Here is a 72,089-nt window from a genome sequence, read left to right as displayed (position 1 = left end):
TCCTTTTCTGCTCTCCATTTCTCTTCCTCTGAGAGTTTGGGAGCGTTCAAAGGCTTTGTCTTCAATGTCAGAAATCCTTTCTTCTCCTTGCTCCCCTCTGTTACATAGGGCTTCCACTGTACTTTTTAGATCTTTGAGGGCTGCAGATTCTTGCTTCAGGGCATCAATATCTTTGGTGTTTTGTCTTTAAATTCATTAAATTCTTGAGACAACTTTTGGATTTCTCCTCGAATTTCTAATTCCAACTTTTGAATTGCTCCTAGAATTTCTAATTCCAAATTTTCCTCCATTCTATTAGTCTGGTTTGCAATCCAAATTATGAATTCGATTTCTGACATTTCAGCCAGCTGTTTATGAACGGGATCTTCAATTACATCTGCCATATCTTTCCTTGGGGCTTTGCTCTATTCTGGTTATTCATGTTACCGGAGTTTTTCCACTGATTCTACCCCATGATTATTTTACATCGTTTTATTTTTCCCCTGGAGCTTTGTCAAGGACCCGTTCAGTGCTATGGCCTGAGAAACTGGGGACCTTTTTGGTGTGGTGGGGCTAAGTGGTTCTGTCTTTTTTTCAGCTGGTCTCTGTCCGACTCTAGTGAAACAGTTACTCTGGGTTGAAGTTTCAGCTGTGGATAAATACCATCAATTAAGTCACCCTGCCCCTAACAGACAACAATTGGATAAGGAATATCAATACTTCCTACAACCACACACCCAGGGCACCACTTGAATAGTCCTCGGGCGATTGGCTCAGTTCAAAATGTCCAAATCAATTGTCTCAGTCAGCACTGTCTCAGGCAGGAGAGTTTATAAGGTCTCTGGTAACTGGATCGCAGGGTTCTGGTGACAACTCAGATATGACTTGCTCCAGTGCTCCATGAAGTCAGGAGGACCCAGTCAGCAAATAGATTAGTCTGGGAAGGTTGATGTCTCCTTCCCCACCTTGCACCTCTGTCACACCTAGTTACTGATAGCCCCGTGGGGCTGTGACCCAGTTGCCTCTAGTGAACAGATACTCCAGGGGGTTGTACCTGCCTGAATCACAAGGAAATCTATATCTGCACAGCTAGGCCGCTGTGCTCTCCCTCTATCCAGCAGGGAGAGGTGAGGCCTGACACCTCGGGCACTTGATGGAGGCTGGGGGGCCAGTGTTCACTCAGTTCCAGCTCCACCCCTGATTGATGTTACTGACAGAATGGAACAGAAGAACTTTGGGGGAATTTGTTTCTGTCCCTGCTAAATTCCATTGTAGAAGAGAAGCTGTTTTGAGTTCCCAGAGCCTGCACCTCAGGCTTTGTCTTTGCTCCTAAAGGTTTGTGTTCGGTTAGCTGTCAGTTCTAGCCTCCTGACTTCCTTTGTTTGTAGGCTGATGATCCCAAAGTGCCTGGTGCATCTTAAGCTCAGTAAAGCAGTCCTCTGTTTCAGCCCTGGGAATTTTCTGGCTCTGTGCATGCATTTTCTAGTCCCCACGCTCTACCTGGGCCGGTACCACCTCAGCAAACCCTTGACTCACGGGGCCTGCATTTCCATCCCATATCTGTTCCATAGTGGTTGCCACCTGATAAGATGCCTGGCCTGCTCTGTGCCCATTGAGACAGGGGGTGTGGTTTTGGAATATCTGGGAGTGAGCCCTCTTGTTGCAAAACACGGCTGCTGCTCTGCACCTTGGGGCACCGCTGCTCTGGTGTGGTTCCTTCTCAGTGGACTGTCCTCTCCTTACTCCCGTGCTGCACAATCAGCACTGACCAGCTGCAGTCTAGGCCCTGTCTACACCCCTCGAGAAATCACCCAAGAATCTGGACTCCTGGGGGACCAGCCTCTACACCTCAGTGTGAGAGTGGAGGGGAGTGCTGGGAGCTCAAAGTTGCAGGTAGAGAATATATACAGTTTTATACAGTTTTATGCCTGGCAGGAGAACACCGTGGCACCCTAGTAGGGGAAGTATGTCCAGTTTTTAGATGGTCTTTCCCATGGAGTGTAGTGGGAGGAACTTTGAACTCTTCTTGTTTGTTTGTGGGGCACTCTGAGCTGTTCTCATGGGGGAGGTGACTCCCATCCGCTTGGTGATGGATTTTGTACCTTTTGTTTGTATCCTTGGGGTCACAGCTCATCTCAGCAGAGTTCATGTGCGTTCTTCAACCTTCTCTCTTGGTGCAGCTCTAATCTACCAGGTTACTTGCTAAATTTCTGCCCTTTAACTCTCCTTCTGGACGGGAGCCTCTGTGGAAAGCTGGCTTCAGTCAGCCATCTTGTCTCTGCCCCTCTCGGTTTTGTTGTTGTTAATCCCAAACAATTTGTCTATTTTGTCTAACTTGTCAAAAATATTTGTAGTTAAAATTTTTTTATAATATTTCCTCTAACCTTATCTATTTCAATATCTATATAATGTGAAATGATGTCACTTGTGTCTTTTCTGTTGTGGTAGCATCTCTCATTTTTTCCTGATCTATCAAAAAGCAGGTTTATCAATTTTATTAACTATAACATATATGTAGCTAAGCTTTATTGATTTCATCTTTTTTTCCTGTTTTCTGATTCATTGCTCTGACTCTGATTTTATTCCTTCCTTTCTTCCTCTTAATTTAGGTTTCATTTATTCTTTTTCTTGTTTCTTTAAAATGTTTCTTTTCTGATATAAATGTCTGTGCTATACATTTATCTTTAGGAGCTACTTTTCTGTGTTCTATAATATTTTAAATATATGGTGATTTTACTTTTAGATCAAATGATTTAAAATTTTTCTCTTTCTACTCATGGGTAATTTAGAAGGATGTTACTTTGTTTCCACATACTTGAAAATTTTCAGTTATCATTCAGAAGTTGGTTTTCAGTTTAATTCCACTAATGAAGACGTGCATCATTTGAGTCTTTTTATATTTATTTAGATTGTTTTACACTTCACAACATGGCCCATCCTGATAAATGTGTGGACCATGTATAGCTGTAGATTTAATTATGTCTTCCTGCAGTTCTATCAGCTTTTGCTTCATGTATTTGGAAGCTACATGTTAGGTACATAAATGTGGGGAATTTATATTTCCTTTTGCAAAATTAATTTTTATGTATATACAATGACAACTGTTGTTCATGAAAATATATGCTATTTTGTTCCATAATATGCTTTATCTGGTATTTCACAGATTATACCATTTTTATATTACTGTTATCAGGGTATATCTTTTTTTAACTTTTACTTTGTGTCTTTATATTTTAAGTGTGTATTATATATGAAATAAGGAGTTGAATTTTACTTTTCTGGAAAATCTGAAATTTCATTTTTCATCAACCTGGCCTTTAATTGGAATGCTTTACATTTAATGTGAGTTTAATACGGTTAGATTAAAAATTTTTTGCTATTTGTTTTTTCTTTATTTTTATATTCAATTTTTAAAAATACAGTTTCATGTATTCTCTCTTGTCCTTTACATCTACTGCATCCATTTTTTACATCTGCATTTTATAAATCCCAACACATTTTTATCATTGTTGATTTAAATATTCAATTATCCTTCAAAGATATTTGTGTAAGAAAAAGTTATATTACCCCATGTAGTAATAGTAACTATATCTTGTGCTCTCCATTTCTTTGTGTAGATCAAGACTTCCACCTAATATTATTTTGCTTCAGCCTCAAAGAATATACTACAGGTGGCTCAGCACCCATAGCTCAGTGAGTAGGAAGCCAGCCACATACACCAAGGGTGTTGGGTTCGAGCCTTGCCTGGGCCTGCTAAACAACAATGACAATTCCAACCAAAAAAAAAAAAAAAGCCAGATATTGTGGGGAGCACCTGTAGTCCCAGCTACTTCGGAGGCTGAGGCAAGAGAATCTCTTAAGCCCAAGAGTTTGAGGTAGCTGTGAGCTGTGACGCCATGGCACTCTACCAAGGGCAACATAGTGAGACTCTGCCTCAAAAATAAACAAATAAATAAATAAAGAAGAAGAAGGAGGAGGAGGAGGAGGAGAAGGAGGAGAAGGAGAAGCAGAAGCAGAAGAAGAAGAAGAATATACTACTGGAATAAATTTTGGTCCTATGTGGGCTCCTGCCATTTTTCCCTCTATTTTTTATTTTTTTGTGTGTGGTTCCTTCACGGGCTTCTTATCATATATGTGCACCCCTTTGTCTTCATGTCCTCAATGATCAAAACTAAGACATTAACAGTGGTGCATTTTTAACTTGCCTATAGACTTTGTTCAGGTATATTATCTCTATCGGGAAATGTTTTTTAAAAGTTTCTTAATGCCTTCCTTTTTCATACATTTTTGGCATACTTAATCAATTTTTAATGCACATTTAAGGATTTCTAAATGATTGATAACAACATAAAATCTCTGAAATTACCTCACGTTTTTTCTTTGAAATCTCTCTCCTTCATCTATAGTCTAGATTAAAGTGTCTCTAGGCCTAGGCATCTCTAGCTCTTGGAATTTCCCTTTGTTGCTTTCCTAGTTTGTACCTACTGTATTCTGGAAATTATATTGTCCTTTTTCTTGTTTTTCACCATTATTAAGGTAGAGCATATCTTAAATAATTTTAGAAGAAAGAATATGAGAGATAAGCTATGTGAGTCTTCAGGTCTGAAACTATATTTCTACCTTCACATTTGAATTACAATTTAGCTGGGTATAGAATTTTAAGTTGAAATTTATTTTCTCATAGAATATTTAAGTTTTTTTTTTCTCTTACTATGCATTGTTGAAGATGAAAGCTCTTATGATAGCTTAATTCTCTTTAACAGACTGAATTGTTTTGTGTGGAGAAGGATAGTAAAAGTGAAATCTTTTACTCTGCAATTGGAATATTCATGATAAACTGTTTAGTTCTCATTTTTTTCTCTCTGTTCTACCAGACAATTAGTGGACCTCCCAATTAAAAGATCTGTGTTTTTTGGCTCTAGAAAATTCTTTGCCAATTGTTCTTTATTTAATAATCAATTCTTATTGCTATTGTTATTGATTTCTGGATTTCCTAATAGTGTGATTATGGAATTCTTAGATTTATCTTCTATACTTTTAGATAGCTTTTTCATATTTTCTGAATTCTCTTATGTTCAACATTCTGACCAGTGATTCTTTTCCTTAAATTCTGTAAGATTTATAATTTTGTAATCAGGTTTTTAGACCCTAGAATCCCTTCCTTGTTTTCTGTATATTATGATTCCTTTTCTTTTCAAGGTATCATGTTCTTTTATTTAATAGTTGTAAAACCATTTTAAATCTTTTTGATTATACCCTAGAGTTCAAAACAAAATATTAGGTTTGTTGAGTTATCTCTGTTCCTCCTGGATTTCTCCTTCATACAGCAGAATTTCATCAATATCTCGTGATCCTTAGATTATTCTTATTTAAAAAATAAATGAGAAAAATCTGGATTGCCCACTGGCAGACTTCACCATACAGGGAATTATCAATGAGTCAGCCATTACCCCAGACACAAATCAGCACTCACAATGGAAATACCTTAGCTCTGTGCTCTCAAGATCTGCTCCAACACCCCTTGTCTCCACAGATATTTGTTTGCTTTCTCTATGCAAAACATTTGTTTTACTCTTCTTATTTTTTTCTCGTGAATTAAATATCTGTCAATTGTTCTGTGCATAGAAGTGAGTGTAGGGGAAATTCAATTGTTTTGTTCATAGATTGTTCCATTAGACCTCTTTTTGATTTAAACCCCTTGCTCACTCTGTCCTCAGTCATACTTTGGATTTCCAAATGCCATATTTCTTTAGGGTATTGCCACGCTTGTGGGCTTCCCCTTTGGCTTCAATACCTCTGTATGGATCAAAGCTGTGTTCTGGTTTATCCTATCTTGTGAGTGACCAGTTATCTGTCTTTATTTTTGCTTTCCAGAAATAGGTATAATGTTTTCTTAATCCTAATATACTTGCCTCCAAATTTATTTGTGTATATGATATGCTTATATCCTGAAATAGTTGTCTCGTACAGCACTATTTTAAGTGGATTGTGGCGGGGGGGGGGGTGTGAATTAATAATGCATACAGAAAATCAACCACCTTGATATACAAGCTGTTTTTGTGTGTTTCAAAAAGACATCCACATAGCACTAGGATGACTAGATTGAGGATAAAAGAAGATAAAAAGGAAAATCATATTAGGAATAGTTTGCTAATGTGGGAAGGCATGGTGAAGATTGAATGCTATAGCAATGATAAACACAGACAAGGGAGGGATCCCAGAAATTAAGGAGATAGAATAGGTAGGACTTAATATCAGAACAGATGGAGGAGTGTATTAGATTGCTACTGCTACCATTACAAATTATCACAAATTTACCAGCTGAAACATCCACTATTTTTCTCACTATTCTGTAGGTCAGAAGTCCAGGAGGCCTAGGATGAATCTTACAAGACAGAAATCAAATTACTGGCAGAGCTGCAACCTGTAAATGAACGTTGTTTCCATTCTCATGTCTCCATTCATTGAATTTAATTCCAAGTGGTTCTAGGACTACATCCCTGCTTTCTGACTGGCCATCATCTGGAGCCTGTCCTGAGTTCCTTGCAGTCTCCTTCTCATCCTTATTTGTAGCTCCATGAAGCTCAGGACCAGCAGGAATGCAGCAGGCTGATGTCACACTGCTGGGTCTCTCTGACTGCACCTTCCTCTTCTGTTTATAATGGCTCCCGTGACCACCTTGGTTTCAGCTGGATAATCCAGGTGATTTCTCCATTTAAACATCATCTGGTTAGTAACCCTAATTCTATCTTCAGTGTCCCTTCACAGAGTTTCCCGGATCCATGTTTGAATAATGACAGAATAGGAGTCTTTGGGGGGATTTTCTTTCAAAGTTTTCCTAACACTGGGAAGATGACTAAAAGGGAACAAAAGAGAAGACTCCCATGTTTCTAATTGAGATGGCGTCCCTCAGTTTAATTCCTCAGTATCTAAGTTTCCAGGATCCTTTATCTTACACACATATACCCAGCATTGCAGCATAAGGAAGACTCACCAAGGAATGATTTTTAATCCTAGATAGATTACTAGTTGTGAATATTTTACCTACTTTTCCCCCTAGTAGTCTAAGATAGGAAAGCTACAAGAGAAACCTTAGAAAGCAAAGAAGTATGCAAACCTACAGGTTTAAACTAATAACTGGCTCTCTCAAAAGCTTCCTATTATCAAGCCCTTTCCTGACATTTGTAGAATTAAAGCTCAAACACCAAGCAGAAAGCACTGCCAGAAAATATCAAACTGGGGAGGGCAAATTGAGGTGGGTATCTGCTTAAAATTTGCCCAGCTTCTCATAAGCCAACAGTCACCAAAGTCCAGTTAAAGACTTTTAGCTATTAAAGAATTATCTGCCATTCCTTTCACTTATTTAAGTGTTCTACTCCCACCACTTCATCTTCTAATTTCTATTTTCTACTCTTACCTTTCTCTACTCCACCTAATAGCCTAGAGATTAACAAGTGCCCTTCATTTGGGGGATGGTCCGGCACAGTGGAGGATGAAAAGGGGTGCGTGAGAACAAAAAAGAGAAGACGGGAACCAATATCATTCAAAGACATCACTGATATGTTTTCTCTTCAGTACAGTTATGCAGTGTCCTTAAAAAAAGAAATGAGAAACAAAGATAAAGGTATTTATGTACCACCTTGGAATTTAAAAATGTGCCTCTGTGTGTGTGTAAATTAGCACTTTTTCCATAGGTATTTTTCTAAGTTCAATAAAACATCATAATCTGGCAGGCTTTGAATAAACTGCTTTTTATAACCAGCTATTGTATTTGTTAAACATTTAAACAAAGGATGTGCTTTCTTTAATAATAGTACCGTGCTTTTCACAGAGAAAGAGTCTCTCCAAAGAACTTGCCCCCACGCCGTGGCAGCGCCCTCTCTGTGGACATGAGATTGCTATCCACAGGATGTTTTTAACAGGGCTAATTAAGTTCATTCACAAATCCTCTTTATTAAAGACTTCACACTGAAATATCTCTAAACATGCAATAGGACACTATTATTGAAAAGTCTTTGTTTCTAATCACAATACCAGGGTGATAATTAAAGACATTACAAAGTGCCCTCATGAGGGTAAGGATTAAGAACATAGTCACTATCTGCTAAAACATTGCAAGGAGACATACTTGGGGAACAGTGCTCTATTAGCTCAGATTCTAGGAATGTTTTTCATGAAAGTCTAGATGCTACATATTTCAGACACCGTGCTCTGAATTTTATAAATGTCTTGCTATTTAAGCCTTTTTGTTAGTGATATTCAGAGAAAAATTGCATACAGATTATGTCACAGAGTGTTCCTTTTCACAATCCTTCTGTTTATAATTGCCAACTAATTTCCTAGAATAAAATCTATCCATTCGATATTTGAGTCAATCATCTTATTTTTAACAGTACTATGTAGAGGCTACGCTAAAACACTTGTCTTCGGAGAACTGTTGTTGAAAAGTTAGTGTGCTAGATTACACAAAAATATTGTGAAGCTATTTCCATAAATACTGGAAGTGGGAAAATAAAACATATCTTAATTAGAATCTGTTATTATATTTTATATGCCTATTGTTTCACCTTCTCATCTTCGGTTTTTAAATAGAAGAATTTTGTTTTGATACGTAAGAATTTCAGACCAGGCATTTCTCATGTTCTCTGTGAAGTCAATTTAAAATACATTAGCAATGCATGTGGATTTAGTCAGGGAATCAAGATGTGAAATTTTCAACATATTTCTCTAAAGGTAGACTCTTCAGATGATGACTGAGAAAGTAATTTATTCCAGCCAAACACACTTCCACATATTGTTAACAGTTCTGTGTGCTCCAACTCATTTAACAGCTTTTTAATTCCGTAGTTATTCAGATTAATAGAGCCATTTCTTCATCATTTTGCATTTAGTGATAAATGGTGCCAGAATTTATGATAAATTAAACTGCAAAGGACCATGATAAAGTTATCTTAAGGGTTTCACATAAAAGGAATCAGCACCTATTTTGTTCAGAACAGCCACCTGAAAGTTCACGTGGCGAAAAGAGCTTCTTGCCAGGTTGAAACTATGAGATCTATTTGAAAGTTAAGTTTTAATTATACTTTTTCCTCACCACTTACCTTTGGCAGTGGCCATCCAGCTGGGGGACTAGCAACACAGATGCTTTAAACTAGGGCTTCTTTCTTGTTTTAATATTGGCTTAACAAGTGGGAGAACATTCATGTTGAAGCTTTGATGAAAAATCCTTACATAACAAGCCACCAGATTCAGGGGGCAACTTTTAAAAAGTTTGGTGAAGAGACGAGGCATCATGGGGCTGTGGAAGAGATAAATTGGGCAGGGCCGGGTGGTGGAAGAGAGGAGAGGTGTAGTTGGACAGCCCTGCCAATTACTGGTCCTATTATCCTTTCTCCCTCCTCACTAATGCACTGGCTTAACAGCTACCACAGAGGGATATGAGGGCCTGAATTCACAGGCCTCTTCCTTTCCTTCCTTCCCATAGGCACATTTTATAAGTGCAAAAAAAATTCCTTGACTTAAGCATTGGAAATGGTTTGCAGCCATTAACTCTACCATTTTCCAGACATGTTAAAATGTATAATCTAGCCTAATTAGGTTTTTTCCCTCTTGCTCGTCTATACTCTCAGGCAGGTGAGCTGGATAGTCATACAAGGCGAACTAGAGATCAGGACAAAACTATGTAAATGAAAGACTCTGTCCTTAAGGTGAAAAACCTCAGGTCACTCTTGACAACTAATGAGAGACCAGGGAGAACCTGCCCACAAACATGTTCATTTGTACCAGCAGATAAGTTTTGGCCCCCCAAACAGTCATAAATAACATATCTGTGTCCATAACTGTAGGGCAAAACATTTGCAAAGGAGTGAGGAATGTAATATGCATTTCCTCACATCCTGATCATTCACATCTGACTTTTCTGAGTGAGAATCTTCTTGTTACTTCATCATGGCCTATTTGCTACAATTCTTTTTGTCCATTATGAAGCACATTTTATTGAGAACCTATTATGTGAAATGAACCTGGTCTACAAAGATAAAAGGCATGATTTACTCTTTATAAAGTAGTACCCGGTATGATATCTGATAAGTAGGCATTGAAGCAAATTCTGCTCTCACTAAACACTAAGGGAAAGTTGCAAACTGGGTTAGTGCTGAACACCCAAAGACAGCAGTTGCTGAATGGATAAAGGAGATGTCTAAATATTATACTTTTGAAAAGTCACACAAAACTTATTGCTTCTACCCTGTATCTCTTCCCCATGTCTTTTCTTACTCTCAGAGTTTGTGTGTGCACCTGTGCGTGTACATCTATGTGTGTACATCTGTGTGTATACATCTGTGTGTGTCTTTATCTGTGCATGTACATATATGTATGTACATCTGTGTCTGATTATCTGTGCATGTACATCTGTGTGTGTGTTTATCTGTGCATGTACATCTGTGCATGTACATCTGTGCGTGTACATCTGTGTGTGTACATATGTGTGTGTCTTTATCTGTGCATGTACATATATGTGTGTTCATCTGTGTGTGTGTTTATCTGTGCATGTACATCTGCGTGTGTACGTATGTGTGTGTCTTTATCTGTGCATGTACATATATGTATGTACATTTGTGTGTCTGATTATCTGTGCATGGTGCATGTACATCTGTGTGTGTTCATCTGTGTGTGTGTGTTTATCTGTGCATGTACATTTGTGCATGTACATCTGCGTATGTACATCTGTGTGTGCACATCTGCGAATGAACATCTATATGTGTGTGTGTGTTCATCTGTGCAGGTACATTTGTGAGTGTACATCTCTGTGTGTGTACATCTCTGTGTGTGTGCACATCTCTGTGTGTGTTCATCTGTGAGTGTACATCTCTGTGTGTACATCTATGAACATATATCAGTGTGTACATCTGTGAGTATACATCTCTGTGTGTGTGTTAGTCTGTGCATGTACATCTGTGTGTTCATCTGTTCATGTACATCTGTGTGTGTGTTCATCTCTGAGTGTACATCTGTGTGTGTACATTTGTGTGTGTTCATCTGTGTGTGTACATCTATGTGTGTGTACATCTGTGCATGTACATCTGTTGTTAACTGTCTAACATTCTCTACTCTATGGACTCCTGTTAAGAAAAAAGGGACTGAATCACAGACAGCTTAAAAAACAATTGCAATTAGTGTAACCTGGCTTATTGTACCCTCAATGAATCCCCAACAATAAAAAAAAAAAAAGAATTGAAAAGACAAAAAAAAAAAAAAAACCTTCATTTTGTAATAGATGAAATAAATCGGGAGAACTAAAAATGTTTAAATTTTTAAATAAAACCCCAGCAATTATATGTATATATGTATGTGTAAAAATTTTCCCAGCTAGCAACATCTTAGGTTTCTTGATAATTTCTAAGAGATGATTTTTAAGCCACAATATTTAATAGATAAAATATTTGGCCTTTAATTGTATGATATTTAAACTCCTAAAAATAGTCACAATTTTGTGCTGTAACAAAAATGATGATTTCATGAACATCAATATACATTATTTAACCCAAAAAATAAAATACTGAGGATTTTCTATTAAGTTTCCCATTGCCCTGTCCAGGCCACCTGTCCACCTTCTTGCTGTGTTTGTTGCTTGTTATATTTTTCTGGGCTGTTTATTCTGCAAAGGGCAATTGCAAAGAGTTTGAAGTACTTTTTAGTGCTGGGCTATTCTCTAGCTTAAGTTCATGCCCCTTGGTTCTCATATTTAACAGAAGCTCAGATAGCCTGCAGCATCTGTCCTTTCCGTTCCCTTCAGGATTGTGTACATTTCTTTGTCATATCCTCATTTCTCAAACCACAGAGTTTCTTTAAATAGCAGCCCTGTCCCAGTAGAATAACGGGGAACCAAAATGCTGTAATTTGAAGCATCTCCTGTACAAGTGTATTGTCCTAATTGACTTCGATATCTGAGACATAGATTTTATTGTACTTAGCTGTTAAAAGGAAGCTGAGTATGACCATATTTCTGCAATGAAATAAAAAAGGGAATAGTAATTATTTTTTTCAGTACATATTTGGTTAGTGTGATCAATTTCATTGATTGAGTAATAACACAACCTTCCCCAAATAATCAAAACACAAAGCAAATTTAGCCACCTCACAAAACACTAAAAAACAACTGAAAAATTTAGCCACTAATTTATAAAGATAGCACTTACATATATTTTAATAGCATTGCACCAACATATTACAAATGCATGAATACATACACCATAAATAAATAAATAAATAAATAAATACAACAGAGTTTACATACAGCACAAAAGAGGAATTCCAGGAACATGAAATTCACTTTCACTTCTTCAGTTTCTAAGTTTGGAAAAGTTATCTGTAAAGATAATAATGTTAAAAGAGCTTCATTAGTACTGTAATACTGTTTCTTGACCTAAGGAAAAAATAATGACCGTATACCAGATGTTTAGATTTTAAGAATCAGTTAACTGTTTTCAACTTTGTGTTTTGCACATATGCCAAAAGTATCTATAGAAGATTAAGCAATGTTTCACTTTTGACCTGGAAACTTGAAGTATAAACAGATTTGAAGTGTGATACTTTTTATATGTTTGGTTTTTCTGTAGGCACATTTGTAAATGGAGAATTCTTCTGAGATTCTTCTTGTTTGGTCTGGGTGGTTTGTTCTTTCTTTCACAATAAATTGCAAAAATGCCATTTAGCTTCAAGGGTGCTAATTGTACCACCACACTGCTACCCATCTTTTTACTGACTGCCTTCCCTTGGCTTTTTTGTTTCACCAGCAAGATTCTCACGTTGCTGCACATTCTTTCAACCTGGCCATCAATGTATAAAGTACAGAATCCTTTCTAGGTCCCAACGTTTACAGCTGTGTTCCACTTATCACTTCTTTCCATCCTCAGAGGGAAGCTCCATCGGAAATGTTTGAAGTGGCTGCTCCTGGCGGCTCTACGGCTGCTAAAGGAAGCCTTTTTTGAATACTATCATTTTAGAGTATTTACTGAACCTGGTGTTCAGTAAATTCTTGTCAGTTTGAATCAGTGATGTTCATGTTTCCTTACCTCAGTGTATCTTTCTCCTTCACCACTTCAGTCCTCTATTTTTTTCCTTTCATGGAATTTGCTATAGTGAAGTTGTTGATAATATTTGTGTAATAGGCACGGAAGAACATAAGTAAATGTGAAAAATTTTCTTTGTGGTTCTGCGTTCTAATTTATGTAAATTATTGTTGTTTTCAACCACCGTAACCATTAAATATATCTTATTCATTCAATTTAAAATGTACATGTTTATAATATAGAAACATTAACACTCATTATAAATATGTATGTATCTACCTCTGTGTGTATCTTTTTTATCATAGAAAAAGGTAATTTTACCCAAAATTAGTCAATTATCTTTGTTAAATATTAAGAAATTTTTCAGAATGCTGGGATTCAGAAACATACAGCATATGAAATAAATCTATAAAATAACCACAAAAACACAAACTCATAAAACTGTGAAATACATACATGTAATATACGTATGTATGTACATATAAATTATGTGAAATGAAGGCTTTCAGTTCCTTACTTTTTTTAGTGAGAATTTTAATCTCTAATGATTGAGTTATATATTTCAACACATTTCTATAACTTCTGAAAATATATTGCCTGTTTTTACAAACCTAAACAAAGCCAGAATTGGTCATATAATATAACCCCAAAGATTCATAAAATAGATCTGCATTATTTTCCCTTTAGCCAACTTTTGGCTGTATTATTTAAATCATTATGAATTGAATGGATTAATTTATCTTGTAGCTTTTATTTCATAATGATATTTCATAAGGAGAGGCCAGGGTACCAAAACAGAAAACAGAAACTTCACAGGGAGAAAAAAATGCATTGAGATTGTCTTGGAAGAAAAGACATTCTGGTATTTAAATTAGTTTTTGGTCGCATGACTTACAAGTTTTTTGTTCCTTTCTTCTGCTAAAGACAATGGCCCTTGAAATATTTATTACAAATGTCTGATTGACCAATATATGTATTGGTGAAGAAAATAACATGCCCTTCAAGAACTATACTTACTTGGCAAAGTACATTTTTGTATCAGATCTATATATCAGGGTTTAAAGAGCTTTGGCAGAACGCCTATGTAGACAGGATGTTGAATGGAATCATTAAGTGTTAAGATGTGCATATTGTTGAACTAATTTTTCTTCAGAAATTTGGATGGGGAAAAATAGAGAAAAGTAAAGGTAAGAAAATGTCAATAAACTTAATATTTAAGTCAAAATTATTTATATGTATTAAAATATGAAAGTGTGATATAATAATTTAAGAAAATATTTCAGACAACTATGACTATTTGATCATAAACACAATCTTAATTATAGAGGTGAAAAATATTTTAAAAATTCATAACATACATTGTCATGAAGTTAAAAATGTAAGCCTAATATGTTACATATGTTACAAAGCTCTTTCTTTGATAAACTAGTTATAGAGAATACAAATTAATTAGGCAATCAAAACTCATATGTCTTAACCATAAATCCCAGCCATTTAACTTAAGAATGGGATTTAATCTTTTTTAATGATTTATACATTGAAATATTTTGAATGGATATCAGAATTCAATGAGCTGTCTTGTTTTTTTTTTTTTTTTTTTGCTCTGAATTCAGTAACAAGAAGCAGTAAATTCAAGCACATTTTATATGCAGGTTCATTTCATATGTTACTAGGCAATGTTTGTTAACTAACTGTTGAAATTGTACTTGGGTACCAAAGATATCATTTGTGCTGTATCTTTATTTGTTCAGTAAATATATTTATTGAGTTCCTTTCCCTTGCTAGATGTTATAAGTCTAGATGAAACAGCAATCTATTCATTCGGGAAGTTGGAAAGAGAAAAAGTTCAAGCCCTACACACATGCACAGCTTTTCCTTTTGTACCCCTTCCATTCTGCATTTCTCCATGGTACTGAGGGATCAGACAAACACATTTGTATGTTTGCAATTTCTTCCAAGTTTTGGTGGCTAAAGTTTCCACCAGCAGTGGTCTGAGTGCTCAGAATGGCAAGGCATTGAAAGAGTGAATTTCTGAGACTGTTTGTATGAGGCTGATGGAAAGAAGTGGGCAGTCAAGCATAGAAGTCATTGCTCGGCAGAAACAGAGTGAGGACAGAGGATTCTGACTTCCTCTTTTACCATAGACACTGGTCTTTGAACATCAGAAGACCTTTAATTAAGCTCCATTCCTCCTGATAGCGGGAGAACTTACCCACCAGGAGAGTTCCCTGGCTTTCACAAGTAATTTTAATGATTCTGCTTCCAGGTGGATTCCTGAGGAGAAGCCCTGGACATTATCATATAGTATGGTTGTGTCATAAGGAAAAGTTGCAAATTGTGGCCTATAAAGAATTATCTGTAAATAAATACACATACTTCTATCAAGAACCCTTTAAATATGAGACCATTTTGAGATTATGTGTTCTGAAATTGACAATTTCAGTTTCAGGTAAGAAAATTAATTATTTATAATATTGTATTTCTTCATGGAAAATGAATGATAAAAAGCAGTTTTTTTGTAGCCTATAAGGCAAATATCTTATGAAAGACTAGTTTTTACTTACTCTTTTTGTTGTAGAAATAATTAACGTGAGATCTACCCTCTTAACAAATTGTTAAGTGTACTATACAGCTGTGGTCCCCAACTCCTGGGCTATGGATAGAAGTCCACTGCCTTTTAGGAATGGGGCTGCACAGCAGGAGGCAAGCTTCATCTGTATTTACAGCTGCTCCCCATTGCTTGATAGCTGCCTACACCCTGCCTCCTGTCACTTCAGCAGCTGCATTAGATTCTCACAGGAGCATCAGCTCTACTGTAAATTGTGTATGTGAGGAATCTCAAGAATCTAATTCTCCCACCCCACCCCCATTCATGGAAAAACTGCATTTCACGAAATCAGTCCCTGGTCCCAAAAAGGTTGGGGACTGCTGCTATACCATGTTGTTAACTATAAGCACAACGCTGTATGAAAGAACTCCAGAACTTACTCATGTTACGGAAATAAAACGTGATATTCATTAAACAGCAACTCTCCATAACTCCCTCTCTCCAGCTTTGGGAGCCACCATTCTCCTCTCTGCTTCTTTTAGATTGATTATTTTTAGATACTTCATATAAGTAAGTAGAATTGTGCAGTATTTCTCTTTCTGTAACTGGCTCATTTTTCTTTTTCTTTTCTTTTCTTTTCATTTCAGATCAGTGTGAGGGTACAAACAAGTAGGTTACAATGTTTGTATTTGTTAGGTAGAGTCCTGTTGTAGCTGTGTCCTGCACCCAAGAGGCCAGCCATATACCCTTACATTGTGCCCATTGAATGGGAGCACACCAACCCTCCCACCCCCTCCCCATTCCCTCTTCCCGCAATTTGATTTGAATCGAGTTTTTGAGTTTTTAAATATTGATTTGAATCGAGTTTTTGAGTTTTTAAATAATCATGAAGTGAATGGATTAATGTATTTGTCTACTGGCTTCGTATTAGTTTTGAGTATGTTGCCTACTTGCTTTTCCAATTATCTTGTGATACTTTAGACTAGCTTATTTTAATTAGCATAATGTTCTCCAGTTCCATCTGTATTGTCCATGGTAAGATTTCTGGATCACATCATAGTTCTTTTTTTTTTTAATTTTTTTGCAAAACGATTTTTATTATTACTACACTATTTTACAATCCTAAAAATAGTATATAAAGGTTTCAATTTCTTCACATTTTCAACAACATTTGATATCTTTTTTTTATATAGTAGTCATCCTAACAAGTTTCATGTGAGCTCTCATTGTGGTTTTGATTTGTATTTCCTTGATGATTAGTGATGTTGACCACTTTTTCTTATAATCGCTCAGTTGTATTTCTTCTTTAGATAAATGTCTGTTCTGTTCCTCTGTACGTAAATCAGGTTACTTAAGTTTTTGCTATTGAGTTGTATGAGTTCTTTATACTTTTTAATACTTTTTTCTTATTATTTCTGGTTAATTGAGAGCACAAAGAATTAGGTTACAATGTTTGTTAGGCTCCCCCAAGAGGTGTGCCATACCCCCAACATCGTGCCCATTAAGTGGGAGCACACCCATCCCCTTCTAACCTACCCTCTCCTGCTCCCTCATTCCCCTTGCCCCCCACCTTGAATGGACTTGAGTTTTTCTCCTATGTGGGTGTGAATTAGATTGTTGATTGGCTTCATGTTAGTATTGAGTACATTGGATACTTGTTTCTCCAGTCTTGTGATACTTTACTAAGAGAATGTGTTTCAACTCCATCCAGGTTAATACAAAAGATGTAAAGTCTCTATATTTTTTTAGTGGCTGAATAGTATTCCATGGTATACATATACCATGGCTTGTTAATACATTCCTGGGTTGGTGGGCATTTATGTTGTTTCCACATTTTAACAATTGTACATTGAGCTGTGATAAACAGCCTAGTGCAAATGATAAAAGGATTTTTTTTTTCCTTCTGGGTGGATGCCTAGTAATGGTATTGCAGGATCAAATGGGAGGTCTAGTTTGAGTTCTTTGAGGATTCTCCATACTTCCTTCCAAAATGTCTGTATTACCTTGCAGTCCCATCAGCAGCATAAAAGTGTTCCCTTCTCTCCACATCCACACCAGTATATGCAGCAGTGAGATTGTGATGTGGGCTATTCATCTGTCTTCATCAGAGAAGGTTCTATTCATGTCTCTTTATCCTTTTCTGAAGGAAAGAATTGATTAATCTGAGCTCTCTGTAGATTCTAGTTATCAACACTTCGTCAGATTGATACCCTGAAAATATCTTCTCATTCTGAAGGTTGTCTTTTTGCTTTACTTTATTATTTTGAATATTAATCCCTTGTCAAATACATGGCTTATTTTCTCCCATTTTCCAAAAAATATTTTCTACCATTACATAGAGTGCCTTTTTCTTTGTGTTTTTGGTTACCTTTGCTGTGCAGAAGCTTTCTAGTTTGATGTAGTCCTAGTCATCTATTTTTTGCTTTTGCTTTCTATACTTTTAAGGTTATATTCAAGACCAATATAAATGTCTCCCCCTCTTTTTTTTTTAATAAGTGTTATAGTCTCTGCTTTTACTTGTAAATCTTTAATTTATTTTGACTTGACTTTTGTGTATAGTATGAGATAAGGATCCAAATTCACTGTTTTGCATGTAGATATCCAGTTTTCCCAATACCATTTTTTAAAGAGACTATTCTTTTCTCATCGAGAATTCTCAGCACTGTTGTGAAAGATCAGTTGACTTTATATGCATAGTTATTTCTGAGCATTCTCTTCTGATCCATTGTTCTGTATGTCTGTCCTCATGCCAGTACCACATCATATTAATCACTGTAGCTTTGTAAAGTGTTCTGAAACTAGAAAGAGTGATGCCTCCAGCTTTATTCTTTTCTCAAGATTACTTTGGCTCCTTGCAGTCTTTGGTGGTTCTATATGATTATTAGGAATATTTTTTTCTATTTCTATGAAAAATGCCTTTGGAATTTTGACAAGGATTGAATGCATTGACCATAGAATGCTATGGATAGTGTGGCCATTTTAACAATATATGTATTAAGTCTTCTAATCCATAAATATAGATTGTCTTTCAACTTATTTGTATCTAATTTGATTTCTTTCATCTATTTTTTATAGTTTTTCACCTTTTGGTTACGTTTATTCCTAAGTATTTTATTGTTATTGATGATATAATAAGTAGGATTATTACTTGATTTATTTTTCAAATGGTTTGTTGTTAGCATGTAAAAATACAGCTTATTTTTCCACGTTGATTTGGAGCTCTGCAACTTTGCTGAATTTATATATTAGTTCTAACAGTTTTTTGTGTGTGTGTTGGGGGGGTGGCTTTAGGGGTTTTTACATGTAAGACCACATCATCTGCAAACAGAGATGATTTTGGAATGTAATTGTTTTAATTCCAAATCATAAATCATTTGTTTTAACATTTTTCTTGATACAAATTAGATGATTTAGATAAATAAGTATATATTTAAGGATATTTTAAAGAGGTTACCTGACTTATACAAATATATTTAAATTAAGGTTGTATATTATACTTTAGATACAATAGATACAATTATCTATTTTATTAAACCTTTCTTACTTTTTTTTAATGCTAGATTACAATGTAAATTATTTACTTACAAGGGCATTGTTCTTGCTTTTCTCTTAACACAATTATATTAAATTTTAATGGCATCCAATTGTAATATCTAACTGGTATCTGGAAGCTTGTGGAGAGCCCAAAGGTTTTATACAAATTTATATGTGTAAAGCTCTTACTGATATACTTTGCCAGTAGATATTTTACCTTGAGTAGTCAGCTCTGCAAATCCCTTCCCACAAAAGATTAAAAACATCCTCCTATTACATCTAGAGATTTCTTTTTGTTATTCAAAGCCATGAATAAATTTAGGAAAATGTATATGATTTTAATGCCTTAAACCAGAAAGCTTCCTTGATTCCTATTAAAAAATGGAATATTTAATGTTTTCCTTCTTCTGTGGTACTTTTTTTGACATTGTGGCAAAGAACAAAAAAGAATTCTGAGAACATATAAAACAAAAAACTGTGTTTGAAGTATTATAATAAAACAACTCTCTTCCTTTAATGCTAAGTCCCTTTTTAATGAAGATCCTCTGGCAGCACTTGAATGTATAACTAGTTTATATCATGGGATGAAGCTGTCTGTTCTGATGATTGACATGAGCCCACATTACAATGTGATTCTGAAAATTAGTCCATAGAGGTCCTTTTCAGGTACTTCTCAGACTGAGAGCTGCCCTCCAACTACAGTAGAGCCTTTTTAACCTCACTCATTGGTATTCTAATCTGGAAGTGCTGTCCTGCCTTTTAAATAACTCAGGCATTCAGGCTCGTACACCCCTTGACACATTACTTAGCCAAAGGATTCAAATGAGATTCAAGAAACATGCAGTACAGCACAAAGGGATTGGAATATGCACAATTAATAATCACACAGTTAATTCATTTTTAATGCAAGGAGGATTTCTGAAATTTCACATTCAGATTTGTAACACAAAGTAATATCTGTCTACCCTGATTACATTTTCAAAATTCCAAAATATAAGCCCTGTTCTTAAGCAATTATTTTTATTTTAAATAGATTCTCCTGAAGGCACAGATTTAAGTAACATTAAGGTTATGACACAAACTGATAAAATCTGAAGATGGGATGCCCTTCAACCCAGATAGTGTGCAAATAAATAAATAAAGAACTTTTACAAGAAGGAGAAGAAGGGATATCTCTGATTAGAAAGGGTTTCAGTAGGATTTGATTATCTTGGGTCAAAATCGGCCAACTTAATTCTACAGTGCAATGACTTTTATCTCACATTATTATCTTTTAGGTAAATATTCTTACATATAACGTTAAAGGTCATGCTGACCGTATTTGAGAAGTGTATATGTAGTTCATTGCAATGAGAATGTCAGCTCTAAGGGTCTTAATATTTTAGAGCTACAACCAGGAAGACAACCTGCTATTGGATCAATAATTAGTTTCTAGATCTTGTCTATACATGGGTAATAAGTGGATTCATTCATTCACCATTTATGTATTGCATGTCTTCTATATGCAAGATATTGGGGTTGAAAGTACTCAACCAAAAAGAGAAAATTCCAACTCATATGTACATTCCATACTCATTTTAGTATACAAATTAATGGACAAGAGAAATTCAAAGAGTAATAAGTTTTATGCAGAAAACCAAAGCCTGGTAAGAGGATGGTGTGATGGAGGTGTGTGAGAAAGAGAAGGTGGAATAGGAGTGGGAGGACTGAGTGGGCCATTAGGAAATATGGGGAAACATATTTTTCAGAGGAAAGAGCAAGAACAAAGACCTGAAGAGGTCATAAGCTTCTCAAGTTTGAAGAACGCTGTTTATGCTTTATTACAATGAAATTGTAATCATGCCAGTGGAAGAAGCACAGGAAGTATGAACGATGCAATTGGGCAGGTCATCGTAAGGTATTGGTAGCAGAACTTTTTTCCAGATGTTTCCATACCTGTACCTTAACTCTCTCCTTCATCCTCAACCCCCCCACCCACCTTAAACCAAATTAAAAAAAAAAGAAAGTCTGTATAATTGTTCATTCATGAAAACTAGGCAGATCGTTGGTATATTCCTGTCATGTGGAATAATGGGACTTCTGATTTTTTGGAGTACACACAATACCTCCAGAATCTGGTTTGAAAAGCAGCTTCATGCAGGAATCTGATGCTACTTTCCAAAGATTTCTGCAATCTGGTTCTGAAAAGCATGGGCAATCCTTTTAGCATCTACTTAAGAGTCTTCTGAGCTAATTCAATGTTGGCTGCTATCAAGGAAGAGAAATGGTGCCTTTTTTTCTTTTTTTGTTGTTATTTCCCCCCATTTTCTTCTATTCTTTCCTTTATTTTTTCTTCTTATTTTACTTTTGTTATTGTGTAATAATTACTATGGGTCATGTGGCAATCTCCTGTAAATTATTATGTTTGGCACATGACCTTAACCTAGACCACTCATACCAGTTATCAAACATGGCTAGCTCTCAACTCCACATCATAGTCAAAGACAAACTAGTTTTATTTGATGTCTTACCTTTACTAGTGTCTTGAAAGGTGAAATCATTCATGCATAGGTAATTGCTCCAGTGAGTTTCCTTGATATGAATGTGTGATTGAAATTTATAAATGCCAGTTGGGTAATTGCTGGGAGAGGTTTTAAAAGCAAATGTTTCTAATGCATGGTTGACATATTATATCCCCGACTGATTATATTATTTACACTATTAATGAACCTGATATTCTTTCTTGCATCAAAGGCAACATTAATTTTGCCTAATGCTTAGTAGGGTGACCAATGTATGTTTTTGCCTGGGAGAAGTGAGAAAGGAAGGTTAGCCTACTCCTTGAGATGTTCCCCTCTGCAGTGCTATGCACAACCCATGTTGATCTGGTGCACAGAGCTCAATTTAGGTCCCATTGAATCCCTAGAATACAAAAGTTGAGAGACTTTTAGGTATTAACTCTCAATGTCATTGCCCTTCCATAAGCTTGAAACTTAGAAGTAAAATAATGATAAATATTTGTAACAAGAAGTATACACAACTACCACATTAGGCATATCCTTCAGGTGATTAATGTGTTAAAGAATGTTGCTATTAGTGAATTACAAGGCAGTAAAATAAATTAGAATCCCACCCCCCAGCTGTGTTAGAACTATTGTCAAACAGTATTATTTTACATTTACAAAACATGTCTATTGGCATTTCCTTTGTCAAATATTCACAATTCTATTTTTTATTTTTTTTTTAACACAATTCTATTTTTTAAAGTCTGCTTCTTTTGGAAAAGAAATGAGAACATCATCCCCAAATCATGAAGCAGATGTGAATAACATCCAGTGTAATTTTCCCCTTATATTTTGGAGAGTAGCAACCACAGGCTTCCATAGTAAAGAAGAAAAAAGAGAATTCCTTTTTCTTCCCTGTGGTAGCTTCATGCTCCTCTCCTCAGTCCCTATAGAACTCCAGCTACAGCTTGGGAAGCAAAGTAGACCACAAGGCATCTTGCTTATGGGGCTTTGCCTGTCCATACCTCAATCACGCATATAAAGAGCATATCACAGAGTGAGACAAAGTGGGAGCATCTTTCTACCAAGCTGTGACATCAAGCCTTCAGCTCAAAATAAAGACACAGAGACAGCCAATAGCTTTAGAAGTCTTTACAACAGCAACTCACCCTCCCTTCTATATATCTTTAAAAGGAAGAACTGAGTAACTGAGTTGACTGAAGATGTGTCTCTTTCATGCCAGATATAAAAAATGGAAGAAAAAAATTATTTGGATTTTTTCTAGTTTACTTTCTCTACCATTGGGGAAAAATATCTGGATAGACAAGGCAATGAACTGTCTATCACACACACACAACAGTTATATATATATATATTATATATATATATAGGATAATTTTAAAAATGTTGCTTTCCTAATTATCACAACACAATAATGCATAGGCTCACAAATGAACTGGCATCACATGCGGATTAGAAAGAATCCAGAGTATAATTAAGTTCAGTTACAGATCTCTAAAGGAGAACTGCATAGTTAGATACTAAGGATTGGTTACCATACTCTGCATGCTGAGAGGGGTTCAGTATGGTACAGAAGGTACTGAGTAAGAGAACTCAAGATTTCTTGACTAGTAGGTGTGATTTTTCTAGTCATTTTTTTTTTAAATCAAATGGTCCATTCTTTCTGGCTACTTCTGCCCGGAATCTATGTATTTGCTACAAAAGAGGACTTTGGGAAAGTTTATAGAATTTTTTTTTCTTTTCCTCTTTAGAGTTATAGTTTTATTTCCCCCAAAGACTTGAAGGTATTTTGCTAAAGAAAATGAACACTACTAACAGTAATCCAAAGAAAGGAGAAGAAAATGTAAGAATCATAGCAGAGAGACATTCACGGAGGTCCCCGACCTAAGAAGAAAATTATGTTTTCTCTGAATTGACCAGCTCTCATATTTCTTCTCTCATGTTTTTAAAATTTATTAATTTGTTCAATACAGTCCAAATCTTAAATATTTATATGCCATGGATTCTTTACTCTGAAACGACAATATCTCATCAGGACTTTCCTAGGTAGTTAGGGTGAGAGGCTGACTTGTGGTCAAGCCACGAGGGGCACAGCAACGTCCTGACAGATCACCCAGAATTTCTCTCCAGCAACTCCCTCTTACCTCTTGCTATTGATTTTATGGTTTAAATCAGTGTTACCAGAAGATTCCTATTTTCCGAGAGTGATATCAAAATAATAATTTGTACCTCCATTAAAATGCATTAGTTACTTAACATGTATTCAACAAAATAATAGGGACAACTTTATTTGTGAAAAGAATAAAATTCTATCAAAATGACAAACCTCTGGGGATCTAACTTTTTTCCTATAAGGATATAATCTCCAATCATAGATAATACATGGCAATATAAAGCATTTTACAATGTTTTTCCATCTAATTTGTAGTTCATGCTTTATCTTGAAGCTTTGTGCCTGCCAAAGTTTTGAGAGCTATTGTCTCATGGTATTTGACTATTTAGGTTATATTTATTTGTTTGATCTAATGCTAGATGGTTGTGAATGTAAATGCACCTAACTGGATATTATCTCCAGATTATCAAGATTTCTTTGCTTAGCAGAAATCACAAGTAATGCCTGTTGCTCACATTTAAAAATCACCTTGATTTGAAGATACTCTTGGGTACAATTTCCATTCACCCATTTTGGAGAGCTTTTTTATCATAAATACATTTTAAAACACAAAATGAGGTGATTTGGCCCATTTTGCTATGTATATAATTTAACCTTAAAAGGATTATGGTCTATGGAGCAAACAGGTTAATAGGAAGGTTTTAAAAAGACATTTTTTCATCTGATGGGACATAATTGTTCCTGAGGAGCTGTTATGGTCCATTGTATAAATCCTTCAAATTCATGGACTATTGGCCCCAAACACAGTAATGGATCCTGTAGAGCACTGAAAATCTATCATGTTAATATAGCTGCTGCATATGCAGAGTACAAAGTTTATTCTTCCATCCATGCCTTGAGGGATTTGTAGGTAATTCTCATATTAATAGGCTTGATTTTTGTACCACAGATAGGATACTTTGCCAAGCCCTTTACATGTTAAGTAAAAGAGGATCTTCCCAGGATTTGCACTGAAACCAATGCTAATAACATATGCCTGGAAAATACTGTCATGTCTAACAAAAATATTTGCTTGCTCAGAATTCCCAGAGGAATCACACCACTTCACATTTGTAAAGCAACAAAGAGCTTTTTTTAAGTTGTTAGTTTACAAATCAGCACCTGAAATCGTTCAGTTGTATTCAGTTAAATGCCAAGGTACAGTCCCTTCAAAACTCCTTTCCTTGATGTTGGCAAGAACGGCTTTGTTTTGAACATATAAGCATATTTCCAATTTTAAAGACTTGTGGGCCTTTTTGGAAATTGTGAGAGGTTCTGTGTCACAACTTCTCCATCCCCTTTAATATTATTTTCCTTCTTTTCCTCAGAGTTGTAAAAGCCAAGGCCACTGGCAGTGGCATTTGACTGGTCACTCAGAATGCAGACCTGCAGCGTCACAAAAGCCTTGATCCTGAGCTCTGTGTCTGTCCTTAGCTGCACGGAGATCATGGGATGTACAACAAAGGGTCAAGATTTACTTGTACTCAAGTCTATAAGGGCCCCTTCCAATTAACTTTAATCCTCAGATGGAGGGATAGGGGTGGTTGAAGGAGTATTTCTATACACTTTTCATCTAACAAGAAAGAAACTAGGGAAATGAAATAATGTCTATTAGTAGTGATGTTAACCCATTTTCCAGATATAGAGTGTCATCAGATTCGGTGTAAAGTCTAAGAACTTTTTATTATTTTCTTTTGATTTACTGGGTGATACTTGGTCTGTAAAGAGAAAGAGAACAATGAATCAGATGTTCAAAGTAGAATGGAAATCAGATGTGAAAAGACAATCCCAATGCTACTCCAATCCCTGAATGCAGATGTTATTTTGGGCTTGCTTTGCAAAGACCGTGGCATCCCTAAAGTGAGTTTCTTAAGTTTCTTAAATCAAAATATGGATCGAATTCTTATTACATGAAACCTAAAGTCCCAGTTTATACATAAAAGTTTATTTTCTAGTTATAAAATATATTTTATGTAACAGAAAAAATATATATTCTTCTATAACAATTATATAATTTATCCTATTTGGAATAAGCTAATGGTTGAAATTGATTTTAAATTTCATGAATAAATAGATTTCTTTCCAAGTTTTAAAAAATATTTTTATATAGCACACTAAATTTGATCTCAAATATAGAACAATGCTAAAGGCTACAATGACAATAAAACCTCAGTTTTACATTTTAGCTATATTTAACTAAGTTGACTTTGATTACTATTGATGTTAATTTTAGTTTTTAAAGTAAGCTTCAACTGCCATCAAAGGACCGAGTATAAAATGTATTAATTGATACAATTTATTTTGGAGCTATAAGTGAAACCAGAAGTGTTTCACCCTTTCATTTTTTCCAAATGGTATGGTGATAGCCAAATAAAGTGTAGCAAAGTGAGTTTGGCATAAAATACATCATTGAGAGTAGGAGTCTTCTGTCACATGGAGATATAAAAAGTTTGCCTTGTGGCCTGAGTGTGAAAAACCACCCTTCAGCAATTGCCTACTCAAATAAAGGTGTACACATCCATCTGCATGTTTTTATAAGCTCATTTAACTTGAGGTCAGATGGATTTTGAAGAAATGGAAATGGAATAGCATAAATCTTTTATTTGTTATGTGCCAGATATTGAATTTTATTTCAATATCTTAGTCTGAATGACCTATACTCGCAAAACAAAATGAATGCAATTTGAGATAGATTCTGGTTTATTCTTATTAAGCTTACTTTCATGGGTTATTTGACTTCATTAGATTCTTTTACTATACAACTTATGAGAACATAAAATTTTATTTATTGATGACACTGATTTAGTAGAGGTAGGATGTTTTCTATAAAAGCAGTAATTATGCTTGCTTATTAAATTGAGAAAATTTATAAAAATAATTGAGATGTACTGTATGAATAAAGCATTCTAAATCACCCCTGTACCATGGTTCAAAGATAACATTTGCTACATACATGTGAACAATTTCAGAGGAACAACTAAACGAAATACTATTCACTGCCCCCCCAACACACACACACAAATGAAATCATGTCTTTTGCAGCAGCATGGATGGAATGAGAGACCATGATCTTAGGTGAAACCAATCAGACACAAGAGGAATATCACATGTTCTCACTCAGAAGTAGGAACTAAATAAGGTGTACACGTGGAGATAGTCTATGGAATGATAGACAATGGAGACTCAGAAGAGTGAGAGGGTTGGAGGGCAGTGGACGATGAGAAATTACAAAATGCATACAATGTATGTTATTCAGGTGATAAATACTCTAAGACCCTAGATTTGACCACTACATGATCTCTGCATATAACAAAACTGCACTTGTACCTCATAAATTTATATGGGTAAAAAAATGGTGCTCAGAATCTTTCACATTAAAAAAGGGGAAACATCTAAAATAACTTCTATTCTATTACTTCTATTTGCTTCCTTCAGAAATGGAACTGATATTTCTGAAGGAAGCAAATGAGGAAAGAAAGAACTCAAACAAGTTTTTGTTTCAACAAAGGCAGGAAAGGAGGAAAATATAGAACAAAGGAAAGCATGATCAGCTGAAAATATTAAAGAAGAATATACAAATTAGTCCAAAAGCTTTAATAATCTCACAAATTAAAAGTCTGAAACTATCAGATTAGAGTTTGAAAATCCAATCCACTAAATTCTTTAATCTCACGATAAAGAAAATAATAGACCGATGTTTCAGTAATCAAAAGAAGGTTGACACACAATATTAATCACAGCAAAATAGACAGAAAATACAACCCACTAATAGAGTCAAAGAATAACAGAAATAAAAGACCAGCTCATGAAGTACAAAAAAAAAATTGAGAATTTGTATGCAACTAATGATGTAGCCTAAAACTAAGAGAAAAATGGACCTAACTACAAAGGTAAATTTGACAAAAGCAAGGCATAAATGAAAACATTGAACAATAAAGATGTGACTGACTTATAAGTCATAAATAATGAGCCATAGCCATGTATATGTGTGCCTGTGTTATGTCCGTATCTATATGTTTCTCTCTAGCTATTTTTATCCTTTTTTTTATTATTTCATTGTAAAGATGGGTTCTCACTATATTTCCCACACTGGTCATGAATGCCTGGCCTCAAGTAATCCTCCTGCGCCAGCCTCCCAAAGTGCTGGGATTACAGGCGGGAGTCACTGCATCTAACCTATTTTTATCCTTTATAGGACAAAACAGAAATTATGTATTCCGTTCAAGCATATGAACATTTACCAAAAAATGACCAACTCCTGTGTCATCAAAATGTGTTGATAATTTTTGAAGAATCCAAAATATACACAACACATTTTGTAACCTACAACACTCCTTTTCTTCTATAACTAGGAGGGCCCTTACTTGAATGGGTGTCGTTTCTAATATGAAAGTTACACAAAGAACCAAAGAGGAAAAAATCAACATTTGAGATCATAGCAAATTATAAGAGAAACCAGAGAAAGAGTTATGAAAAATATAACAAAACGGGGTATAAAAGACAATGTGTGAGGAATTCCTCTAAATTTATAAATACTAATAACACCAAATAGTAAAATGGAAAGGATATGTAAAAAATAATACTACAGCATTTTATTTTCTTCTATTGTTATCAAGATTTTTGTTGTTTTTTCTCCCAATTTAAGCTAAATATTATAGCACAAGTAGCCTCCTATTTTTCATTTTATGTTACTTCTCTGACGCTTCCATATTTTGCTAGAAACATGGGCAACTGCTATGACCGCTCACATCACTGAAATTTAGTGCTATGATTGCTGATCTGTTAATATTCTGATTTACAGCACGTAACAGGAAGACAGCATGGAGGATATATTTATCTGGACAATTTACTGCACAACCATGGCCATATATGCAAATAAATGGTCAGGAATAAGAAATCTTATTCAGAATCCACAAAAACCTTATATGAAGTGTCTAAATAATTTAGAAAATAACAAGTAAGACCTAAGTTATCCAGTTAATCTCCTAAATACTTCCTTTCATTTTGTATCGTTTGGCTTGGATTGCTCTGGGGCAAAATTGATACTCTCTATTGCCAGGCAACAGTAAGACACCAGTAACAGAAGGCCCTCCCTTCCTATGCGCTACTCCTCCTTCAGATACATGAAACGCGGGGACTCTTCAGATAGGGAGTTTGTTCACTTGGCTGGCGGTACATGTCAATGTCCCTTTGTTTCTTGCCTCCTCACTCACAGAAGCAGGTAAGACAGCTCTTACCTGGGCATACTGCCAGTTCTTTTGATCGCTTCGGAATAAGCTGTTTCTAAAACATGGCCCCTTGGCAGGACCCAGAAGGCAACTGCAAAAGGCCTTCCCTCAAGGCACCCATAGAGCACCAGCTCCCAACTGCAGGAGGCTCCCCCTCAAGGCACCCATAGAGCACCAGCTCCCAACTGCAGGAGGCTCTCCCTCAAGGCACCCATAGAGCACCAGCTCCCAACTGCAGGAGGCTCCCCCTCAAGGCACCCATAGAGCACCAGCTCCCAACTGCAGGAGGCTCCCCCTCAAGGCACCCATAGAGCACCAGCTCCCAACTGCAGGAGGCTCCCCCTCAAGGCACCCATAGAGCACCAGCTCCCAACTGCAGGAGGCTCCCCCTCAAGGCACCCATAGAGCACCAGCTCCCAACTGCAGGAGGCTCCCCCTCAAGGCACCCATAGAGCACCAGCTCCCAACTGCAGGAGGCTCCCCCTCAAGGCACCCATAGAGCACCAGCTCCCAACTGCAGGAGGCTCCCCCTCAAGGCACCCATAGAGCACCAGCTCCCAACTGCAGGAGGCTCCCCCTCAAGGCACCCATAGAGCACCAGCTCCCAACTGCAGGAGGCTCTCCCTCAAGGCACCCATAGAGCACCAGCTCCCAACTGCAGGAGGCTCCCCCTCAAGGCACCCATAGAGCACCAGCTCCCAACTGCAGGAGGCTCCCCCTCAAGGCACCCATAGAGCACCAGCTCCCAACTGCAGGAGGCTCTCCCTCAAGGCACCCATAGAGCACCAGCTTTCCAATCCCAGCCCTTTCCAGACTAAGTATGGCTGTTGGCCTTGTCAGCCTAATGTTCTACTCTGAATTGTCTCCAGGATGTCATTTTTCACAGACTACAAGGAGCTTCCAAGCTGTTATTTGGCAATAAGGCTGTAAGCACATTTTGCCTGTCAAGCATATGTATGATCAAAAAGGTGTGCCCCCTGCTCATTGACGTTCATTCAGTACATCTGCTTGCTGGCCTTCGCCCTGATCTCAACAAGAGCAAACCCTTAGCAGCACTTCCAGACAGTTATATTGAGATTGTAACCCTGCGTGGCGTACTGGCTTTTTCTTTTCGCGAATCGGGGTATGAACACTGCCTCCGCAGATTTAAACAGATAGGTAGGGAGATCAACAAGGTCTTCTTCGCAAGATGACAGAAATTGCCTAGTTGAAATACTAAAAATGGGGTATGTTCGCTGGCCTGGTGTGAATCAATTTTTGGTTTCTCTTTTCCTGCTTAACATCTGTAATTAAGGGTCCTTACACAGAAAGGAAGTGTTATTGGTTTGGCCGTGGACCTTTTCCAAAATGGAAGCCAGGCACTGATGTCCCCAGTGGTTGGTGTTTGAGGAACCGCAGATTCAAATCCTTGTTGCTTTGTGTGTGACAACGTAGTTAGGCTCAAGCTTTGTTTCCCACAAAAGTCTTTTCTGGGGATGGTGTCTTAGGGTTGACTGCAAGAGACATCTGCATGCAAGATTTGGAAAGCGGAAGGACAGCGACAACCATTTCTACGCTCTTCATGTCTGTGGCAGCTCACACCGGGTCCTGCTCTGCTGACTCACCTTGTTAGGCTGGAGTGGGAGCCAGACCGTAGCAAGTCCAGCTCCCACACAAGCTTCTCTTTCAGCATCCTGAATCCCAGGCCAGCTTCTCCTGCTGGGCACCTGCATCAGTGCAGTTGGAGTCAGAGGGAAACACCTGATCCCAGTTCCAGTTTGTCCTGACTTTCCTTCACTTCGTCTCCATCATCCATTCCTTACCTGTCTGCCCTATACCAGATGCAAGAGCAAAAGCCTCCCATACATAACTTAACCAGCTTTCAAATTGCATAAAATTAACTCCATAACAACCCCGTTACATTACTCAAGACATTTCCCCATTTCTGGCCAACATGTCACTTATAGACCATAGTTAAGAGCCTATCACTCAATCCATGCATAACAACTGGAAGGGCAACCATTTTATTCTGTCCCTATTCAATGGATGAACTTGTAGCTTTTTCTCCTTGATTAAGAAGATGGTAAGATTTTAATTCCGTAGGGTTTATATCCCTCTTGCACTCTTGTGCTTCTGGTTAAGTAGAGACAGTAACTATCTGTCCCCTGGTGAATAAAATGCCAAACCACACACGACACCCACTTTGCACTCCCTATTAAAATTTTACAGGTCAAAAATCCAAAACCCACTTAATAAAAAATTGTTCTTCATCATAAGTGACAGGAAAGAACAGGTCAATCTATGGAATAATGGTATAGTAATTAGAAACTTTGTAGTTGATAAAGTGTGACTGCTAATCGATGTTTGGCTAATTAATCAATATTTTAATCATTAGACCTTTTAAATTTATTTTAATGAGCGTTTCCTCTAATTCCCCTGATCGCATGGCTTCCAATGCTTCTTTTATCACTGTTAAAGAACACAGCAAGGATTTGTCTGTTCAGAGTGTCCAGTGTCTCTAAAGACTTTGTTGAGTAATGCACCTCATATACACAGAGATATCCAAGAGTATCCAGATTTAGGGAATTAAACAAGAAAAGTATAAAGTCACCACATTATTATGGAACATTTGTTTAATGGCTAAAAGTTATGATTTAGAACATAACATTTAAACCACCATAAACTTTCCATTCTCAAAGGGTGTTTGGAAAATTGCGTCTTCCCACTGTTACAGTGGGGCAGTGTTCATGAAATCTTGCTGTCTGCCATGTCAGAGTCCACATTTGCTCTCGTGCCGTGGCATAACTTCCACGGGAAGGTATACACATCATTCATCCTCCTTTTCCTTGTCTTCTTCCTTATGTTTTTCATTCTTCTTTTTTACTTATGCTTCTTCTTTTCTCTTTTTGTTCAACAACCCCTCATTTACAGACTTTACATTGCCCCAAGTACCTTCACAGAAATGATCACAGTTGACATTTATGAGAATGACATAAATAAAGACAATATGAATTGTCCCTTTCCCATACTTAATGAAAAAATAAATGAGACTCAGAAAGGTCCAGAGAAGTATCCAGAGGACACATAGTTTTAAATAGAACCTAAGTCTCCTAAGCAGTCATTTTTATATGTTCAATGATCTTAAAATTGGCTTGGAAATTGGACTCAAACAGGAGGTTTTCTAACAAGTTTGTAAGAAAAACCTTCTGTTTTCCGGTACTCTTTGTGCTGAAGGTACCATTTCCCCATAGTATTAGTTTAGAAATCTATTACCCTGAAAGTAAAGACACAAGTAAACAACTATAAAGAAGTAAGTACTTTTGTCTTAGGAAAATGCCATCAGGACAATGTGATGGCTCAAACTGGGTACCTGTGAGAATACAAGTTACGGTCTTCCCAAATGACAATGTACGTGGCGTGAGTACCTGGCGGTGCCTGACATGAGCAGAGATGGGGATCACTGTGACTGTAGAGGTCTCAGAGAGTCTGGAACATTAAATGCTGCACCATCCAAAAATAAGATGATAAAAACCTTCCTATGTGAAAGTACTTTGTGATATCCTGATTATTTTGGTAGTTCAGGGCACTTGGTAAATTACCATAGTCATTGATAGAAAACATTTAAGGATTAGCTGTCAAGTGCAATTGCTTTTCTCTAGAATTTGGGGGATGGCACGTAATCACATGCAGAGCCATTCACACTATTGGCTACATTCCAGTTTTCTTTTCCTTACAGGTATATGGTGGGATTACCACCTCTTTTGAAAATAGGTATGGTCATTGACTTTCTTGGCCTGGAAGTGACATATATCACTTTGGGTAGAAGGATATTTGAGTAGAAGGATAAAAACCACGGGGCAATTTCCTGTCTTCTCTGATTTTTGTTGAAGAGGTAGTAAAAGTGAATTCTCTGACTTTCTGCCTGGTTGCACAACTACAGGAGGACAGAGACACTGAAGAAGTACAGGAAATGTGTGGCATGAACCCTGAAGTCACCTTACATGTACAGTCAACTCTATATTCTGATAGACAGAGGGTGTTTTCAGAAAGTCGTAGGGCATTTGACTTTGACTTACACAATGTCTTTATTTTTCACTTAAAATAGCATTGCTGGTCTGTAATGTCCTAAGAGTAATATAGTCTTCTCAAATATTGATATGACCAAGCCAGGGACCTAAATTTTAAGTGTAGATTTAAGCCTCGGTCTCATTATTTTACAGCAATATCTTGTCAGCTCTATTTCAGGTTAGTACCATAGTATCCTATTGGACAAATTTCATTCACTCTCCTTTTACCTACAAACTCTGAAGTGGTTTTTTTTCCCACCTTGCTTCTTATTACCCAAGATTCATTATCGTTGGTCAATCTATCACTGGTGAGGAAAATTCATAAAGATGGCTATAAAATGCTTATAGTTATATTAGTTTTTTAAAATACTTTTTGAGTTAGCAATCAACTGCCACTTTAATGGGAAAAAATACCTCAAGGCACATCTTTGTAATAAATTTTCTTTTTTATTACCCACAAAAAAGCAAAATACTACGTTCAAAAATGAAAGCTTACAATTGTTATCTAGTGTTTTTATTTTGATACTTTTAGCCATAATGTGTGCATCTTATATAAATTAGTTAGCATTATATTTTGGCAGTCTTTGAGTGAGATCCTTTGACATATAAGGGCAAGAATCCTGGAGGTAAGCCATTAAGATCCTGAACCGTCAGACAGTAACAGATTTGGGGTTTTAGGGGGTCAAAAATAACACCACTGTTCCCAACCTGAGATCAGAACCAATTTATAGGGAATGATACAGGAGTCAGACAGTTAGAGATCAAAATGTCAGCTTTATTACTGATAAAAGCAATAGTGAAGGACATAGCTTAGATAAGTCCTAATAGGCTTGCTAAGGCTCCTCTGAATTGAAGTCGCCCCACCTCCTATTACCACCAAACAGACAACAAACAATACCCCTGCAGTCCTGCAGTGGTAGGAGCACAGCCTGCTCCACCAACTTTATCACACGTCTAACAGCAGGTGGAAACCCACCTTCTCTGTAGGTCGTCAGATTCCAGAGAGAAAAGCAAAAGGGCAGGCTGCAGCAAGCGTGTCTGGTTTATACTTGCAAACTAAATAAGCTGCCTCTCCTCCTCTCCTCAGAAAGAGAGCATAAAACCCACTGACTGAGACTAAGGATGTCACCCTTGGGCAGGGTTTCCCAACCTCACCATCATCAACATTTTGAACTGGATAATTCTTTGTTGTAGGGATCTGTCCTGTGCATTCAAGGATCTACTTACTAGATTCCAATGGTACGGCCATCAGTTGTGACAACTGAAATGTAGCCAACTTTGGCCAAATGTCTGGGGTGGAAGTGAAAACATAGACTCACCCCTAGCTGTGAACCCGTGCCTTGGAGCTTTTTTTCACTTAGAAATGCAAAAAGGAAAAAAAAAAAGACACAAAAAAAATCAAGTGTTTACCATTATTGAAAGTGACCATCTGGCAAAATAAACCTCTAGATTTTAAGTTCTCAGACTTCTTTGAAAAGTGGAGCCTAGAGAAGTACCTTGTAAAATAGCTGCAGTACAGTGAATTCTAAGCAATGAGGATTCAGGCATTGTCAGAAGAAAAGTCAATATTACTTACAAGGAGGAGGAGAATTATTATTATGTCTATTATTATTTCAGAGAATGTAAATATTCATGAATGTTATTAATATAAATTAACAGAAGATAAAGACAAAAAAGGAAGGTAGAAGAGATGAATATGACCAGATTAACCCTAACATTTATATGTTTCCTATAGACAAAATATTCTTCTGGATGTTGGAGGGATTATGAACTGTGCCTGTACTATGTCATGTAAACTATATCTTCCCTGTCATGAAAAATATGGGTATTATGACATTTGCCCATAAAAAGTTCAACAGCAGTATCACGCAGACTGTGATTCAGTGCCCTTCAATTCTCATCTTTTGTCTTTTGGAACCTTTAACTCCTTGAAGTGAAGAAAGCACTTGCTTTGTTTCTGTCCTCAGCCTCTAAGCTTAAGTCCAAGTAGCTATGGAAGCTACTTAGTGTAGTAAAAGCTTAGTGTAGTAAAAGATCAGAAAGGAAAAAAATTCGTATCAGCACCTAGTCTTGGCTAGATAAAATTCGGGTGTTAAGACAAGAAATCAAGGATAAGGGAATCAAGTGTGCAGTGAGGGGAGTATAGACCAGGGCTTATCATGGGGCCAGAAACAGAAATAATTTAAAGATCAAAATGAAACCGTGAATCAGAAAAAAATGGGCAAAAATGAAGACCCAAGTACAGTAGTTAATAGCAATTAGCCATTTTGATGTCATATATTTTTGAAGGATCTAATATTATATACCCCTTTCCCAAAGACACATATATACACACGAACACACACACAATTACTTTCTAGAATTTCAGTGGAGTTTCACTGATTATTGACCCAGGAGAAGGCAAGGTTATTGGTCAAAAGTATGGGTCAAAAGTCTGAGTATGGGGAGACAGGCCCACTGCCCACAGACCACAACCATTGCCACGTGTCTTCCCTGGAACTATATCATCAAAATAGAGATTGTGGGAAGAAATATAGATTATTTGGATTTAGAAATCTTTTTGAATAAAAGGATATATTTGACCTCAATTATCTTATGCTTAACTATTTTTATTGATCAAATTCATGAGTCCTTAATTTGCCTTGTCTGTGGATTCAGCTTTGATCTAAATCAGGGATGTCCAACCTGTGGCCCACATGCTGATTTTGTGAGGGCTTTTTTTGTCAGACACCATAAACAGTATGCACAGACCTTTTTTTTTCTAATCAGCTTTCTTTAGTGTTTGTGTATGTAATGTGTGGCCCAAGACAACACTTCTTTCAATGGGCAGCAGAGGAAAAAAAGTTCTGCATGCCTCCTAAAAGTCTTCTTTTCCAATTTATATCACGTCAGTGAGTCTTTAATTAATTTTAGAATTTCAGTTAAAAGGGAGAACACATTTGCTAGGCATTTAGTAATTTAAGGTTTACACTTATAAAATATTTTTAATACAGATATTTGTAATGTTCTAAAACTCTAAGTCATATCCCATAAATTTGTTCTAACAGTTTCCCCATATTTCTTTATATATTCTGCCTCAGCTTTCTATTATTTTTTTTCTGTTGTTTAGGATTCATTGAGGGTACAAAGACTTAGTTTACACTGATTGCATTTATTTGGTCAAGTCCCTCTTTTAATTGAATCCCACCCCAAGCAGTGTGCCATACACCATGACCCCTCCATTCCTCTCCTCCCTCCCCTGTCCCCAAATCCTCCTTCCCCTATCCCCACCCCTTGTATTAGATTATCTACTAAATGCCCACCAACCCAAACCCAGGAATGGATTAACAAGCTGTGGTATATGTGTACCATGGAATACTATTCAGCCACTAAAAAAAGATGGAGACTTTACATCTAATCTATTAACCTGGATGAAGGTGAAACACATTCTGCTTAGGAAAGCATCACAAGAATGGAGAAGCAAGAATACAATGTACTAAATTCTAATATGAAGTTAATAGATGGCTTTCTATTTTTTAAAATTTAGTTTAATTTTTTCCAGTTATTCATATGACATGTCCATGATTATATTACTGTTAACCTTAAGCCAAGATATATATATATATATATATATATATATATATATGTTTTTAACATTGTACTTCTAGATTGTTAACTTGGATAATAAATAACTACTATTATTGCAATCTATACACGAAAACCAGGAAGTATTTCCCTAGACCCACACTTGTCCTCCATCCTCTGCTATCCTAAGTCAGACAGCCCTTTGATAACCCAGAATAAGAGCTAACTAGTACCAAGTATCTATCACGTGCCATCATCATCCTAAATACTCTATATGCATGATCTCAGTAAATTCTCTGGGAACACTATGAACTAACTACTCTTACTGTTATTACCATTTCTCCAAATAAGTTGTCTGAGGCCTAAAAGATTAAATGACCCTAATCACCGTCATTACTGAAAGTGATAAGGCAAGAATGCCAACTCAAGCCTTTAATTCTCAATCCTGGACTGTTAACATCTCCATTATACTACGTTTTTAGCAAGTAAGAGGCATAATTCTTTAAAATTTTAGTTCTTTTCTTTATAATCATTATTTTTATTTGTTAAAATGTCCATTTGTTCCATATATCTTCCCTTTTTTTAAATAATTCAGAAACAGTGTTAATTTTATTGTCTCTCAAATTGATCAAAGAAGAAACAGCTTTGTTCAGACTGCAGGGCAAAAGTGCATTCTATGCACATTCCCAGAACAAGGTAGGCTGGCCTTTCTGCTACTTTGCTGTGTTTTAAGTATTTATAAATTTTTGCTTAACTTGTACATAAAATCTATTCCATCTGTTTCCACATTTATTCCTCCTATGGGTCTGAAAGAATTACTGCACTTAGTTTTTAAAAACTTGATATCTTAATTTTTCTCTTTTCCTGACTTTCCTTCCCATACCTCATAAGAGGAAGAAACCTAGTGGAGTGAAGAGAGCACTTTAAGGAGGTTCAGGAGGCTGAGATTTTATTCCTGACTGTGCTGCCGACCTTTTGTGTGCACTTGGGTTTAACCTCACTGCACCAGACTTGGAGAAGAGGTGCTGTCAATGGGCTAAATCCTTCAATGAACCAATTGCTCTTGGAGATTAAGCTAAGCCATTTGGAGGGGCATTAACCCTTTCTGCTCAATGAATTTCTTATGTGCGGGTGGAATAACTTACTAAACAGCACATACTGTCCTTCACTACACACCCCTTCTCCCCCAGTGGCCTAACTTACCCAGAAAGGAAGTGTCATACTCAATCATTAACTGTACAGTACTTGAGAGAAGTGCTGAGCAGTGGGAAAAAAGGAATAGCAAGTAAATGAAACGACCCTCAACAAGCTGGTGAATAAAGTGTAGAAATCAATGACATGAAAATGGACTGCTTTTCTCTCCTCATTGAATTTAGTTGCCTGTTTGTCTCTTCTCCCTTTTGCTGGCTGCTAGTATTCAATGAGTAAAAGTGTTGTAGAACAGCCCTGCATAGCCACCACATTGCTGGGAAAGGGTCTACTCATTAAGTTCAAGGATGTTTAGCATTGCCCTCTGGATCAAAGATAAATTCCTGACTGATACCTTCCAAGCACTCCATTAGCGGTAGTCACTCCACTTATTTGTTTTACTTTTGAGCCTATCAGTGCCATTCTGATCAAGCTTTCTCTCGAGTTGATTCACACAGTGAGTTCTTCCAAAACTGTCACTGGTCCTTTTTCTGAAACTTTTATTTATTTATTTATTGTATTGTTGGGAATTCATTGAGGGTACAAGAAAGCAGGTTACACTGACTGCATTTATTAGGTAAAGGCTCTCTTACAATCATGTCTTGCCCCCCAAAGGTGTGGCACACACCATGACCCCACCCTCTCCCTCCTTTTTCTGAAACTTTTATACGCACTCCCTAGACTCTTTTAGGTTCCCAGGTCACTGGGAACTTGAAGAACAAGGCCTGCCTCCACCAAAGCTTCCCAGAGTCAAATTTTCAGGATAATTTCCAAGAAAGCAAGGGCTTGTAGGAGAGTAAAAGTGTTTTTCTTTATGTTGGAGATGGGATCCTCCTATTAGATTTGTAAGTTTTGAGTAGCAGGATCCTCTTATAAACTGGTAATTCACATGTCCAGTCCATGACCAAGAAACTTGTAGATAGACTAAGAAACAAGAATAGTAAATTTCACAACCTAGGAACATAACAGTAATTTCACAGATATTATGAACATTCTTTTTCAATTTGGAGGGTAGAATTATCTATATGTATCTATTAATATATTATGCACGAGTTCTTAACACAAAGCAAAACAGAAAATCTCTCTAAATAAAAGCAAATGAATTAGAAGGGAGGAGTTTTTTAATGTTAAGCAATTTGTTGAAAATCTGGAACTGAGAGCTGAAGGGATTTGTTTTTTTTCTTTTTTTCTGTTAAGTAATTCATTTAAAATCTGGAACTGAGAGCTGTAGGTTAGGAATAAACAGATGCTAAATAACATGTGATCTACTGTATCATAGTGCTCCCAGGTCATACATGAACTGATATATAGTTGTGTAACCTTAAACAAATTACCTAATATTTTTGAGCTTTAATTTCTTCAATGTGATATAGGGATAGTATTACCTAACTCAAAGGTGAATGAGAATAAAACAAATGAAAACTCATCCAGCACTATTTCTGGCACATCTTATGAACTGAGAAAATGTAAGTGCTGTGCTTTTCTCCACTCTCAGTCCTTCCAGTATCCATGTGTATTACATGTAGAAACTACTTATTATAACTTTCAAATAATGTTTAGAAGGAATTAAATTTAGAAAACACAATGTAAATTAATACAGAAAAAATTAAACCTCCATGGGTGATTATATATTCACTTTAGAGAAAAATCGATGTTTTAATTCAAGAAAAGATATTCTGGCTGATGCTCTGCTAAAATATCTAAGATATAGGATAACTGGAAGATGACTGACAATCCTGAAAACTATAGCTGACTATCACGCTATTATGATGGACATAATTTCCATCATATTAAGGCTGATGAAACTATACAGAACCAAACAAATGATAGTCCTTTCTTGGCATAAGAAGAAGAAGCAACCATGTTTTCTTGGAAGTGTCAGGAATACCTTTCATCTCTCGCCTCATACTTTATTTCCCAGTTCAGAAACAAAAGGGCAAGGCTAACCAAAACAACTATAAAGATATTGGTTTCCTGGTTTTATTTGTAACCAGAGTTATGGCAGACTATATACTGGTGGCTGTAATATCTACAATAAATGTTAGGAAGAGAAACAAATGGTTGTACAGCTAGAATACTAACATACTAAGGTTTGTAATTTAATATGGGCTCCACCTATACCTGATGTTGGACAACAAGAATGTAGGGGTTCACATCAGGGTGTTATAACCTCCACTAACTGAATAGATCGCAGACGGAGTTGTGAGGATAGAAGGCATGCACTACAGCGTACTGACTACATCTGGATCTGAGGGAGTAATTATTGTTGTGCTGAAGCCCTTACGCCAGCGTGGCTCATGTTCATGATTCCATGTGTGGCTTGGGGACTCCGTTTCGCCCGCCCTGCTTCCCACCTGGATTGCTCCTGACAGGTGCAGTCTAGCAAACACACAAAATTGCAGGAGTGCTCTTCCCAGTGGTATCTGTTAAGCTGCTGGCTGCTCTAAGGCAGTTGTGTCAGACATGGCCGTTGAGATTTCTTTCTTTATGGGCCCCTTTCTTTCCTGCGCACAATACCAGAGCCCAGGCCTGTGACCGTTTTCCCTGAGGTAACACCAATGGCCCAGGGATGTAAGTAGCATGCCTGCTAACAGAGAGGTCTGGTTCTGTGAGTGAGCTTGGCAGGGGCGGTTAGGGAGGGACCGCTATTTTTAGCGCAATCCCGCTGAGGCAGAGTTCTCGCCATCCAAGTGGAAGCTGAATGGTGGGAAGTGGCAGCTTCCTCCCAGGTGCGCCGCCTGGTGTGGAAGTTCCCTACAACACAATGCTGAGCGAGTATGGGGTAGAGGGAGCCATCACCTCCAACTGGGAGCCATTGGGGAAAGGAGAACCATCTTAAGCACACAAGCCTGTGGTAGAAGCTCTATAACCCAGTGCTCGGGGTGGCCAATGAGCAAGTCTTATATGCAACCCCCTCTTCATGTTCCCACTGAGATATAGGAGATTTTCTTGAATATATAAATCTCTACTCACTATATGCCTTTAGGGGAATTTTCAGAAGCTTCTGGTGATATTTAAAAATGATTTTATGCATTAAATTATTATAAAACCAAATTTCATAAACTCTCACAAAATAGAAGAGGAGGAAATTCTTCTCATTTTATGAGGCCAATATTACTCAGATACTCAAACTATACAAACTGGCACAAGAAATATACAGCTCAATGTAAATTCCTTATAAATGCACATATGATACATTTTTTTGCAATACACTAGAAAACCAAATTCAGCAAAACACAAATAGGATAGGACACAACCACCAAATGGATTCTCTGCCAGGAAGCAGGATGATTTAACAGCTGAAAATCAGTTAATATAATATACTACATTAATAGAAAATAGGACAAAGTCATGTTATCCATATAATAGATGCAATTACAGCATTTGACAACATCCAGCACCCATTCATGATAAAAATTGCCAAAAAATAGAATAGAAGGGAGCATCCTCAATCTTATAAAGGGCATCTCTGAAAAACACACAGGTCTCATCACACTTTTTGGTGAAATATTTTTCCAACAATCCCAAAAAATATAAAAATGTATACTCTTTTCACTTTTATATCACATTGCATTGGAGGTCCTAGCTAAAGCTAGAAACTTCACCTCATTTTTAGGTAAAAATAGAAAAAAATAGAAATCAATTTAGAAATAAAACACATTCAGTAAAGGAAGGAAAAAGTAAAACTATTTCTACTTGCTTATAAAATGAACTAGTGCATATAAAATCCTAATAAACGTACTAAAACACTATTAGAATGAATAAATGAATTTAGCAAGATGCAAGAAACAAGCATAAAAGTCAATTATATTCTTATACAAAAGCAATTAACATTCTGAAACTTAAAGATAATTTCATTCACATAGTATCAAAAAAATAACTAGATATAAGTTTTACAAAAGAAGAACAGAAATAAGACAACCAGAAAACATGGGAAAAATTAAAGACAACACAAATGAATGGAAAGACAGCTTATGTTTACATATTGGAGGAATTAATATTGTTAAGATGACAATATCCCCAAATCTTTCTGTGGATTCAATGCAAACCTTATCAGAATTCCAGCTATCTTCCTTGCGTAAACTAATAAGCTGATCCTAAAATTCATGTGTAAAGGTAGGAGACCCAGGATACACAAAGCAATCTAAGAAAGAAAACCAAACATGGGTATATTCAAACGTCTTACGGCAAAACTTAGTCAAAGCTACGGAATTCCAGTCAGCCTTCTCTGGTACCTGCATAGGAATAGACACACAGATCAACAAAATGGAAGTGAAAGTCTACTAATAAACCCTTATATTTATGGTTACTTGTTTGTTGACAAAGATACTAAGACAATTCCGTTTCTTAAAGTGCCTTTTCAGCAAATGGTGCTAAGACAACTGGATAGCCACAGGAAAAATATTGAAGTTGAACCTCCCTTTTTTTACCACATGCAAATATTAACTCAAAACGGATCCTAAACCTAAAAGTAGAAGTTAGAACTATACAACTCTAGATATATACCTAATAAAGAAGCTGGAATATATTCTTCTTAGCAAAGTATCTCAAGAATGGAAGAAAAGGTATCCAATGTACTCAGCTCTACTATGAAACCAATATATAAGCATCCTTACTTCCTTATGAAAGCTATAACCCAACAGTTGATGTATTTTAAATTGTATATAAAACTAGAACATTGTGCCCCATAAAATGTACACAGCTATGATTTAATAAAAAAAAATTGGAAAAAAAACTATAAAACTCTGAAAAGAAAACATAGTAATAAATTGGGGGGGAGGGCCTTAGATTAAGTAATGACTTCTTTAACACAATAACAAAAGCACAAATCAATTATATAAAAATTAAAACTTTGGTTATGCATAACCATCAAGAAAACAAACAAACATAAACACCCAAAGAATGGAAGAAAATATTCCAAAGCATTTATCTGATAAAGTTCCTGTACTCTTATTATCTTAGTAATAAATAGACAACTGTAGATTTACGTATATTGAACCAGCCTTGGGACCCTGGGATAAAACTGACTTGGTCATGATGTATAATTTGTTTGATGTGTTGCTGGATTCTGTTTGTTAGGATCTTGTTGAAAATTTTTGCATCTATATTCATTAGTGATATCGGTCTATAATTTTCTTTTCTTGTTGGGTCTTTTCCTGGTTTGAGGATCAGGGTGATGTTTGCTTCATAGAACGTGTTGGGTAGTCTTCCTTCTTTTCTCTACCTTTTGGAACAGGTTGAGTAATCTAGGTACTAATTCCTCTTTAAAGGTTTGGTAGAATTCTGATGTGAAACCATCTGGTCCCAGATTTTTCTTTTTAGGGAGGTTTTGTATGGTTGATGCTATTTCTGAACTTGATATAGGCCTGTTCAACATTTCCACTTGATTCTGGCTAAGTCTTGGAAGGTGATGTGCTTCCAAATATTGGTCAATTTCCTTCATATTTTCATATTTCTGAGAATAAAGTTTCTTGTAATATTCATTAAGGATTTTTTGGATTTCTGAGGAGTCTGTTGTTATTTCGTCTTTGTTGTTTCTGATTGATGAGATTAGAGATTTTACTCTTTTTTTCCTGATTAGGTTGGTCAAAGGTTTATCTATTTTATTGACCTTTTCAAAAAACCAGCATTTTGATTTAGTGATCTGTTGTATTATTCTTTTGTTTTCCATTTTATTTAATTATGCACATAAACAAATTAAAAAACAAAGACCATATGATTCTCTCAATCGATGCAGAAAAAGCTTTTGATAATATCCAGCATCCCTTCATGATCAGAACACTTAAGAAAATTGGTATAGAAGGGGACATTTCTTAAACTGATAGAGACCATCTACAGCAAACCCACAGCCAATATCATATTGAATGGAGTTAAATTGGAATCATTTCCACTCAGATCAGGAACCAGACAAGGCTGCCCATTGTCTCCATTGCTTTTTAACATTGTAATGGAAGTTTTAGCCACCGCAATTAGGGAAGAAAAGGCGAATAAGGGTATCCATATAGGGTCAGAAGAGATCAAACTTTCACTCTTCGCAGATGATATGATAGTATACCTGGAAAACACTAGGGACTCTACTACAAAACTCTTAGAAGTGATCAAGGAATACAGCAGCATCTCAGGTTACAAAAATCAACATTCATAAATCAGTAGCCTTTATATATACCAACAATAGTCAAGTTGAAAAAACAGTTAAGGACGCTATCCCATTCACAGTAGTGCCAAAGAAGATGAAATATTTGGGAATTTATCTAACAAAGGATGTGAAAGAGTGCTATAAAGAGAACTATGAAACTCTAAGAAAAGAAATAGCTGAAAATATTAACAAATGGAAAAACATACCATGCTCATGGCTGGGAAGAATCAACATTGTTAAAACATCCATACTACCCAAAGCAAAATATAATTTTAATGCAATCCCTATTAAAGCTCCACTGTCATACTTTAAAGATCTTAAAAAAATAATACATCATTTTATATGGAATCAGAAAAAACCTCAAATAGCCAAGACATTACTCAGAAATAGAAACAAAGCAGGAAGAATTATGCTACCAGACCTCAGACTATACTACAAATTGATAGTGATCAAAACAGCATGGTATTGGCACAAAAACAGAGAAGTAGATGTCTGGAACAGAATAGAGAACCAAGAGATGAATCCAGATACTTACCATTATTTAATCTTTGACAAGCCAATTAAAAACATTCAGTGGGGAAAAGATTCCCTATTTAACAAATGGTGCTGGGTGAACTGGCTGGCAACCTGCAGAAAACTGAAACTGGACCCACACCTTTCACCATTAACTAAGATAGACTCTCACTGGATTAAAGATTTAAACTTAAGACATGAAACTATAAAAATACTAAAGGAGAGTGCAGGGAAAATCCTTGAAGAAATCGGTCTGGGCGAGTGTTTATGAGGAGACCCCCTGGGGAATTGAAACATCTTCAAAAATACACTACTGGGACTTGATCAAACTAAAAAGCTTCTGCACAGCCAAGAACACAGTAAGTAAAGCAAGCAAACAGCCCTCAGAATGGGAGAAGATATTTGCAGGTTATGTCTCCGACAAAGGTTTAATAACCAGAATCCACAGAGAACTCAAATGCATTAGCAAGAATAGAACAAGGGATCCCATCACAGGCTAGGCAAGGGATTTGAAGAGAAACTTTTCTGAAGAAGACAGGCACGCGGCCTTCAGACATATGAAAAAAATGCTCATCATCTTTAATCATCAGAGAAATGCAAATGAAAACTACTTTGAGATATCATCTAACTCCAGTGAGACTAGCCTATATCACAAAATCCCAACACCAGAGATGTTGGTGCGGATGTGGAGAAAAGGGAACACTTTTGCACTGCTGGTGGGAATGCAAATTAATACATTCCTTTTGGAAAGAGAGATGGAGAACACTTAGAGATCTAAAAATAGATCTGCCATTCAATCCTGTAATCCCTCTACTGGGCATATACCCAGAAGACCAAAAATCACATCATAACAAAGATATTTGTACCAGAATGTTTATTGCAGCCCAATTCATAATTGCTAAGTCATGGAAAAAGACCAAGCGCCCATCAATCCACGAATGGATTAATAAATTGTGGTATATGTACACCATGGAATATTATGCAGCCTTAAAGAAAGATGGAGACTTTACCTCTTTCATGTTTACATGGATGGAGCTGGAACATATTCTTCTTAGTAAAGTATCCAAGAATGGAAGAAAAAGTACCCAATGTACTCAGCCCTACTATGAAACTAATTTAGGGTTTTCACATGAAAGCTATAACCCAGTTACAACCTAAGAATAGGGGGATGGGGAAAAGGGAGGGGAGGAAGGTGAGGGATTGGGGAGGGGGGTAGAGGGAAGGGGATTGGTGGGATTATACCAGCAGTGCATCTTACAAGGGTATATATGAAACTTGGTAAATGTGGAATGTAAGTGTCTTGGCACAGTAACTGAGAGAATGCCAGGAAGACTATGTTAACCAGTGTGATGAAAGTGTGTTAAATGGTCTGTGAAGCTAGTGAATGATGCCCCATGATTATAACAATGTACACAGCTATGATTTAATAAAAAAATAAAAATAAAAATAAAATGACAAAAAAAAAAATTAAACATACATCTAATGACTTTTAGGAACATTGCCATTGTTATACAACCACCACCACTGTCTAGTTCAAGAACATTTTCGTCACCCCATACAGGAATCCCATACTCATGAGAAGTCATATTCTGTCAAATAGTTTTTCTTCTTCAACTGATGTGATTGTGTGTGATTTTATTTTCTTTAGCCTGTTAATGCATGAATTACATTGATTGATTTTTATGTATTGAAAAATAATAAAAAGACAACTGTAGTAAATTATGGGAAAAGCATTTAAAAAAATATTTTGCTCCAAAGACGTTATGCACATAGCCAAAAAGTACACGAAAATATGCTTAACATCATTAGTCATTAGGAACATTTCAAATCTATACCACAAGGTAATATCACTTCATACTGGCTAGGATGACTATAATCAAAATAGGCCATAAATACTATTGGCAGTGATGTAGAGAAATGTGAACCATAATACTTTAATAGTGAGGATATAAAACAGTACAGTAAGTTTGAAAAATAGTATGAAGTATGGCATATTTAAAATTCCACTTCAAGTATATACCCAAGAAAAGCAAAAAAATATGTCCACACAAAACCTTGTACATGAATATTCACAGCAGCATGATTTAAAATAGCCAAAATGAGGAAACTGCCAAAATGTCTATCAACTGTTGGATGAACAGAACAAGTAAAATATTCCCATGCAATGGAATATAATTCATCCATAAAAAGAAATCAAGTAAGATACATTACTACAACATGGATAATCACTGAGGGCATTTTGTTAAATGAAAAAAGCCAGCTACAAAAGAGCATATATCATATGATTATATTTATATAGAATGGAAAGAATAAGGAAATTTATAGAAAAGAAAGTAGGTTAATAGTTTTTTAGGGCTTAAGGAGTTAGTGGGGAAATAGCCTGAATGATAATGGGTAATATGTTTACTTCATGGGAAACGAATGCTGAGTAATCAGAGTGTGATGATTTTTCCACAACTCTGTAAATAAACTAAAAAATTAATGCATGCAATTCAAACTAGTTCAGTTTATAAATGTGAATTATATTTCAATAAAGCTGTTTTGAAAAACACAAATGGAAACTCTAAGACTAAAAACTATATTTTCTGATAAAAACATCATGGATTTGACTATCCTTGAGGAAGGTATAGATATAGTTTTGCATATATCCCCCATTAAGTACAATTAAAATCCCTTATCATAGTAAATAAAATAAATATGATGCCCTGAAATCTGAAGAGAAGGCATCAGACCACTTAGGATGGATAAAGATACATTGTGTAAATAGTAGTTAAAGGATAACAAGACTGGCAATATCATTATCAGATAATGTAGACCCTGAACAAAGAACATTACCAGAGATAAAGAAGTATATTATATGTGTGTGTGTGTATCAGTAAGAAATAGCAATCAGAAATGTGTATGTACCAAACAATAGACTTATAATATTATGTGAAACAAAAACTGATAAAAGTGAAGAAGAAATAGATGAATGATTTTGCTTAGAGATTTCAACACCCTTCTCTCACAATAAAGAATAAATGGGTATAAAACATTGAGAAGAGAGGTGGAGCATGATTGTGGATGGGATAGACATTTAGCTCAGCTCTCCTGGAACAACAGCTGAGACTTCAACCCAGAGTCATTGATTCACTAGGATTAGACAGAGATCAGCTGAATATGAGACAGAGCCATGTAGCCCCACCAAGCAGGTCTCCAGAGTCTCAGGCTGTAGTACTATACAGGTCCTTTGCAAAGCTGTAGAGGAAAAGCTGCAGTCACCAGTCCCAGCTCTTTGGTAAAGGGCTAGTCAACCACAACCCCAGAAGTCCCCAATCCAATTTCACTTACTCGCTCATCTAGCCAAACAGTGAAAAACAATCATGAGGTGGAATCAGCAGAAAAACTGTGGCAACATGAATTATCAGAACAGATTAAATTCCCCAAGGAATGACAAACCAGCCACACCATTCATAAACAGATGGCTGAAGTCAAATTTAGAATTTGGATGGTAAATAAGATTAACAGAATGGAAGTAAAGTTGGAATTAGAAATTCTAGGAATAATTCAAAAGTTGTCTCAAGAATTCAATGAATTCAAAAACAAAATCACCAAAGATTTTTGACACATTGAGAAAAGAAGATGCAGCCTTCAAAGATATGACAAATACAGTAGAATCCCTCAGTAACAGAATGGAGCAGGCAGAAGAAAGGATTTCTGACATCAAAGACAAAGCTTTTGTACACTCCCAAATGCACAAAGAGGAAGAGAAGTGGAGAGCAAAAACAGATAATTCTCTCAGAAAACTCTGGGATAATTCCAAGAAAACTAATATTCCCCTTATAGGAATTCCTGAAGGCTACGAGGTGGCTTCGAAAGACCCTGATGCTCTTCTCCAAGAGATAATTGAAGAGAACTTCCCAAATATTGCAAGAGATGCTGAAATTCAGATAGCAGACAGTTTCAGAACTCCCACATGACTCAACCCAAATAAAGCATCTCCCAGACATATTATAATTAACTTCGCCAAAGTTAACATGAAGGAGAAAACACTGCAAGCAGCCAGATGTAAGAAAATCATAACCTACAATGGGAAGAATATTAGAATGACTGTGGATCTCTCTGCTGAAACTTTTCAATTTAGAAGAGGATGATCATTACCTTCAACCTCCTAAAACAAAGCAATTTTCAACTCAGAATCCTGTATCCAACTAAACTGAGTTTCCTTTATGATGGAAAAATTAAATACTTTAATGATATGCTGAAGAAATTTGCCATAACTAAACCAGCTCTCCAGGATATTCTCACACTCATCCTCCACAATGACCACCACAATGCTTTACCACCAAAATAAACTCACTGAGAAATTTTTGATCAAAACCCAACTTCAGAGATTTTAACACCCCTTTGGCTGTGTTGGATAGATCCTCCAATAAGGAACTAAGCAAATAAATTTTAGACTTAAAATTAAACATTCAGCAATGGGATTTCACAGACATATACAGAACATTTCATCCTAACAAAACGGAATACACATTCTTCTCATCAGCACATGGAGCATCCTCCAAAATTGATCACATCTTAGGTCACAAGGCTTACCTCAGCAAATTTAATAAAATAGAAATTATTTCTTGTATCTTCTCAGACCATCATGGAATAAAAGTTGAACTCAGTAACAATAGGTATCTGCAAACTCACACAAAGATGTGGAAACTAAATAATCTTATGCTGGGTCATAGATGAGATTATGAAAGAAATTATCTAATTTTTGGAGCAAAATGATAGTGAAGACATGACCTACCAGAACAACTGGGATACTTCAAGGGCAGTCCTAAAAGGGAAATTTATAGCATTGCACGCCTTCCTCAAGAGAACACAAAGAGAGCAAATCAACAACTTAATGGGACATCTCAAGCAACTGAAAAAGAAAGAACATTCCAACCCCAAACCCAACAGAAGAACAGAAATAACCAAAATTAGAGCAGAATTAAATGAAATTGAAAATAAAAGATTATACAAAATTGCCCCAGCCCGCGGGAAATTCAATGGGGACCTGGGAAACAAGGGGTCAGTTGAATGAGGGGACAAGAGACATGAAAGAATGAGAGCAAGTCAAGAGTCTGATCAAGCTCCGTCGAGTTTATTTTTCAGCTGGCCTTATAAGCACACAGACAAGGAAGTAACTAAGGGCTATTCCTAACAGGGCGAGGAGGGGGCTAGTTTCTGGAAAATTACTAGGAGAAGGTCCCTAAGGTGGGGGGTGCATTTTTGAAGAGATACGCAAGCGGAAAGTACCGTTGCTGTTATGGTTGAATTCCTGAGAGTAGTTTGCTCGTAAAACCGCAAATCAAGCAGGCTTAGCAAGGTGCATTTTTGTGATATGTTTTGGCTCCTGGCATCTCCTCCCTTTTAGTTTTTTAAATTGTTGGGGTCTGTCAGTTGTCAACGTAGAAGAGAGGGCATTGACCTTTTGGGGGGAAGTATTGACCTGATTCCTCCCGCGGGCATAATGACCGCATGATAAGTTTGAGTGTCTTTTGGGGAGGAAAGGAGAAATTTTTACAACGCTAACCTCTACGCAAATCAGGTTTGCTTCTAAGGGATTCAGAGAGGCTGTTTATGCCTTCCCTTTGCAGTGTCTTTATTGCACCCCATAAAAAGTTTCCCAGGTTGTACTCACATAGGATGGTGAGTCAACGTGCATAGCTCTGAGTGCTTACGTGGCTCCTGGAGGAATATCTTCGTTGTTAGGTTTGGCAAGGCCCCAGTCTGCAAGGTTGAGTCTATGATAATGGACTTGAATGGGTTTTGATGCCAGGGAGTCAATCTGAGATTTGATAAAATTCATGATTTTGTTAAGAATAATGGGTCCAAGGGTGCTTATTAATAGCAAGCTAATAAGGGGACCTGCAAGGGGCATGAGTAAGGAGTACATGGAGGATTTCCACCACTCGTTTGCCTCAGACGATGCCATGCTTGGATTTTAAAGTCAGTAAAATTAAGAAAAATGGTAGAACTGCATCCAGAAGGCAGGCAGTCGGCAATGGCTAGGAGGTGGCCAAAGCCTTTTTCATCAGTCGTGTTTTCGGTTAAATAGAAGCGCCAAGCGAAGGGTTTGGTGACTGCTGGAACAGGTTGGCCCAGTGCCGGGAGGCAGAAGATCAGGAGATAAGGCAGCATCATGGATGGAAATCCGTGGTTCTGGAAGGGAAAGGAGAAAGATAATCTCAGGGAGGTTTTTTCTCCCTGGATTTTAGAATTGTTATCAATTTGTTTTACTAATCTTTCAGGCAGCCATCTGGCTGCATTTTCTTTGGTATCAAATAGGCATACGGATCCTCGGCCCCAGATAAGAACTGGGTCTGGGCCGTTCCATTTCAAGGTGAGTGGATCCTTCCATAGGACTGTGGCATAATTGTTATTTGTTTCTGGGTGCCAAAGGTGGTCAGCGGCAGACTTGCCCTGGGCATCCATATTTAAAAAATTAATGAAAAATAGGGTATGATGAAGCATGTTTCTTGGGGATCCTTTCGTGGGGTATAATTCTCCCTTTTTTAATTTGTGAAAGGTATTTTTAAGGGTTTGATGAGCACGTTCAATGATGCCCTGTCAAATGTTGGCCGAGGAGGTAGTTGCCAATCCCTTGGGAGGGAGCTTTCTCCATGCTTTGAGGGCAGCATTCTGTATTTGGGCCAGGAGCCTGGGGGAAAATTTAGCTTGTGTAATGTTAGTATCATAGGGACTACGTCCCATGAGTTTATCCCTAGTCCATTTCTTGGAGGTCTTATTTTTAAGATTACGGGCTGCTGTTTCTTTGCAGTTATCAGCATATTAGGTTCTCCAGAGGACATATTCGCCTCCAGGCAGGGTGGCACGGGTTATAAAGAACCAGTCATTTGGGGTGAGCCACCGCTTGCTCAGAGATTCAACTATAGTTATAGTGAAAGGGGCTGTGGGGCCATAGAGGGACACAGCAGGTTTTAATTCTTTAACATGCGAAATTCAAGCAACGATACTGCTGATCGGCAGTTTCAGTTTTTTCAGCATCTGAGTCAGAGGCCTTGTGGTCATTATCCAAGGCGTCATCTGCCGAGGGGTGGTCGTTTCTTCGGGGGAGAGGGAGTCGGGGGGTCTCCTCGAGGGAGGGGTATAGGGAATTAACAGGAGGTTTGGGAGGTTACCTTTACTGGCAGCAATGTTTGATGACACCCCCGTACCATTGCCCCATGTTGGGCGCCAATTGTCCCGGCCCGCGGGGAATTCAACGGGGACCTGGGAAACAAAGGGGTCAGTTGAATGAGGGGACAAGAGACACGAAAGAATGAGAGCAAGTCAAGAGTCTGATCAAGCTCCGTTGAGTTTATTTTTCAGCTGGCCTTATAAGCACACAGATGAGGAAGTAACTAAGGGCTATTCCTAACAGGGCGGGGAGGGGGCTAGTTTCTGGAAAATTACTAGGAGAAGGTCCCTAAGGCAGAGGGTGCATTTTTAAAGAGATACGCAAGCAGAAAGTACCGTTGCTGTTATGGTTGAATTCCTGAGAGTAGTTTGCTAGTAAAACCGCAAATCAAGCAGGCTTAGCAAGGGGCATTTTTGTGATATGTTTTGGCTCCCGGCACAACATATCAATGAATCAAAAAGTTGGTTTTTGAAAAGGTCAATAAAATAGACCTTTGGCTAATCTAACCAGAAATAAAAGAGTAAAATCTCAAATTCCATCAATCAGAAATGACAGAGACGAGATAACCACAGACTTCACAATAATTAAAAAAATAATGAATATTATAAAAAACTCATACATATAAAAATATTCTCAGAAATATGAAAATCTGAAGAAAATTGACCAATACTTGGCATCATGCCACCTTCCTAGACTTAGCCAGGAAGAAGTGGAAATATTGAACAGGCCAATATCAAGTTCTGAAATAGCATCAACTATACAAAATCTTCCCAAAAAGAAAACCCCAGGACCAGATGGCTTCAAATCAGAATTCTATCAAACCTTTAAAGAGGAATTAGTACCTAGATTACTCAACTTGTTCCAAAAGGAAGAAAAAAGAAGGAAGACTGCCCAACACGTTCTATGAAGCAAACATCACCCTGATCCCCAAACCAGGAAAAGATCCAACAAGAAAAGAAAATTATAGACCAGTATCTCTAATGAATATTGATGCAAAAGTAGTCAATAAGATACTAGCAAACAGAATCCAATAACACATTAAGCAAATTATATACTATGACCAAGTGGGTTTTATCCCAGACTCTAAAGTCTGGTTCAATGTATGTAAATCTATAAATATAATATATCATATAAACAAATTAAAAGACATTGACCATATGATTCTCTCAATTGATGCAGAAAAAGTTTTTGATAATATCCAACATCCTTTTATGATCAGAACACTTAAGAAAATAGGTATAGAAGGGACATTTCTTAAACTGATAGAGGCCATCTACAGCAAACCTACAGCCAATATTATATTGAATGGAGTAAAATTGAAATAATTTCCACTCAGATCAGGAACCAGGCAAGGTTGCCCACTGTCTCCACTGCTTTTTAACATTGTAATGGAAGTCTTAGCCATTGCAATCAGGCAAGAGAAGGCAATCAAGTGTATCCATATATGGTTAGAGGATATCAAATTTTCACTCTTCACAGATGATATGATCATATACCTGGAAAACCCAGGGTCTCAACCACAAAAGTCTTAGAAGTGATCAAGGAATATAGCAGCATCTCAGGCTACAAAATCAATACACACAAATCAGTAGCATTCACATATACCAACAATAGTAAAGCTGAAAAAAAGTCATGGACTCTATTCCCTTTACAGTAGTGTCAAACAGAATGAAATATCTGGGAGGGTATCTAATGAAGAATGTGAAAGATCTCTATAAAGAGAACCATGAAACTCTGAGAAAAGAAATAGCCAAAGATGTCGACAAATGGAAAAATGAGCCATGCTCATGACTGGGAAGAATCAACATTGTTAAAATGTCCATACTACCCAAAGCAATCTACAGATTTAATGTAATCCCCATTAAGGCACCTCTGTCATACTTTAAAGATCTGGAAAAACCAGTACTTCACTTTATATGGAGTCAGTAAAAACCTCGAATAGCCAAGCCATTACTCAGAAATAAAAACAAATCAGGTGGAATCATGCTACCAGACTTCAGACTATGCTATAAATCTATAGTGATCAAAGCAGCATGGTATTGGCACAAAAATAAAGAAGTAGATGTATGGAACAAAATTGAGAACCAAGAGATAAATCCAGACATTTATCATTTGATCTTGGATAAGGCTATCAAAAAATTAAATTGGGGAAAAGACTCCCTATTTAATAAATGGTGCTGGGTTAATTGGCTGATGACTTGTAGAGGACTGAAACTGGACCTGCACCTTTCACCTTTAACAAAAATTGACTCTCACTGCATCAATGACTTAAACCTAAGACGGGAAACCATAAATATTCCTTGAAAGAGTAAAGGGGAAACACTTGAAGAAATTGGCCTGGGAGAAAACTTTAAGAAGAGGACCCTCAGGGCAATTGAAGCAATACCAAAAATACATTACTGGGATCTGATCAAACTAAACTCTCTGCACTGCCAAGAACACAGTAAGTAAAGCAAGTAGACTGCCCTCAGAATGGGAGAGGATATTTCCAGGTTATTTTTCTGACAAAGGTCTGATAACCAGAATCTACAGAGAACTCAAACTTAATAATAAGAAAAGAACAAGTGATCCCATTTCACTGTGGGCAAGAGATCTGAACAGAAGTTTCTCCAAAGAAGACAGGCACGTGGTCTACAGACACATGACAAAATGCTCATCACCTTTAATCATTAGAGAAATGCAAATCAAAACTACTTTGAGATACCATCTAACTCCAGTAAGAGCAGCCCACATCACAAAGTCCCAAACTACAGATATTGGCGTGGATCTGGAGAAAAGGGAACACTTCTCCACTGCTGGTGGGAATGCAAACTAATACGTTCCTTTTGGAATGAAGTTTGGAAAACACTCAGGGATCTAAAACTTGACCTGCCATTGGATCCTGCAATTCCTCTATGAGAAGTATATCCAAAAGGCAAAAAATCACTTTGCAAAAAAGATATTTGCACCAGATTATTCGTTGCAGCTCAATTCATAATAGCCAAGTCATGGAAGAAGCCCAAGTGCCCATCAATCCATGAATGGATTAATAAATTGTGGTATATGTATACCATGGAATACTATGCAGCATTAAAAAGAGATAGAGACTTTACCTCTTTTATGTTTTACATGGAAGGACCTGGAACATATTCTCCTGAGTAAAGATTTCATAGAGAGAGGGTAACGGGTGGGACGACATCTATGGAGCATATTGCAAGGGTACAAGTCAAATCTGTCAAGTGTAGAACATAAATGTCATAATACAACAACAAGTAAATGAGGCAAAAGCCATTTGATTGGTTTGATATAAACACATCAGATTGTCTAAACAAAATCAACACAATGTACCCCACATATGCATAAACGTATTCACGATCTATGTGTATATGACTTAATAAAAAAAAAAACATTGAGAACATAGAAGAATGAATTAACTAGAAATCAATAACAGAAAAATTTATTTTCCAAGCACAGTTAGAAAAATATCCAAATGCTTGGAAAATAAATAATTCTATTTAATCTATAAGTCAAAAGGAAGTCTTAAGGAAAGTAAAATATTATGTAGAACTGAACGAAAATGAAAACACGCATGTCAAAATTTGTAGAATGCAACCATGGCTTTATAGAATGGAAATTTATAGCACAAGTGCTTACATTTATTGAGGCAAAGATTCTCAAATCAATAGTTAAGCCACAACTTAATAACATAGAAGAAGAAAATAAAAATAAATCCAAAAGCATGTAAATGGAAGGAAGAATATAATAGCAGAAATTTATGAATTTGAAAACAGAAAAATGATAGAGAAAAACAGTGGGAAATAGATCTAGTTCTTTGAAAGTAACCAGTAAAATTAACAAATCTGTAGCGGGAATGAAAAGGAAAACTGGGGTAAAAATATAAACTACTAATATCAAGCATAAAATACGACATATAATAAAAGACCCTTATGACGGCAAAAGGGTAGACAATAGGGATAACTCTATAACTATTATGAAAATTTTATTCATAATTGTAAAACCCTCAAAAAGAAGGCCCAGGTGGTTTCACTGAATAATTTTTACCAAATGCTAAAAGAACAATCAATGCCAATTCTATATATTTCTTCCAGAAAATAAAAGAAGCGGGACTATTTCCTAATTCTTTTTCTTAAGTTGGTATTACTTTGAAATGAAAACAAGACAAAGACAGGACAAACAAAGAGAAAAGAAAGAAAACCACAGACTAGTTTTCAACATAACAATAGATGCAAAAATCCTTAACAAAATAGCAGCAAAAGGAATTCAGCCCTACATAAAAGATTTTTATACGATTACCAATTGGAGTTTAGTCCAGAGAGGCAAGGCTGGCTTGATGTTCAAAAATTAATCCATGTATTTCACTGTTTAACAGGTTAAAGAAGAAAATCATATGATCATTTAATCAATGCAAAAAGTACTTGATCAAATTCAACGGTCATTAATAGAACTCTCAGGAGAAGGGGAATGCAGAGGAACTTCCTCAAATTGATAAAGAACATCTACCCAAAATCTGTAGTTACCATTTTTCTTAACAGCAAAAGACTAAGTGCTTTCCCCAAGACTGGGAACAAGGCCAGAATGTTTACTCTCACTACTCAGTTCAGTAGAATGCTGGATTTTTTCTTTTTTGCTTGGGATTCATTGAGGGTACAAAGAATTAGGTTACACTGATTGTAGTTGTTAGGTAAAATCCCTCTTGTAATTGTGTCCCACCCTAAAGAGGTGTGCCATACACTGTGACCCCCCCATCTCCCTCCATCCTCCCCTCTCCCCAATCCTTTATTTCCCTACCCCCCCAACCTTGCATTAGATCAACTACTGCAGTATATTGGATTCTTGCTTCTCCGTTCACATGATGCCTTACTAAGAAGAATGTGTTCCACCTCCACCCAGGTTAATACAAAAAGTGTAAAGTCTCCATCATTTTTAGTGGCTGAATAGTATTCTGTGGTACACATATACCACAGCTGGTTAATCCATTCTTGGGTTGGTGGGCATTTAGGTTGTTTCCACATGTTAATAATTGTAAATTGAGTTGTGATAAACAGTCTATGCAAAAGTATTTTTTTTTTCTTTTGGGTAGATGCCTAGTAAAGGGATTGCAGAATCAAATGGGAGGTCTAATGTGAGTTCTTTGAGGATTCTCCATATTTCCTTCCAAAAAGGTTATATTATTTCTACTCAGTGTAACAAAGTAAGAAAAAGAAAGGAAAAGTATTTGAACAGGAATGGAAGAAATAAAATTGTCCCCATTTACAGATGACATGATTATCTATATAGAAAATCCCAAGAAATATAAAATAAAAAAAGTGGTTTTCTGCATAAACAAAGTGGAAGGCTTGGAAAGGTAAAATAAAGGAGGGTCTTTTGAAATGCATTGCTCCAAAATTATGCACAAGGAATTTGAGGATATAGTATTAAAAGATGTAGAGTAATATATAACTTAGGAATTAATTCTCATTCAGGTTACACACATCTCTAAGTTTTTATTTATCTGTTTTAAGAAACTGATGCTTGAAACTGTAGACTACACAGGAAAAATGATCTGAACATCCCTTCAAGGATGAACATAGTCACAGGAGCAGTGTGGCCCATGCCAAGATATTATCAAATGCTTATGCATATTTTCTTTGTTTTCAGTTAAAATAAATAGTTATAGGTATACACACATTATTTTATATGGCTGCTGTCCTGCTGACTTTTTTGACAACCCCACCAATAACAAATCTTGTTTGCTTTTTAGCAGTGTCCTGTGTGAAACAATTACCAAACATCAGTTGGACTTGGTGTCTTGATGCTGTGTATGACCAGAAAGCATGACAGAGCCTCTGTGGAGACATGGGATTTGAGGAAGAGCCAAGGTCACATTTGTTTGTTTGTCAGTCTGGTGGATGAGGAACCAAAGTCATAAATGAAGAGTAATTACTGAAAAAGAAAACAAAAAGAATGAAAAAGCAATTATTTTTTGTGTATTTAACGTGTAACATAGAAGAGTGTAAATATGATAAATGTTAAAATTAGTTATTTTGAGGTGGTAGGATTTTGAGGGATGTTTGTTTTCTCCATCCATGATTAACAGGCATCATTTTTATAATTAGGAAGAAAATGAAATCTGTCATAAAGGAAGGCAATAATTTGATTAGGAGTGTTACCCTGGATGAAACTCAGGTAATATGTTTTAAAGCCATATAGAAATATAACAGAACTTACAGAAACATAAATTTCAACTAATTTCTTCATTTTTGGTATAGAAAGGAATAGTCCATGTGTTCCTGTGTTCGTAACTGTAAAACTCTCAAAAAGAGTTACTGCTGTGCGTGTTTGTGAGTGCATGGGTAAGGGGGGGAGTTAAGGAGGAGAGAAGCTGAAAGGGAGGGGGGAAGTAAGCCTAGAAATTAGCAGGAGAAAGTTGGAGCGGCCTTTCCACAGCACACTGCAAACGAAAGAGGCATCGTTGTCCCCTTTCTAATAACTGTTGGCTCATTAACAAGAATTAGTTCGTGGCACATAGACATTCCCAGAAAGATAGAATATGTCTTTCTCCTTGAATTCATATAGGCTACCCAGAAACTCATGAGTTCCTGGAAATTTTATTAAAATTTTCAACATAAACAAGCCATCGTTTTGAGACTAGAGTTCCTGGTAATGATCTCAACGGATGCAGTCAAAACATGCATTTGGAAGAGAAGGAAGGGGATGGAAAAAATAAGGGAGACATTTTCTTAAAGACGGATTTTTATTAAAATGCTTATTTTTGTCTTCATTCATTCTCATTGGGTGTTGCAGCACCACCAGTAAATTGTTATTTTTATGAGACTGTTTCACTCAGGAAATTTCTTAATTCGTTACATTTTATTAGATCAGCAGTAATGAACCAAAAACAATATCATTTATTTTTATTACTACTGTAGGTTAAATCACAATGATTTATATAGCCAGATTGAAGCAATGACTGTGTAATTACTCTGTTATTGTCAACAATATATTTTTCTTAAATAAGACACTTTAACCACATTTAAAGTCTATAAATATAGAAACTGGTAAGTGGAAATAGTAGACTAGCCACCATTTTACACTAACTGCCACGTGGACCCATTCTGGGTGATGGGTATGGGTGATGTATGGGAACAGGAAAAACATTTGGTATTAACAAGGCACCAATGATGGGTGTGCCACAGGAAGGATGTAATGGTTTTAGAATGTTATTCACATTACGTCCTTCCTGTGGCACACCCATTATTGGTACTTTCCCTTAAGGAGAAACTGAATATAACCATTCCAGCTATGAAATTGCCCATATATTTCTTCTCTTTCCATGGAGAGGACTATTTTCTAAGCTGCTGTGATCATTTTCCTTTAATGTCCTACATTTTCAAAAGTCCTAACGTTGTTAGCAAATGCTCTTTTAGTCTTAACCCCCTGAAGTCACATGTCATTTCAGTTAGTCCTGTACTTAGGGAAAGTGGAGAATAGCTGTATTAGCCCTTGTATCCTAATCTTCAAACCTCTTCAAGACTTATCAAAAAACGATTTAAATGAACATTAAGAAGACAACAGATTTTTTTTGCTTGTTCATTTGTTTTGTTTTAGCAATGATACGTTAATATTTGCAGGTACAATGAAAAGATTGCATTCAAAACATGTGGAGGAAAGACAACTATAGGTTCATCTATTATCTGACAGTTGGCATCCAAATATTTCTGAAAGCCAAAAAATTTTCATAACTTATTTGGGATCTACAACTGGCCAGAGAAGCTGTGTGTCCATTTATAGTCTTTATTCTACTTCATGTGATAGTTCAGCTATTTTGTTGCTGTTACATTAATGTGTTTGATTACAGAGTGTTGTTCTAGAGCCTACTGTGAGTATTCCCTAAAATGTACCAAAAGGGTCATATTACTGGCTAAGATTAAAAAATAAAAAAATAAAACCTTTGTTCTAAAACACAACTGATCTGATGGCTTTGCATAAGAGATTGTGAATTTGATTTGAAAAGTTGAAATGGGGTGTATAAGTAATTTTTTTCCATGCTGTTCTCCAGGTTACTCTAATTTCTAAATGTGTCATTGGTGCACTTTCTAACCTTTACCTCTATCCTGACTAACTGACTCAAAACCATAATTGGCAGTACAAAGATGGTTACAGATCTTGTCATTGGTATTGAGATGATATGAGCACAGTTTGGACCTGCCACATCTAGGGGGTGCAGTAGATGGATATCTGAAGGGAATTGAAAAGAAGATCACTTTTTTTTTCAAAATAATTTTGGAAACACTGGTTTAGAGAATCAAACATTTATCTGGCAGCAAAGCTTCTTAGGGTATGAAGAAGGCACCTAATCAGGCTGAGTAGTGGGCAGATGTTCATCATGTCCCGGAGCACTCTGACCTTGCTGTAGTTCTAGTCTGTTTGCACAGTGGACGGTCTTTTCTTATAAAGTTATCTTATGATCTGGGCTATGAAGAGTTATGTAATTCCTAAAGTTGGGTAAGTCCCAGCTATTTCTCTTTGTATATAGAAGCTCAGAAGTGCGGACCTTAGCAATTATCCTTAACAATAAATTAAAATTTATTAGAATATATTTCATGACTACTAATACAGGAATACAGGGCATTTGAGCAAAAACAAAAACAAACAGAAAACAAAACAAACAAAAAATATTCCCAAAATATTCTACTCTTTTCTTTCTTTCCTCTTTCTCAATGTCTTCTTCATTTTTGTTTAAATTGTGTGAAACAATTTCACTTAGGTGCAAACAATTTCAATTTATCTCTGACACTGTGGCTACATCAGTAAAAACTAACAAATATATACACAGTCACACCAAGTGAATGTAAGAACCTGCAGATAAAAAGTATGCTCATATAGCTATGAACCATTCACTTTTTGATAACAATATAGACGCCATTAAAAAAAAATAATGAGTGATTTGTAATGTTAATTTCTTGTCATACATTCTATGTAAAAATATAATTTATAAACGTCTACTTAAAACTTTATTTTCCTGGATATTACTGTGGCTGAGGGCAACAGTATACCTTTTCCCTGTCTCAGATGTTCCTCTCTTTCTCCTTTTCTGCTAAAAGTGGGACCGAAGGAACATCTAGTCTTCTATTGTTCTTCCTGCTTGCTTTATTTTGTATGACTCTAAGTCAGGACATGTCTTGAGGATTTAAAATCATCAAGGCTAGCTCAAAAGCAAAATATATCTTCATCTGGTAAATTCAAAGACAGAAAGCCACACCATCTTTTCAGTATTTCATAAGAAACAAAAGGAAAAATAAAGCAGAGCTGTCCCTAAAGAATAGCTATCACAAGATTTTTAAAATGTTTTTTAGAAAACAGTAAATTTATAAGCAATTCTGCATTCAATGAACTACCACAAGTTAATGATGCAAGCATTATAGTTTTATCAGCATACCCTTGAATTTGTTAATCTAATATTACTGTTTGAGTTATAGTTTTTTGTTTTGCCTTTTTTTTCTTTGCTGGATATAATTTACGATCAGTCAGTGTAGGACTTGTCGACAAATGATTACATCATTTGTTGTATTCATTAAGTTTCACACACACACAAAAAAGATTTAAAATAATTTTTAAGATAGAAAAATCCAAATAGAAAAACATAAGGGAAGTGAAAGCATTCGCTTTAGAGCTAGGCCAGATAAGAAAATATATAAAAGACCAAGGAGCTTAGGGGAAACTGAGGAAGACTGGTGTAAATTTAAAGTCAATCTCACTATAGAGATGGAGCTGGAGCTACTCAGAGAAAAGCCATCTCTCTTGTTTTCTTACTCTACATTGTTCTACACACATGCCCCTCTTTCACTAGGCTTTATAGAAACAAGAGACTCATCCTTAATACATTAAGGACCAGACCTGTGGTCAGGGAGCTCCATCTGCAGAACAGAGTTCGGCCAGTGCAAGTATTGATATTAAATCTAAATACAACATTATATGGCACTTTAGGGATCCCCCATTATTTTCAACTCAAAATTACTCTTATTGAATTAACAAAGTCTTTCATGACTTAATACAAGTCTATGATGACTGGAACAAAATGTAGAGCCTAATGGGAAGTATTAATAACTCATGAAAAATCTTTAAGAGATTGACAGTGAAAAGCAAATTTAAAAGAATTTCAAAACCAAAACCAAGTGGCATGTAAAATTAAGCTGATTAGTGTGAACACCAATAAAAAGAAAATAGCAAATTGAATAAAATGTGAATTGTATTTCTTAGAAAAGTGTATGCTTACACATGCTTTAAAGTAAATAAACAGATAAAATCTCAGAAAGCAAAATTCTAAGTCCCATTTACTTATTAAAATATTCAGGGCATGAGAAATGTGTCAGATAGTTCTTTGTTGCATGTGTAAAATTTAGGTATTATTTCAAAATGGAAGTGTTCAGTGTGTGTAGAGTGATAGCAAAAAAAAAGAGAGAGAGAGACAGACAGAAAGAGAAGAAAAGAAGGGCAAAAAGCTTTCTTCAACTGCATCAGCAGAAAGTGGGGACTTTTTAAAAGTTAAGATCCAGTAAGATTTCGGCCCAGTTTCTCTATTTCTTCTTAAAGCCACACTTTTAGTTTATCCTGGGCTTAAAATGAGCTAATGGACAGGACCTCCCATTTTCTTCCATTCCTTGCCTGGGGAATTTGCTGTAGAAGTGTTTTCTCCCACTGAAATCTATCATGGGTTACTGAAGGAAAGAAAACTATTGCCTTACTGGCTGTGAACGCCATTTTAGAACCAAGGCAAAGGTCAGCATTTGTTTGTGCTCAAACTTGATGTCACCATTCTGAGTGGCTTCCAGGCCAGCAGTCAGTTGATGGTCCACCTCACACACACACATACAAAAAAACATATTATTTCTGTTACATTCTGGCCAAGGAGACAAAAGGTACAATTAACCTATTAGAAAAGTCATTGGCACACATTGATATTAAAGAAAAATCGTAAAGTCAACATCGAATTGTGTAGATCTGAAAAGCTCAAAAGTGTTGAGCTCTGGTGGCCTATTTGTTCTGGCCCTGTCACGTGGCAGTACAGATCAAATTTTCTGTTTCATGGTAGCATTTCTGGATTTAGGAAATGTGCTTCTGAACACATTTTGTCAAAAAATTTAAATACTAAACCTTGTTTGTTCTTTGTGCATTAGTGGGAACAGAGAGTCCCACTTCCTTAATATTGACAAAGCCTAGAATGATAGGGCTTAAAATGATTTCTATAACCTCATCTGTTACCACTTATTTTTACACACTCTCCAAATGTCACACATTTGTCACTTTCCTGTACTTGAATACATAGCAATCTGTGTGGTTTCTGAGATTTCTAAGTGTTGTTTCTTAAAAACAAAACTAAAACACTTACCCTTCCCTTGTTTGGATACTTCCTTCACTTCCAAACTCAGCTTTTCCTTACAAGTCTCGGTTAGGTGTCCTCATTCCACTTGTAGTTTTCCCAGAATAGCATTAATCACTATTTACTTTAGTTGCCTTTTTAAATATTTGTAATATTCTCACTATATCATTGTTTCAATGAAACATTAGAGCTAGGGCCATGTCCATTTTGTTTACAGTTGTGTGCCTGTCACATAATATGTGTTCAATGACATTCACTTTCTAAATATAATGATGTATATTGCCACTGAAATAACCTGAATTTGTAAAATAGTTTTAATTCTTAGGATTTTCTACTAATAGTGGTAGAGTTAATTTTTGTGTAAAAATTTTATTGACAACAAGAATGATAATAATACCTATAACTGGCTGGGCACCCGTAACACCGTGGTTATGGCGCCAGACACATACAGGAAGGGTGGCAGGTTCGAACTCGGGCCAGCTAAACAACTGCAACCAAAAAATAGCTAATCATTGTAGTGGGTTCCTTTAGTCCCAGCTACTTGGGAGGCTGAGGCAAGAGAATCACTTAAGCCCAAGAGTTTGAGGTTGCTGTGAACAGTGATGCCTTTGCACTCTACCAAGGGTGACATAGTCAGACTCTGTCTCAAAAAAAAAACAAAAAAACCTAAATCTAACGTTTTTTGAATTTTTACCATGAGCAGATAATATGCTAAGAGTTTTAATATACTATTTCATCCAGTCTTTATGACAGTTCAACAAAGTAGGAATTACATTTCCCATTTTATAAATGAGAAAACTGAGACTCAGGAGTAACTTAATGCAATGTAACAGGAAAAATAAAAATTTGAATCCAAATCTGTTTTCAAAGATTGTCCTAATCTCACTGTGCAATATAGTTTATTCAGAGATACGTACGATTAATTTATACTTTCAATATTTGCTTTATTTCTATCATTATGACTTCATTCTTAAGTTGTGATGTACACAATTATGTGAGAGAAAATTAACTTTGGAAAGAGAAGATTTTTTTTTTAAATCTGTCTTTTTTTTTCTGGTACTCTGTGCTTAGTAGAGTACCTAATAAATAGTATTAGATATAGTTATATATGCAACTGTTAGGCGTCCCCATTAATACTTTACTTGTTCACATATTATCAATAAAATGTCCAATTTCTAGCTTCTCATGGTTTCTTACTACTTCTATGTAATGACCACTATTACCTTGCCTTGGGGTTTGGAACATCCTTATTTTTACCATAAATATTGTTGCTGGAGTTTAATGATAAAAGCAACAACCAATGCCAGGGTAATAATTCAATATCTACATTTGTGAGGGAGTCACAATTATTGTCATCAAAATATTTCATATTACCTACATTGATAAGGAAGCAGAGGCTTATCAAAATGAAGCAATTAATAAGGGGCAGACAAGAGCTAGCAACCTAAGCTCCAAAGGTGGTGACTTATTACTTCTAGTGGTCCTTTGCTGAGGAAATAGCAGACGTATAATTCCATCTCTGTCTGCTTTTTGCCCCCTTGTGCAGCTCAGGTAATGAGGAAATCTCTTTTTCTTAAATGGAGATATATAGTCTGTTATTTCACAACATCTTCCTATCTGGGAAGTTTTGTGTAAAATTCCTAAGTACTACCAAATCCCTCTCTGTATAACACAGATGTCTTATCTGAAGCTGAATTCCAAAGAACTTTTAATTTAATTGTTTTATGAAAGATATTTTAGGCTTTGTTCTATTTCTTTTGCATAATTCCTATGCAAATATTATGTAAATAAGTACATAATAGAGTACACGCCTACCTTTTCTAATTAAAAGTATATTATTTTTAGTATTTAGCAACAAATTCTCCCAGTGAATTAATCACAAAGTTTCCTGTGTCTAGGTTCATTGCCATGATTTGGTGGTAGCATTTGATCTGACTTGAGAGAGTGTAGGTAATAGGTGATAAATTGCTTAGCAAATTAGAAATTAGGACCTCTGACCTGTAGAATTAGGGTAGGGCACCTTTAAATTGAAGAGAGGTAGTCTTCAACATGCAATGCTAGAAGCTGAGTACTCAGCCACAGGTATAACTTCTTCTTTACTATTATGTCTGGAAATGCAAGTTGTTTCCTTGATGGCCTGTGTTGCTTGGGGATTAGATACCCAAGCCAAAATACTTGCCCACAGTTGTTTGGGAGACTCTTTTATATTTACAAAAATGTTTCTAGACATTGCCTTCCAGCTAGAGTCATCACTATTTTAGCAATTTGCCAACCTTCTGAACTCCTTTGGGATTTGGGACTTGCCAGACAAATGCCATGGATAAAATGTAAAAGCATGTCTGTTTAGGAGCATTTTGTTATAATCAAATATGGGGAATTATTAAAAACATTCTGAGTTGTCATCCTGTGGCTACTTGGATGTAATCATAAATATCGAAGCATCGGAAAGTTTTATAGACTTCTGCACTGAAGTTATTTTTATTATTAAATGTAAAAGTACTATACAACAACCTGAATAAAGATGTTACGGTTTAAAATATATATTAACAAACACCATTATCAATAATATAGTGCCCAAGATCAGCTCCAAATTAGAGTCTCATAAAATCTCCCCCACCCCAATTATAGATACTGATGATACTAGATGGAGAAAAGAGATAATTCTCGGGCGGCGCCTGTGGCTCAGTGAGTAGGGCGCAGGCCCCATATACCGAGGGTGGCGGGTTCAAACCCGGCCCCGGCCAAACTGCAACCAAAAAATAGCCGGGCGTTGTGGCGGGCGCCTGTAGTCCCAGCTACTTGGGAGGCTGAGGCAAGAGAATCGCTTAAGCCCAGGAGTTGGAGGTTGCTGTGAGCTGTGTGAGGCCACGGCACTCTACTGAGGGCCATAAAGTGAGACTCTGTCTCTACAAAAAAAAAAGAAAAGAGATAATTCTCTTAAGAAGGAGTGTCAAGTAGAACAAGTGCTGAGCAATGCGTTGCTATCTCCAGCCTCCAGCAAACACTGGTCTCAAAGACTGACAGCGCATGGACGTTTGGGGAAATCTGGAAACTAAATAGGCACATTTGGTTTCCTAGTTTCTCAAGTAGGACAATCAGTGGTCTTTGGAGAAAGACGGTTTTACATACCACCTTTGATTTTGCAGTTGTGAATTGCTCATCTGTATAGCACTTCTGTTGACGGAAGGATCTGTAAGTCAGAATGAACACAGACATATTCACATTATAGCAGTTATGTGGACACATACTTCAGTCTAAGTGTCAAGGCTCAGCAGATATTTTTATAAAAGGACTATCTCACTTGCCAAAAGTGACACTTGAAAACTAGCTTTACTTAACATCTCATGAAGATTACGCAGCAGCGAAAACCCAATTGAAAGCATAAGAAAAAAACAAGTACTTTTATCACTCAATGATTTCATATTGATTTTCTTCTGACTGATTGAATAAATGTTAGATTATATAATGCATCAGTTGGGCATATGTGCCAGCAATTAATTAACCTTCATTTTGTTTAGAGAATGATTCATTAAAACCTGCTTTTACTATAGTAATCTATTTACTAATAATTATTTTAAGATATTTCCTATGTATTTAAAAAATACGGCAGTCACTGGGATATGCCTCAGTTTTCCACTTTTATGAGTTCTTTCTTTAGCTTTTTGAATATGAACACTTAAGTTCACATCTTTGGCATGCTGGAAACCTAGTAGCTACTTCCCATTGATAAAACAATGTTCAGGATCAGGGATTATCTGAGCCTATAGTTTTCTAGTCACCTGCGACTCTGATTTCTTGTCACCTTCTGCAGCTGATTTCACCTCCTGATGCCCATTCAAAGGTGAAGGCATCACAACCTGTTTGTAATTCTGCATTCAGGAAAATGAGATTGTAGAAGGACACTAGAGTTTCATTCAGTATCTGCCCATATCCGAGGGGGGCTATATCATAGTATAACATAATACTAGAAATGCCTGGAAACTAAATCCTGGACACCCAGGTTCTTAAAACTTTCCCTGGCTTTCCTGCTATCCTCTGTAGCACCATTTCCTTTGCACAGGCAGCCAAGACCTCTACACTGCCCCTAAAAAAGTGCTCACTTCCCCTTTTAAACAACCTTGTCCAAGACATGAAGCAATAAGTTGCTTCCACAAGCAAGACCCAAGGAAAGGGGCGGCGCCTGTAGCTCAGTGAGTAGGGCACCAGCCCCATATGCTGAGGGTGGCGGGTTCAAACCCAGCCCCGGCCAAACTGCAACAACAACAACAACAACAAAAATAGCCGGGCGTTGTGGCAGGCGCCTGTAGTCCCAGCTGCTCGGGAGGCTGAGGCAACAGAATTGTGTAAGCCCAAGAGTTAGAGGTTGCTGTGAGCCGTGTGACTCCACGGCACTCTACCCGAGGGCGGTACAGTGAGACTCTGTCTCTACAAAAAAAAAAAAAGACCCAAGGAAAGACAAGGAAACAGTTCTTTTCTCCATCCATTGCCATCCCTTGCCCACTGCTTACTCAAACCTTCTCTCTAGGCTTTTTCTTTTCTGTTCCTGGGTAAAAAATGGCAGAGATCCCATGACTTTTTTGATTGCATTCATATCATAAACATTTTTAAGCCAAAAAAAAAAAAAATTAGACTTAGTTCAGAAATGAAAATGCCCCATGCTTTTTAACAGTCAATATTTTGAAACACATTTAAATTAAAGCTTCCCCCCAGAGGATCTACTGAGGGCAAAAAGCTTACAGCGTTACCTCTCTTTGGGCCCACATCTCACTCCATTCTTCTTTGTTCTCCTCCTCCTCCCCATTATGAACAACTCTGGCCCCTTCAAGGTTGAAGATGAAAGAGACGGAAGAAGGGGAAGGGCAACAAACATTGTCCATGACTGCAAAAAAAAAAAGAAAGAAAAAAACCCACAATAATTTGGAGTGAATTTCATCTAGGAGAGCAGATATTTTAAATTGGAGTAATTTGTTTTCTTTTGTGGTATATTCCTTCCTCCAGAAGTACTGGAGACTTCTGACCTATTTAATTCCTTTAGTTCAGGCAAAGGATTTGTCTGTCTTATTCTTCTCTCACTAGTCCCCAGTTTCCTGTGGTCCATCTATGGGGTTTGGTTCATTCCACATCTCCATTTCAGAGTCTCACCAAGTGCCACTCTGGGAAGAGTCCATTTAAATTGAGCCCAAGCTGTTCCTCTCCCCTTTGTAGCTGTCATGCACCAGTGGGCAGCACTAACCTATCCATATATTTCAAATGCTTCTCAAAGAGCTGCTACCCCTTCCCATATCATCAGAGAGTTCAGCCAAACGCTGATCTCACCTTTAGGAAAGTTTTTTTGAGCAGGGTTCTGAAACAATAGTTAAGCTCTTTGAAAATTGATGTTGAAACCCTTCTCACTTACCCGAAAGTGAAAGGAAGGCTTTTCTCTCCTCCATCATGATGGCAGGGTTAAAAAGAATGCATAGCAACTCTCTTGAGAGAGTTACAACCAAGTTACAACCTTATTCTTCCAACTTGCCAACACTATTTAAAGACTGGAAATGGAGGTTCAGTTCACAGTGGCAAGATTTGCTCTGAACCCCTCCTTTGGAGGCCCTGCTTAAGGATTTAGCATGTTATTTTGAAATGGCATGTGGATGCTACCTATTTGTAAGCCACAGCCGGAATTAAGACAAAAGTTCCATTTTATCATCTTGAAAAAAACAAGATCTAGGGCGGCGCCTGTGGCTCAGCGGGTAGGGCGCCGGTCCCATATGCCGGAGGTGGCGGGTTCAAACCCAGCCCCGGCCAAATTAAAAAAAATAAATAAATAAAAAAACAAGATCTGGTTCTTTTCCTGTGAGGATTTTATAGCCATAATTTGAAATAAAACTTCTCTAGCTGCAATAACATGGTGGTTCTGCATTGTGCTTTAAAGATACTATATTGTACCATGAAGCACTCTTACATTTAAGGTGTAATTGAAATCAATGGAGTATCATGGTATCTCCACAGGTCTCTAGTGTACATATAGAAAAAGTGTACTTAGGTGTGAGTATTTTCTGAGCTACTTTGATTTTGCTACTCAGGAAAAGAAGACAAATCTACTAGGATGGAAAACACTCCATCAGCAAGATGGCCAACTGTAGTTCTTGGTCCTCCTCTCTCTAATAAAAGGGAACTAAATCAATAAACAAACAACTATATTTTGACTGGAGTGACTAAGGAAGTAAGCTAGAGAGTTCCAAGGAGCAAAAAATTCCTGAGAAGTGCTGAAACCCAGGAAAGCAGCAAAGGGGGAGGAATGGGGTGTCCTGCCTCTGCCATGCATCCCGTCTGCTCCACTGGGATCCACCTGGAGTCAGGAGTGTTTGCTGGTTCTTGTGGGGTAAAGATAAAAAACTGGAGACCTGCAGTGGTACCCATTATCATCACAGATGTCAATAGTCCTTGCCAAAGGAGAGCCTCCAAGTTTTGACAGTCCCTGTGTACAGTTTGGAGAGATGCTGGCAGTTCATGCAGCTGCATTGCCCTAGACCAGGAGCCCATGTTGCGCAATCTACAACCCCACGGGCTGAAGCTGCTACTGTGACTGCCATCTTGAAACTAGACCCACTGCTAGAGTGCCTCTTGCCATAGGGGCCAGTAGCACAGCCTCTCTCCATCCGAATGCCCCACCATCATTTTACTGTATTCACGTTGCTCTCTGACGCCCCACAACCCTGGAGCTTAGGCACATCAGGCTGCCTGGAGCTTAAGCACATCAGAATGGCCCAGATCCAGATGTCCAACACATGGCCCCTCATCTCGAAGGGAGCAAGTAGACCTGCATAGTGGGGAAGCTGCCAAACAGCACACTAGCCTGCAGACTCAAACACAGCCCAGCAGCCAGACCAGTGGCAAACCCCCACCCTCACTGCAGAGCAGCACCTACAAGCCTGCTGGCACTCCATACTGACTTGTACCTGCCTGACATCTGGCTTTGTGCCCCAGTCCCCAGCAAAACCATATCACCATAGTTACAATCTCCCACAGCCTGGGCCTCTATGTAATTGCATTGATGAAATAACGGTGCAGAGACCATTTTACTAAGTCCATGCAGAACCAAAACTACTGCTTCATATTCAACTGCCACTCTAAGACTCATTTGTGGGAAAAAGTTTGTCCATACAAACACTATTCCATAAAAGTTAGAAAAAGCAACTCTTTCTCTAGGTGTATGGATATCAATATAGGGACACAAGAAACATGACAAAGCCAAGAAACATGACACTCCCAAGGGAAAAATAAGTCTCTACTAACATGTTCCAAAAACAGGATAGTTACGAAGTGTCTGAAAGGAATTAAAAATAATAATCTTAAGGAAATTCAGTAATATACAAGAGAATAGAGACAATTCAATGAAAGGGGGAAAAATTTATGACATGAATAAAATAATCAAGAGATATTATGTTAAAAAAAGAACCAAGTGGAAACTTGGAGTCAAATAATTCAATAAATAGAATAAAAAACAAACAAACAAAAAGTCTTAAATCCATATGGAATCACAAAAGACCCTGAATGGCCAAAGCAATCCTGAGCAGAAAGAACACAGCTTGAGGCATTGCATCACCTGATTTTAAAGTATACTACAAACCTAGAGTAAACAAAACAGCACAGTGCTGGCATAAAAACAGATACATAAACCAGAGAGCAGAACAGAGAGCTCAGACATAAATTCATGCACCTACAATCTTCTGATTTTTGATAAAAATGCTGAGAACACACATTAGTGTAAAGGCAATCTCTTAAAAAATCATGCTGCGAAAATTGGATAGCCACGTGCACACAAATGAGACTACAGTCCTAATTCTCACGATATACAAAAATCAATAACTTAAGATAGATCAAAGATGTAAATGTAAAACCCAAACTCTGTAACTACTAGAAGAATACCAGAGGAAACATTTGGCTAGGCAACGATTTGTTAAATAAGACCTCAAAAGCACAGTCAACGAAAGCAAAAATGGAAGAATGGTACTACATCAAACAGAAAAGCTTTTGCACAGCCCAGGAAAAAATTAGCATAATAGACAATCTAAGGAATGGGATCAAATATTTGCAAACTATGTATTTGACAACAGGTTAATTTCCAGCACATATGAGACATTTAAATTTTGATAGTAAAGAAACCAAATAACCCAGTTTAACATGGATAAAACCTTAATAGACATTTCTCAAAAGACAATCCAATGGTCAAACAAGTACAGGAAAAAACTGTTCAATATTAGTAAATCAACAAGGAAATGCAAATCACAACCATGATGTAATAGTACTCTAGTTCAAATGGCCATTATCAAAAAGACAAAGAAAAATATTGGATAGAATGTGAAGAAAGGAATGCTTAGACACTGTTGGTTGGTTTGCAAATTAGCAAAGCCATTCTGGAAAACAGTGTGAAGATTCCTCAAAATATTAAAAATATGACTATTATGTACTCTAGTAATCTCACTCCCTGGAACATATCCAAAGAAAATAAAATCAGTATTTCAAAGATATCTGTTCTATGTTTCTGGTAACACTATTTACAATAACCAAGAAATGGAATCATCCTGAATGTCCATTGATGGATGAATGTATAAAGAAAATATAGCGTATATATACAGCACAGAATACTATTAAGTCATTAATAAGATAAAAATCCTGTCATTTGTGACATCATGGATGAACCCAGAGGACACTATATCAAGTAAAATGAGCCAGATGCAGAATGAAAAATACCACATGAACTCACTAATCTGTGGGATCTAAAGAAAAAAAATTGCTCTCATAGAAGTGGGGAGTAAAACAGTGGTTACCAAAGAGTAGGAAGGGAAAGGGAGAGGGAGCACAGAGAGAAGATAGTCCATGGGTACAAAATGACAATTATGAGATAATTTAAAAATGTTCATGAAAAATTGAATTACAAGATACAAATAAAAAAATACAAACTTTATTGCTCAATAAAAGTTCATCAAATTCACGACATTTTTGTAAAGCAATGATTCCAGTCATTTAGGCCATTCCTAAAGAACTGAGCACCCTGGAAATTTATCTATGCCAATGTTGTCTTTTTTATATTATTAACTGAAGAAAACATCACTTCTCAGCATTT

This window comes from Nycticebus coucang, chromosome 7 (genome assembly GCF_027406575.1).
Source record: "Nycticebus coucang isolate mNycCou1 chromosome 7, mNycCou1.pri, whole genome shotgun sequence".
Lineage (NCBI taxonomy): Eukaryota > Metazoa > Chordata > Mammalia > Primates > Lorisidae > Nycticebus > Nycticebus coucang.
The sequence above is the reverse complement of the archived record's forward strand: the minus strand, read 5'-3'. Positions refer to the sequence as shown.